Raw genomic sequence first — 62,146 nt, 5'->3', positions numbered from 1 at the left:
GCTGATAACTATTGCATTCCTGATTTTTAAACAACCGATTATTTCTTTCATTCCACAAGATCCAGGAGCACAAAAGTCATATGAGATGTAGAAAATTACGCCGCGCTTTCATGCCACCTGTATAATAAATAAACTGATTGAGGTGATCCTGAATAACCTGAGTGTTGCCACCATCAAACCCGATCCACGCTCGCACCAACGTTCAAAGGGAACTGTAGTGAGGACACAAGAGAAACATATGTTATGCGTCTACAGGGTGGTCACATCCAGCCACCCAAAAATTTGAGCCTCTGAAGAGATGACACCGCGATTTGGCAGATTTTTTTCTTGGTAATCTATCACGAAGCATTCGACAAGAAAAAACAGAGACCTTCAAGGGGAACCTGCTTATGCCTAGAGCTGTCAACAAAGCCCTAAATTGTAAAGCTCCAATTATTAGGCCCTCTTCAAAGCCCCAATTTTTTGGCCCCATCTTAAATAAATTTACCTTAGGCTAGCCCCATTTTTTATGTTTTATTAATGGGCCCTATAGTGGGCCAATTCTTGGCCAAACTAAAATTTTGTATGACATATTTTTTTAGATTTTTTATTATTAGAATAATATAATTAATAAATTTTAAAAATATTTAAAATAAAAAACAGCAAGCCATCAGAGGGCCACCGTGGAGCCGCCGTCGACCGTCGTTGCCGCCGTGGTCAACGCCGGTGGCCGGCCGTTGACCACCACTGCGAGTCACCGAAGCTCCGCCGTGGTCAACGCTGGTGGCCGGCCGTTGACCACCGCTGCCACCACCATATTATTTTATTATTTAGTAATTTAATTATTAATATATTTCTGCTATTAGGCTAAAAAAAAAAATCTGATATGGGCTTTGAAATAAAATGAATTTGGACTAAATCCATGAAAAATGTTTACTTTTTACACCTTATGCCTTTCTTGCACACCTATTTGTTTTTCCAAAATTCATGAAATTATAAAATTCAAAAATTTCAAGGGCATTTTCGTAAAGTAAGGGCACACAAAAGAAAAATATGAGATGATAAAAATAAAAAGGAGGCTAACTTTAGGCCCCCTTCTTATGTGGGGCTTGCAATTTTGGGGCTTATAAAAAAAGAATCCTGCTCTTTACCCAACATAATTGGCTCACTCCCAACTGAAAAGACGAAAAATACCCCTACGCATGTTAACTCACGTTAGTGTTAATTTTGTGTGAGTTAACACACGCTGCGTGAGTTAACTCACGCTAGTGTAAATTTTAAAAAAATTCAACGTGAGTTAACTCACGTTTATTATAGGTCAGCGTGAGTTAACTCACGTTCATAGCATGCATCAGTTTCCTGCATTTAATGCAATGCAGCCAAGTCATAAATGACCTGTAACCTTCACACACTCATAATTGAATCAAATTATGCTAGTTTAACAACATTATCAGATAATACGACATAATCGATCCAAATTACATAAATTCATCGTTTATCACACAATCACATAATAACGCATAAACGATCCAAATGATCCAAATTACAGAAATTCTTCGTTAACGACCCGTAATCATTTAATCACACTTAATGACACGTAAACGATCCAAATTACACCAATTTATCCATAAATTTCAAAAATTACATAATCTCACATAAAAAGTCAAAATTACTCAAATTCATCGTTAAATTACAGAAACACAAATTCATTAAAATTCAACAATACGGACACAAATTCGACCAAATTACACTATTACACGTTAATAAATATTACACCTTTTGTCAAAAAAAAAATATTACACTTCAACGGACCGGACATAAAGATGTAAAGTGTTATTTTCAACCATCACCTTAAACAAGTAATCAACGTTGCTATCATCTTCGAGAAGTTATGGAAAATACACGGTCTTCCAAAAGTCCTCTTCCTTATCCTCCTCCAAGTCCACGCCTGGCACATTTACTATTACATCACATGTTCTTTGATTTGAACTAATAAGGATAAAGAAGGCGTCAAGTTTTTCCTTCAAATCGTCCAACTTATCAGTGGTGTTTACAAAGAACCTAGCCCTTTTTTTCACGGCTACATAACGAACATGAAGTTCAACTGAATCTTGTGCATCTTCATACATGTTTCACTTGACAAAATATAATGAAAAACAAATATGAGAGAAAAAAGATAAAATAAATAGTTGAATAATTAGAGACAGAATAATGCGAGCAATAATTGGTGTGATATAATCGGCCACCAAAAAAATATTTCATTTCATACATTTATATAATATATAATATTAGTTACATATTTGCCACAAATATTCAAATTACATAACCGGCCACCAAAAATACGTCGGTCTAATGCCACCAAAAAATAGGACGAACACCGACGGACCAAAAAGTGTCACAACCTATATGGCTAGACTAGTGATAATGTACAATCTATATCTTCATCCATAACTTCAAAGTCTTGTTTAGGTTTTTCCGGAGTGTCACACATAATAAGATTGTGCTCATTTGTCGGTTTCTTCCGCGACTTCGACTCCTTAGACATGAGGTCATTGAAGGCGCTTGTCTATCCGCAAAAGCAAAATACCATTTCTCCGCCTCACTAATCTTGTTGTTCATCCACCCCATACAAGGCGGTGGTAACGGACAATCTTCTTTCAACAAAACATGAAGAAAGTGGCCGAGAATTAAGCAAAGACACATGATGTTGGAATGTGGCTTAAGTGGTGGAGCACTCCGGATTGGGAAATATGTCTCACATGCACCTTTTTCGTGCAAAGTCAATAGAATAACGACTCTATTGTAGCAATTAGCAATAATGTGACCCATATCCCGAGTGGTCAACCACTTATCTACCGGCACAATACCACTTCTACTTGTTGGAGGGTGTAAACCATCCGAGATAAGTTGAAAACGCTTCTCGATACCATATATCGGCAAGTAGTCACTCTTATAATTTTACAACTCATTAATAAGTGCATGACGAACCAAAACATGACTATCCTCATCCATTCCAAAGTGTCTAGCTATGACCCAGAATCCACAATTACCACCCCCCTTAACATTCACAATGTCTTCAATGTAAGTTCTCATGATCATTGGAATTTGTGAAATGTATGGTATATTCAAATAAGGTTTTGGTTTTGAAGTAGGCGTCGAACCTTGTGAGCGGGAGTAAGTGCCAAGACATGCACCTTTACTTTTTGGAACATTTCTCTTGGCTTGTGAGCATTGACTATCGGGATTTTGAGAATCAATAGTCTCCCACCTAGAGGGGATTCGACCCGTGGACTTTGTTTTTGGTGTAGACATCACCTTTTTAGGTGCTCCCTTGGTTAACACTTTTCTAGGAGGTGGATTCAACATTGTGTCCTTCGGAAATCCAAGTTCACACAACTTTTCTTTGATGTGGAGTTTCATCTTGTAAGGGTCCCTCTTGAGACGTTTTTGAATGGCGTTCCATTCTTTCGTAACGGAAAAATGTGCATCGACCTCTTGTCCAATTACACTTAACCTTTGCCAATGAGGATGTATTTCATCCAATAGAATAAACAATTTTTCTGCAATAATACAAGCACAAGGCAACCCGAACTGTAACGCCCATACTAAACGTATCTAGAAAGTTTAGCATGTTCGTTATCTTTAGTACTGGATACATTAAAATTTACAACTTGAATACATTTGAATGAATATTTTATACAACAATACGCGTTCGTACATTACCATAACAACATAACTTGTCTAAAACATAGCAATTGCGTCCTTGAAATCCATATCATCCTGCAGCGGGTACGAACGAGCTTTTGTTGAAATATCCATCCGGCTACAAGCTTGCTATACCGTCTGATTTATCTCAAACAAATAAGGATTGGGATAAGACATAATGTCTCAGTGAGTTCTACCTAATCCTAGGCTATAGGTAACCTCGGGGAAAACCTACGGTCACCACGTGTCTACAATACAACCTGACGGTTGATTATACGTGTGTGGTCATGCTTGCCTAGACGGTCGTGCATACTAGATCCATCATAGGTTCATCTTAACTTGTCATAGGTCTTGCTTACAACATATGTGTCATGGCGGTTAAAGGGAACCTAAGACCGCTAATTCAAGATTCGCTAAATGCATCAAGACTTTACATGCTTATTCATGACACGATCCTAAACCGAACGATTAGGGAAACCTAAGATCGTCATCGGTATAACATTCATAACTTGCTCTATTTCGTAAACTTGTACATGTCTAACATCATATCATAATCATACATAGTCATAATCATTCATACATAGATGTTAGCGTTGAATAAACATATTATCTAAGTTCATTTTACAGAGAGCCCCAGGTGGAGTAACCTCAAGTACAATCCCATACATGACCGGTGAAAACCTAGCTAAGGCACATCGGACTCCCTCAGTGACGTGCGGGCCCCCCTTGCGGAGCTTATCACGTTCCCACGACACCTACATCTTACATATTCATTTACCACAGATCCTTAAGCGATCCCATTAGTGGTAAACTACACATACATCATAGTCTTGATCATGCATACATGAAGGGTTAAACCTATACATACTTGCTCGTTTACCACGGGTCCGTGATCTACCTATTTAGCGGTAACCTCCCTACATAGACATACTCTTTCATAGTGAAGGGATTAGCTTATCTATTCACGGCTTAACATGCTTGCATGGTCATTCTAGTTCATGTGCGAAGAAAATACACTAATCACTTCGTGTCTTATCATACATAGGACTCATGCTAAGCATTCTAGTTCTCGACCAACTATGTCGAGGCTCTACATTCATTCCATTCCTTAAAGATTAGTTTGCTGCCCGACTTATATCATATCATTCTCTCGTATGCCATGCTTTACTAATAATGTAAAATACTTGCTTCAATCTCGAGAAAACCTTTTAAAAGATTATCAAAGAGGACCTTGGATTGAGGGGTTTACTTTTGTAAAAACAGCGCTCAGAAAACCCGACCGAAACTGCCTAAAACTGCCCGAAATGAGCCAACAACAAGTTTTGATAATGTCAGCTCGCCATGGCGAGTTGGTGGCGAGTAAACCATGGTTTCTGTGGTTTAACTCGCCATGGCGAGTACTAGCTCGCCTCGACGAGTGGTAACAGTCCAGAACTTGTAAAAATGGCATTTTTAGCTCAAAAACCTCAAATCCAAGTGACCCAAAGTATATTTTAGCTCTATGGATCATATGGTACCTGAAAAACATTCTTATAACAAGTGTTTACATGTTTAGCAAGCATGGCATAAAAAGGGAAACTAATCACAATTCATAAAACCCTAGAATTTCATATTTTCCTTTCAAACTCAAACACATAATCCCAAGGGTGGGTAAACTATCTATAGAACTCACCTAACATGACCTGCACTTGATTCCCAAGCCTCCAAGCATCATCTTCACTTCACATCATCAAACCCTAACTCTTGATTCCAAGATGACCTCAAAGCTTCTATTCAAATCCATAATTGTTTCTTTGATCATGAAGGAACCATATCATGCACAAGTTCATGCTCCAACTTCCAACTTTACGAAAGACCAAACCCTAGCCTTGGTCTTGCCTAGTAATCATGGAGGAACCTAAACACAAGCTTAATCACCAATAGGAGGAAGTTTGGAAGAATTAGTGAATTTGAGAGGAAGAGGGGGCGATAATCTTAGAGAGAAGGAGGAGAGAATCAAACTAGAACCAAGCTTCCATATGCTTGTGATACCATGAGGAAACATAGTGCATAAACTTGTGATGGAAAGAGGAAGATTTAGGAAGGATTGGTGGAGAGAAAGAGAGAGAGAGAGAGAGAGAGGGCGTGAGGTTTAGAGAGAAGGGAGAGCAAATTCCAACTCCAAAACCTAGAGAGAGAAAGAGCAATTCCAAATGAAATATTTTGGGCCAAAATCACTTATATACCCCTTTTGTGTAAAAGTACCAAAATACCCTTTGCCTTAAACGTGTTTATCCGACACAGATACTTAACTCGTGTTTGACTGACATCACGTAATAAACATTTTCTGTCATACTCACATTCCATGAACATTTGTCCCCTGGCACGTTCGACTGGTAATATTCCGTTAGCTGACGAGTGGGATATTACACGAATGTTGTCATTTGCACACAACCACAATCCTTTTTAGAAAAGCCGAATGTCTTAGAGCGTTGTAATTCGTCATCGATAAAACCCAAAGCGACTCTAGATACATACCCCTCTAACTCGGAGAATAATTTGTGTCTTTGTATTTGTGTACCACGGCAATTATGCTCCTCCCAAAACTTCCTTGAATCTCACCTAATTGGGTTTTCAACATTTTGTCAAGTTCATCCCAACATGATGCCAAATCTCCCACACTACTCCTCAAATATCTTTTTAAGTGTCCATGAGCCGATTCAACAATGTTGGTGGTTCTACACCCTAGATGCAAGAATTTATTCGTCCATGCCCTCACAAAATGCTTCTCGACGGGCAAAACTGTGGTTTCAACATATTTAAGCGAACCATGTACTTGCATATGAATCCTCTGTAGGAGAGTCAACCATCTCTCTCAAAACCCTCACTATTTTCTTAACAAGATCACAATGCTTCTCATCATGCGCTTCATTCTCTTCTTTATCAACAACTTTTACATATGTATGCTTCGCTTTGACTTTACAATTCGTGATGCACCTAGCTTTAACATTCTTCTCAATATGAAAATAGCAAAGTATATGGTATGTTTCAGGGAGAACTGTGGCAACGACATTCATCAAACCGGTGTCCCTATCGGTGACAACCACCTTAGGCATGTTGAGTTTTGAGGTCAAAAGACCAACCAACATTTCAATTACCCAAGTAAAGTTTTTCTCTTGTTCAAAGGAGAGAAAGGCAAACGCAACCGATTACGTCAGTTTGGTAGAGAAGACACCAACAATCTCAAATAACGACATTCGGTAGGTATTGGTTTTGTAAGTGGAGTCCATTACCAAAACGATGGGAAAAGTGTTAAGCATATCAATTGACTCCGGATGAGCAAAAAATATGTCATCAAGAGTGGTTTCCTCACTATTTGCTCTTGTGAAATAGACGTATGTCCTCTCTTTTCCCCTTGCGCCATCTAGTTCGCGCATTGTACACTTGTTTGATGATTGTCACACTTTCTTTGTTTTTTTTCCTTCAAATCCGTGAGTATATTCCTAGGCGCCGCCAAACTCTTTGTCATGTCGATAACTCTTTGCTTCTCCTCCGCTTTTAGTCGACCCGCAAGAAGGTGGCCGGCTAACTTTGGCGCCAACTCATGGTTGTGAATTCCACAAAGCATTGAAATCCACCAATCTTTTGTATTCTTCTCAAGGAAGAATTTCAACCTAAACGAACATTCACATTTCCTTGAGCCCGTGCCTTCAAGCTTCGGTTTCTTCCTCGTCTTAGGTGGCTTGTATTCACCACCCCTTTCACATTTGTAACGTCAAGTATGACCTTATTAAACTAGAATTATCTATAGAAATAGTAAATTCGGTCCTTGCCGCTTGTCGACGAACCCAACCATGTAATTCTTCTCGATCTCTCCATCTTTCATTTGTTGTAAAAAACGACCCGATGTTTACTTCAATAACACGAACACCGGGAGGTACCAGTTTAGGTTTTTCTTCAAAGTTATCGGTAGGTACCGGTTTAGGTTTTACTTGGTTGTGACCAATGTGAGCTTGAAAGAGAATTTTCACTTTAAACTTCACATCTTTGGTAGGTTTAACATCGTCGGATGCTACGCCGGAACCTACGCCTACGCCGGAAGCTTCAATTTTGGCCGGTTTCGGTTCAACGCCATCATCCGCCAAATTTTCAACCATATTACTATATGTCTATTGAATAAAAAAATTACAAGGAAAACATAAATAAATAACATGTGCAGCAAGCAAACAAAGGAAAAAAAATGGCGAAAAATACAAAAACTGGGTACCACAGTAGCGTGAGTTAAGTCACGCTAGTGTAAACCTTATGCGTGAGTTAACTCACGCAACACATACAACTAGCGTGACTTAACTCATGCTAAGCCCTTTCTTCCAACTCAAAAAATGACGAACCAAGCAGAAAACAGGCAAAAACGAATGAGTTTTGATGATACATTACCTGTTCTTTGATGCTTGATGAGTGTAGAAACTTGCTTCCTGACGATTTGCAATGATTTGGAATGAAGATTTTGACCCAAAAAATCTCACTTTTTGGATTTTTGGAGGTGGAGGGAAAGAAAAATGGAGCTGTGAGTATGGACTGCTGGGTTCTGTTTGAAAACAGTACTCAACGTGAGTTAACTCACGCAGGGGCAAAACGGTCATTTCAGTTGGGAACGGGCAAATTCTGTTGGGTAAAGAGCAGGATTCATAAAAAAAAAAAGGGCTCATTATATTTTTGTATTTTAATCCCCATTGACATATGAGTTGGGGCCTAAATTCTCAAGGCCTCCTAAATTGACAGCTCTACTTATGCCAAATTAAATCCAAGTTGGGAGGATCATGATCATGCTCATTAGATGTCAGTGGAACCCCAACACATTTCGGATCATTTTACTCAGTTTGCTTATTCCACGGGAAGTTTTAAACCCCAACGGTTGTTTTTTCAGCTTGTTTGGTTATGCAATGTTTATGTGAATGAGAGGAATCACATATTGTTTTTTAATAAAGCTAAATCTGTTATGCAGCTTCTGGAAAGAGACCAAATTACTACTTTACATTGGCTGAAAGCTAAAAATGTGTGTTTCCCTTTTGGTTACAAAAGAATTTTTTTTTTGGTGGTGTCCAAGGTTCGAACCTCAGACCTTGCATATATTGTGCATTGTCCTTACCAACTGAGCTAAGCTCACGGGGACAGTTACAAAAGAATATTTAAATTACAGGGTAGGAATCTAAAGAGTTTTTTTTACAGGAGGGTAAATCGAAAATCGCTAATATTACAGGGGTAAACATGTATTATCATTTTTTTAAGACCTTGCATATATTGTGCATTGTCCTTACCAACTGAGCTAAGCTCACGGGGACAGTTACAAAAGAATATTTAAATTACAGGGTAGGAATCTAAAGAGTTTTTTTTACAGGAGGGTAAATCGAAAATCGCTAATATTACAGGGGTAAACATGTATTATCATTTTTTTAAGACCTTGCATATATTGTGCATTGTCCTTACCAACTGAGCTAAGCTCACGGGGACAGTTACAAAAGAATATTTAAATTACAGGGTAGGAATCTAAAGAGTTTTTTTTACAGGAGGGTAAATCGAAAATCGCTAATATTACAGGGGTAAACATGTATTATCATTTTTTTAGAGAGTATGTATATATAAATGTGGGGTTCCATATTTTATATATTGGCTTCTTAAAAAGAAATATTCAAATACGCATTTAATTATTTAGACTTTCTTTTACAATATTGCAGATCTTTATAAAATATTCTTTTTTTTACAAAATCTTTACAAAGTTTAAATTAAAATCAAGTGAATTTACTTTTGGAGTACATTGATGCTTCTATTTAAATTTTACCAAAGTTTCAGGTTCAAACTCAAGTTTGGGCATACATCAATGTTAAACTCATAGAGAGAATTTATGGTCTATTTTGATTCTATAAGACTCAAGAGAGTAATCTTTGTAGTTGCACGCGAATGACACTCGATTAAAAAAATATATAATTTATATATTTTTTTAGTAAATATTTACTAGCATTGTGAAATTGAAACAAACGCGAATGACACCCGATTAAAAAAATATATAATTTATATATTTTTTTAGTAAATATTTACTAGCATTGTGAAATTGAAACAACCTTGATCGGTTTTTCTTGTGGTTCTAAAACAATACTAATCAAAATTAAGTAAAAAAGAACATTAATCAAATATATATACTTATCGATTTTTTTCATTCAAATAAAAAAAATGCTTATCAATTTTTATATATTTATTGAAAAAAAAATTAAAGCAATGTAATTTGTTTTTTTTTGACAAAAAATAAACGATATTCATTCATTCAAATTGATAGAGTATATTGATACAATAGAAAATTAGAGTCCCTACAAACAAAAATGATGAATCTACAAACAAACTCACAACATCCATGTTAATATATGACAATAATAAAAAAACATACCACTCCAAAACATGAAATCAAAACAAACAGTCATGCAAAACGACGAAATTACAAAAACAAACAAAAGATGGCTGAAAAATATGTGAAAATCACTCATTTAACTGAAAAAGGAAAAACAACTACCTGAGGTAATTTTACCCCATTTCTATATACAAATACAGTGAAGAATGAAGGTGGTGACGACTATCGGCTAGGGTTTGGGAAGGGAAAGGGTTTTAGAAGGAAAAGGATCGATGTAATTTGTTAAACTCAAATCTTTCCTCATTGTATTTTTAACTGAATCCTCTCCCTGCGCAGCTAGAATTGGAACAAGACTTTACACTGTTAGGGTTATAGGCTTTTTTTTTATATATTAAGGATCTATTTCACCACTTTAATTCATCGTTTCCCTTTCATTGCTCTCAAACATTCCTATGGCTGATCTTCCATCGGAATTGTTCACTGAAATCCTCTCTCGCTTACCAGTACAATCCCTCCTCCGATTCCGATCAGTGTCGAAATCACTTAAATTCTTAATTGATTCCCATAACTTCACCAACCTTCACCTCAAAAACTCTTTAAATTTCAACCTCATCCTCTGCCACAACTCCAAATTCTACCAAATTGATTTCCCTAACCTAACCACCACTGTTTTACTCAACCATCCATTGACCCGTCTCAGCTTCGACAACATTACTCTTCTGGGTTCATGTAACGGTCTCCTCTGCATCTCCAACGGCAAAAACCAATGCGCCTTATGGAACCCTAATATCCGTAAACATTGGTTCATCCGTTATCTCCCTATTTCTCGATCTGCTGAATCTGAATTGGACACATTCCTTGTTTGCGGTTATGGCTTAGCTTTCGATCCATTCACTGACAATTACAAACTCCTCAGAATCAATTGCACTGTCTATCTAGAAGACCGCACCTTCAATTCACAAGTGAGACTCTTCAACTTGAAAACAAACTCGTGGAAAGTACTTCCCAATATGCCTTATGCTGTTTTATCCACCGCCCGGATGGGTGTTTTTGTTGAGAACTCTCTTCACTGGGCAGTGACTCAAAAAATCAATGATAGGTTTCAACCTTGTTTAATTGTCGCGTTTAACCTCACACAAGAGATTTTCAACGAGGTTCCTCTTCCTGAAATACGAGTAGCTGCTAGCACGACGTTTAACATTGATGTTTCTCTTTTTGAAGACTATCTTTGTATGATTGTGAGTTATCAAACTTTGAATTATCAAACTACTAAGGTTGATGTTTGGTTGATGAAAGAATATGGATTTAGAAATAGTTGGTGTAAATTGTTTACTTTGGGGGAGTGGCGTTTCAGTATACCTTTGATATATTTGAAGCCTTTATGTTATTTTAGTGACAGAAATATGATTCTGTTGAAAGTATATGATAATAAGCTGTTTCGGTATGATCTCAATAGTGAAAAAGTTACTTGTATTCTAGGACTTCCTAATTTTCATGAAGCTGTGATTTGTGCTGGAAGCCTTCTACCACCTTCCTTACCTTCTCATAGCTATAATTATAGAAAGAGAACCAACACAAGTAGAAAGCGGAAGTATAAACAAGAAAAGGTAATAAGGTACTTTTTATAGTTTATCTCAACTTTTTTGCTCTGCATAGGTTATATCACACGGTTTGTATTTTGATGTTGAAATAACACAACTGTTTTTTAAGTTATATCACATATAGTGTTTGTATTTTGATGTTCGAAATAACACAACTGCTTTTTATTATAGGATTAACTGAATCACCCTTCTTGTCCCAAAAGTACATTGGAAGAAAGTTATGGAAGAATGTGTGATTTGCAGATGAAACCAGATGCTTAAGTTGTTTCTGGTGATTGAAGACTTAGTTATGGTTGTAGAACTTTTACAGTGAGAAATTTGTCAGGATTTTGTTCTTGTTTTCTTTTATGGATTATTATTTTTTATTTATGAAAATTATGGATTTTGGTTTGGATGCTCTTCCTAGTTCTTATGGATTGCTATATATCACAATATTTAGTAGAAGAGCAATGCTATATCTCTAGAAAAATAACATCAAGAATTCTTCAAGAATAAAGAATAGTCAATCACAATGCACTATTTGCCACAATTCAAGGAGGTGTGGCTGAAAAATAGGAAGTGGACAAATAAATCATCCAATTAAAATTTGCCAATTATTTCTTGAAAAATTCTTGAAGCTATTTTTCTTGAGAAGTAGCATTTTCCTTAGTAGAAATGGTTAAAGTTATTTTGGCTGCAATATTTTTGGAATAGGCATGTGAATCACGAGCATCATATCACCATCAATTTAAATGTCGATTTAGAAAAAAATTGTGAACTTTAAAATTAGGCAAGCATGTAAATTGGTAATGATTTTGCTGCCAATCTTTTTAAGTCTTCCAGCGTAGCGGAGATGATATTGAGTTGCATGTAGAGAGAAGACCTATATATCATGTAGCAAAGAGAGTAGATATGTTGAAGAATAGTTAGACCACTAGAGGCAAAAGAAAATTTTAAAAAAACTATTAGAGAAACTATTATGAAAGACTTGGAGATTAATGAGTTGGACTGAAATATAGTTCATGACAGTACATTGTGACATGGTTTGATCCATGTAGCCAACCTCATTTAATAGGAATAAGCTTGATTGTTCTTGTTGCTGTATGTATTTTTCATTTTTAGTATTTGGATGCAATTAATAATGCATGTCTAAAGGAATGTTTTTTTTTTCTTTTTCTGAAAGAATGTTTAAAAGAATGCTATCATTAGGACTTCAATGACATTAACCAAATCAAGAAACATTCCAACATCTATGATTAAGCTTATCAAGGATTCAAAATTATGCGCTGACACCTCCACAACGTCTCTCATTTCCTTCACTATATAAGGAACTGACGACTTGAAGAATTAAAATGAAGACTTTGTATATTTTGAAAGTGACAACTCTGTCGAAATCAAAGCGCATTTAAATTTAGAATTTCTTACAAACTTTATATCTCTAAAATTCTTAAGTCTTAAGAGTCCACTATGTTTTGTATTTGTTTATACCTCGATTGTAAATCAAGTGTAAAATCCAAACAATCTTTATTTGATTAAGTTAGACTGTCAGAAGTCTCTTTCGATTGGGATTGAGCATTAGAAGTCTCCTGCTCGTGTGCTTGAGAATTTGATGTCTTTTGCTCGTGGGCTTGAGCATTTGTAATCTGTAGTGATTATTGTGAAAATTCCTTGAAAGTGCAAGGGGACTGACTACTCTCGGTTTATGAGAGGAACTAGTATAAATGGCTCTCTCTCTCGCTCTCTCCCTTGCTCTCTCTCTCTCCCTCCCTCCCTCCCTCCCTCCCTCTCTCCCTTCCTCTCTCTCTCACACATAACTCTGCATCAGACTCTGAACTGAAGCTTCATACTCTAATCAGTGCAAAAACTTTAAAAAAAGATTGAAAAAGCCAACACAATTCAACCCCCTTTCTTGTGTTTTTCTCACCTTCAAGTTGTTCCATATATTTCTGATTTGCCAAGGGACTAAAGATGCAGACTTGAAGGCCAATACCACTAGCTTTGAATCAGTTTATAGCCACATGTGATTGTAACTTTTGTGTTTAGCAATCTCCAAAGATCTTATGACACCTTTTAGTTCATTTATTTTGAATATTCAACCACATGAAGAGACACTTGGATTAACAATAGCAGTACCATCACAATTACATTTGATCGAATTTAAAATTGAAGGGTATGAAACCACCTCTTTGACAATACTTGCTTTTGGAGGGTTAGTGTTGCATTTGAAATCCTTTAGAATAGTAAATTCTAGCATTGATCAAATGGTAGCTAATGAAGAATTTTTGCAGCAATAGACTCGCCATAAATAATATGTGGAACTGCACACTTCCACAAAAAAAGTCTATTATTTAATATAGCACCATTTCTTGACTGTCAAATAGTATTGAAAGTGTTGATAGGGGAGTTTGTATCACTAGCTTGCATAGAGTTGACCAACCTCTACTCTACCATAAAGATTCCAAACATCTTCCATAGTTATTTGAACAATGACCATCTTTCTTTAAGTAACATCTCATGACCAAATGAAATTCCTGATGCAACTTTCCAACTCTTTTAACAAAACAAATGGCCAGTCATAAATTGTTATAGTGTGAATTAACATGCTTTGGACCAGTGGTTTTACTAGTTTAACCCTTTCAAAAATTGTCGACAAGGAAGCTTTCCAACCTGATAGTTTTGCTTTGATTTTATCAGCTACTATAGTTATAGTTATAAAAATCAAGCTTATTGCATCTTGCTTGATTCCGGCAAAACAATGTTAGTACAAAAAGATTTTTAAAATAGTTGAATGCATGGTTAGCTATTTGATTTGGTTCGGTTAGTGAATTATCTCCATCTTTGATCATTGTGATGAGTTTTGTTGCGTTTTTTTTTTTTTTATTGTGGTGATTTTATGGAAATAAGCAGTGTTTCTATCACCCTCCAAGTAGCACATAATTTTTTTATTTCTCTAACAAAAACAATTCTTCATTGTTCAAAGCATTATCCTCTCGACGATGAGTTACTTTTCCATGTTGCATAAGAAAACAAGTGTGACCATTCATCTGAAATTGTGCTTGAGTGTCTTGCAAATTTGCTTCATTTTGCTTTAGTGTATCATGCATGTTATACCCTAATTTTGGACCTAAAAATACTTGTTCAATTCTCCTTTTCTTGCATTATAAGTCATTTGAATTGTCTCTGATCAATTGCATCTTTCTCTGCATTTTATTTCAATGTCATTTGCAAAATTCACATGCAAGGGTATTTTAGTCATTTCATATGTTAAATTTATGTGTTTAACTCCTTTCAAATAGTTTGAATAAGTCTTCATTTCAATTCTATGTCAAAATCTATTTTGAAATTGCATTTGAAGTCATTTTTGAGTCAGTTTTGCCCCTAGGGGCATTTTAGTCTTTTTCAAGTGTCAAAGTACTGTTTAAATCCTAAAAAACTGTCTCTGAGTCTTTTAATTTTGCTTGTATAAGTCTTTGATTCAATCTCTGTCAAAAATCCATTTTTCAACTGCATCTGAGTCATTTTTAGTCGTTTTTAGTCCCTAGGGGCATTTTGGTCATTTCACATAATATTTCTGTTTCATTTTAATCTGCTTTGTTGTTTTTAATTGTCTCGCTTTACGTTAATTTTCAATTTACTTTTTCAATTCAATTTTAGTTTAATTTTCATTTTTAGTCCGCACACTTTTGTTATTTACGTTTTAATCCCTTTTAAGTTTGTTAGAGTCCAAGTGCCATGTGTCCAAATGTTATTGGTTCTTAAGAGTTTGTTAGAGTCCAAGTCCATGTGGCATTTCCTCATTGGTCCAAGCATTCCTTTCATCCCCTATATAAGTCAAAGTCTTGGTCAATTTTTCATGAACTAATCATTTTACAAAAAAGTCACAAAAATCCATTTTTATTCTTTTCCTTTTTTCTCCCACGTGATCTATTTCTTCCCCTCCATAACTAACTTTCCTAACCACCCATTCCACCACCACAACAAATTCATCAACCACCACTAAAACCACCCTAACAAACACCTCCACCACCATAACAAATTCATCAACCTCTCTCCACCACCCTTAACCACCACAATCCACCATCTTCATCATTCAATTTTCACAATCACTCCACCAAATCCAATCCAAAATTCAGCTTCACCATCATCGAACACAAAATCAGTTCTGCTTCTCTTCAATCCTTGCTCTGTTCTTCGATTCAGATATTAGAATCTCTCAACGTCGCTATTGCTCGGAACCGAATCACAATATCAACAACAACTCACGCAAGCAACACTTCAAGCACAAATTGTTTCGGATCAAAGAAGAAGGAGGGAGAAGCCAGTATTGCACAGGAGGACACAAACCAAATTCGAATATTACAAGGTTCAATGGGAACGGAATTGAAAGGAAGCAAATCGAACGAACCGTAGCTTATGCCGGAATCGTAACGGAGGCAAAAGAGGAAGCTGAAGCCGTATTCGCAGAGGTGAAGAACCGAGGTAAATCTTTGTGCTTATTGTTGGTACTGATTCTGTTAGATCTAGGACATATGGTTGATGTTCTTGCAAGAAAACAAGGCCGGATCCATGATTCAAATGAAAAACAACGTTTAAATGTGTAATGAAAAGTGGAATCGGAGTTGTTTTGAAACTCCGGCACGGTGGAGCACCATCAACCACCGCGTCGGAGCAATTTGTCTTCCCGGAGAAGATGAATTTAGTGGCGGTGCTGTAACTGGTTTTTTGAGAGAAGTTGTTTTGTTGTTCAAGTGAGAAGGATGAATGTTTTGTGATAATGAGTGTTTGCAAAGCCAAAATCGTTTATACCATGTGCTAGCTGAACTGGGTCTTCTTTAACCCATATCCAATTCTTTGAACCGCTCCAGCTAACCATAACCCATGGATTTGGTAGATTCAGCCTTAAGCCCATTCTGTGAGCAATTTTTTTTTAGTTCGAACCCCTACAACGCTTACGGCACCCCCTGTTTGATTGTTTTTCACACTAACACGTTCTAAAAATTTGCAAGGTTTTTTTGTTAATTCCAATTGTTTTTTTGCATTAGTTCATGATTAATTTGGAGCCAAAAATGTGGAAAAAGCGTTAGTTTTTTTGTTGATCCAATAAGGTTCGTTTTCGCTAAAATGTTGTAAAAGGACTCCAAATTAATCATGCAACTTCTTGCATAGCTTTCTTGTGTGTTTCTTGAATTTGTGCATATTAAATTTTACCTTCAAAGCATAAAAAATGTATGTGAGTTTCGTTCTTGTTTGCTTGTTAAGTGTGCATTTTAATCTTGATAAAAATGTGGAAATAAATGTGACGACTACGCTCATGGGAATCATTGTGAATTTTGTGAGATATTAGTCCTTTTGATTCTTGCATCATGACTGAAAATTTGGCTATGATGTTAGGTCATTGGATTGATATTTTACAAGATTCATAATGATCTATTTTAAGCATGTAGTTATATCAATTTCTTGCATTTCAATCTTTCTTTTGCTCTTGGTAAATCCTTGGTTTCAAAGTGTGTCAAAATACATGCTCATAATTCCTTGGTTATTTCTATGCCATTGCCCTATTGTTTCTATGGTTTTGCCCTTTCAAAGTGTCTAAAAAGTGTCAAGTTTCAATATGTTTTCTTGCTTGCTTTACTTGCTTCTTTTTTTGCCACCATATCATTTGTGCTACTAACCCCTCTTATTCCATGTTTCATGCAAGCTCATCTCATTTCATATTCTAGTTTAATTTTCTTGCAATTTATATTTCATGCAAAAATTAGAATGTAAAGATTTAGGAGTTCTTGTAATACTTTACTTTCATGCTTTTAATTTCTTGGCAAAGAGGCCATAGAATGTATCTAGGGTATGATGTAAAGGACAATGGACTCTAATGATGTACACCGACACAAGCACCGACACATGCACACACATCACTTTAGATATAGCTAGAATATGCATGTTTAGATGTATGTTTAGGGTTGTATGTTTAGATGAATGCCTAGGGCTCTAAACTTAGAAAAACCAATTTTTCAAACAAATGTGAACAATTTCACTCAAATCTTTTCCAAATAAACCTTGGGATCCAATGTCCCATTGTATTTTCTTTTCCATTTTCTTAATCAAATTTCAATGAAAATAATCAAACTTTGACCATATTTTGCAATTCACTAATTCAACCTCACTATTTCCTAATCTCATGCCCTTGAGGCCTCTTTCTATTCTTCAAAATCCATTTTCAAACTTAAAATCAACCAACAAAAACAAAAACATTTTTGAGAGAGAACTACGGTGGATTTGATCCCTTAAACGGGTACGTAGGCAAGGAACAAAATTCCTTCAATTCAACTAAAATAAAAATCCAAAAACATTCTTCTCCCTCCAATTCTTCACTTAGTAACTTTTAGGTGTAAATAACATTTTCAAAATAGCATTTAAAAATAAAGCGCGCGCGTAGAAATTAAAGACGGTTCCTATAGGGTACTATAGTCGTTATGGGTGCCTAACACCTTCCCGTAGCGAAAACAACTCCCGGACCTCGATTCTCAAGGGTTTTGCTTACTTTTTCCCTTCCCAAGAAAAAATAAGATATCACCGGTTTGAAAGGTTCAAACGTAATCAATGTTTGACACCCGAAAACCAAGATAAAACAGCTGGCGACTTCACTGGGGAAAATTCGAGAGTTACGCCTAGTCTTTATTTTTACGCTTGCGCTTGTATTTTTACTTGTTTCTTTTACTTGCTTTCTCATGTGAATAAATGTTTAATTTCTTGCAAACGTGTGGGGTGAGAATATCAAAAGTCCTGCACCCGGGCTGAGTGAACTTAGGATTTAGGGGGGATATAATCGACAATTCATTCCGGGGGTTGCCTCGTGTTTTAGATTATGCGATCAATCCCACATAGCTGAGGCATTTTGGGGGTGATGTTGTCGGCGCGAGTTGTCGCGTTTAGGCACTTTGCTTCTAATTGTTCTATGACGCTATGAACCGTAGATAACCAAACCCATCCATGGCCATTTTCTAGGATGTAGTGCGGAGGCTAAACCGGGTGTTGTCTCGAGTTTTAGTCGTCACGCGATACTACACTCAAGTTAGACCTTCCACTTATAATCATGGAGCGAGGGTTGTCTCGTGACACCATGAGATACGTCGGAGAGGTTGCAACTTGGGAACCTTTTTAGAACCCGGTTACTATTATCCTAAAACCCTAGTTTCACCGGACACCGTGTCCACCCTTTGACTCCTCGACTTTGAACTTTAACCCACCATGTTTTCTCCGAACTTGAACATAATCATGCATACATGCATAAAACTTTTTCCCATGCATTTATCAGAAGACTTAAACAAGTCATCTTTTGAACATCACGGATGTGAACGCCAAGTGATACCATCTCAACTAAACTTTTAGTTTTGCTCAAGATTTCCAAATAAAACCGTGTTTCTCCGTGATGTTCACAACCACTTTGAAGAAGTCCTCTGACAAAAGAGTCTTTTCGCATTTGCATATCATGCATCATATGCATCATTCATCGGTCACAAATGGCTTCCCGTGCTCATCGTCTCCTGGTTCTTCTGCCGCAGTCTGAAAAGTGGCTCGTGCTCGCAAGATTCACCAACCAGATAGAGTTCATCAGACAAGATTGTACAAGAGAAGAAACATGGCTAACCTTGAGGAAGAGAATGCCAGCCCCTCGGGCCAGCCCATTGAAGAGTCTAACCTGGACGAAATTCTGAGGCTCATCAAAAAGAGCGATTATAAAATTGTTGACCAGCTGCTGCAAACTCCATCGAAGATATCCATCTTGTCTCTGCTCTTGAGCTCAGAAGCCCACAGGAAAGTGTTGATGAAAGTACTAGAGCAAGCTTATGTTAGTAATATTACTGCCTGCAACAACTTGGGATTTGGTGACGATGAACTCCCCGAAGCAGGGAAACACCATAACTTGGCTCTACATATCTCGGTACACTGCAAGTCTGACATGATATCCAATGTGCTGGTGGACACTGGATCATCTCTAAATGTAATGCCTGAATCTACACTAAGGCAATTGAGCCATCATGGAATCTCTTTGAGGGGAAGTAGCTATCTGGTTAAGGCTTTCGATGGATCTCGCAAGGATGTTCTCGGGGAAGTAGACTTGCCAATTACCATTGGTCCGGAGACATTTCAGATTACTTTTCAGGTCATGGACATCAATGCTTCTTACAGCTGTCTCCTCGGAAGACCGTGGATCCATGACGCTGGAGCGGTAACTTCCACCTTGCATCAGAAGCTCAAGTTCATGAGGAACGGTAAGGTTGTCACTGTATATGGTGAGGAGGCATTTCTAGTTAGCCAGGTATCATCATTCTCTTGTGTTGAAGCAGGGTCCGCTGAAGGGACGTCGTTTCAAGGATTGACTGTTGAGGGTGCAGAGCCCCGGAGGGCTGGTGGTAGCATGGCTTCACTCAAGGACGCCCAGAAGGCTGTTCAAGCAGGGCAAGCTGCTGGCTGGGGCAAAGTGATTCAGATCTTGGAAAACAAGCGTAAAGAGGGCCTTGGATTCTCCCCGACATCTGCTGTTTCAAAGGGAACTTTCTACAGTGCTGGGTTCATCAATGCTATTACTGAAGATGCTGCTGAAGGTGGTCACGTGCCTGCATTTGTTATACCAGGAGGCACTGTGAGAAATTGGGAAGCCATTGATGTTCCTTTAGTCATGCATGCTTCCATGTAATGTGTTTTGTTGCTCATGTTTTTTCTTGTTTTCAAAATAACAATCCTTTCGCTCTGCCCAAGGCGAAAGTGATATCATTGTAAGGGCGTGTTTGTTTCGGCATTGCCGTTATCAATAAAAGTTGTCGTTTTTCTCACGACTCCTTGTTTTTTTTACTTTTTAGTGCCTTTTTCTTGGAAATAATGGTAATGCCAGAAAAAGCCAAAACATCTGTGTTTTTCTTATTAATTTCAAAAATCTGCATGAAAAACATTTTTCTAAAATTATCCCAATCATATTATGCAGATTGAACCATAATAAACCCGTTGAACACAGTGACCCTATGGTTCCTCCAAATTTTGAATTCCCTGTATATGAAGCTGAAGATGAGGATGATAATGATGAAGAGATACCGTATGAGATCACTCGACTGCTTGAGCAAGAAAGAAGAGCCATTCAGCCTCACCAGGAAGAGATTGAACTCATCAACCTGGGTACTGAAGAGAACAAGCGAGAGATCAAGATTGGTGCTGCACTTGAGACAGAGGTGAAAAAGAAGATTATTCAGCTTCTCCATGATTATCCAGATGTCTTTGCATGGTCCTATGAAGATATGCCGGGTCTAGATCCCAAGATTGTGGAACATCGGATACCGACAAGACCTGAATGTCCTCCTGTCAAACAGAAATTGAGAAGGTCTCGTCTAGACATGGCTCTTAAGATCAAGGCTGAAGTGCAGAAGCAAATTGATGCGGGTTTCCTCATGACAGCTGAATATCCTGAGTGGATTGCCAACATCGTACCAGTACCAAAGAAAGAATGGAAAGTTCGAATGTGTGTTGATTACAGAGATTTGAATAAAGCCAGTCCGAAAGATAACTTCCCATTGCCTCATATTGATGTGCTTGTTGACAGTACTGCCCAATCCAAAGTGTTCTCCTTTATGGATGGTTTCTCTGGCTATAACCAAATACGGATGTCACCTGAAGATAGAGAAAAGACGTCCTTCATCACTCCGTGGGGAACGTTCTGTTATAAAGTGATGCCATTCGGCTTGATAAATGCTGGTGCTACCTATCAAAGAGGTATGACCACTCTGTTTCATGATATGATTCACAAAGAGATTGAAGTATATGTTGATGACATGATCGTGAAGTCAAGTGATGAAGAGCAGCATGTTGTGTATTTGAAAAAGATGTTTGAAAGACTGAGAAAGTACAAGCTGCGGTTGAATCCTAACAAGTGCACATTCGGTGTACGATCTGGAAAATTGCTAGGCTTCATTGTCAGCCAAAGAGGCATTGAAGTTGATCCTGACAAAGTCCGAGCCATCAGAGAGATGCCAGCCCCTCAAACTGAAAAACAAGTCAGAGGTTTCCTCGGACGTCTGAATTACATTTCAAGATTCATATCTCACATGACTACTACTTGTGGACCAATTTTCAAATTGCTCAGAAAGAATCAGCCTGTTGTATGGAATGATGAATGTCAGGAAGCTTTTGATAGCATTAAAGGATACCTGTTGGAACCACCTATCCTTGTCCCGCCAGTGGAAGGAAGGCCTTTGATTATGTATCTGTCAGTGTTGGATGATTCAGTGGGCTGTGTTCTCGGTCAACAAGATGAGACTGGTAAGAAAGAGCATGCCATCTACTATCTGAGCAAGAAGTTCACCGACTGTGAGACTCGGTATACAATGCTTGAAAAGACTTGTTGTGCTTTAGCTTGGGCTGCCAAACGCCTGCGTCATTACATGGTGAATCATACAACTTGGTTAATATCCCGAATGGATCCAATCAAGTACATCTTTGAAAAGCCTGCTGTTACTGGAAAGATCGCACGTTGGCAAATGTTGTTGTCTGAATATGATATTGTGTACAAAGCTCAGAAAGCAATCAAAGGAAGTGTCCTTGCTGAGCATCTTGCTTGTCAACCTCTTGATGATTACCAGCCAATTAAATTTGATTTCCCTGATGAAGAAGTTATGTATCTGAAGGCAAAAGACTGTGAAGAGCCACTGATCAATGAAGGGCCAGATCCCAATAGCAAATGGGGATTGGTGTTTGATGGTGCTGTTAATGTTTATGGTAAAGGAATTGGGGCCATCATTGTAACTCCTCAGGGGCACCACATTCCTTTCACCGCTCGAATAACTTTCGAATGCACAAACAACATAGCTGAATATGAAGCATGCATCTTGGGCATTGAAGAAGCCCTCGATCTGAGAATTAAGCACCTTGACATCTATGGAGATTCTGCACTTGTTATCAATCAGATAAAGGGTGAATGGGAAACTCATCATGAGAAGCTGATCCCTTACCGTGACTATGCAAGACGTCTGTTGACATATTTTACCAAGGTCGAGCTGCACCACATCCCTCGGGATGAAAACCAGATGGCTGATGCTCTCGCTACTTTGTCTTCTATGTTTCGTGTCAATCACTGGAATGATGTGCCTGTAATCGAAGTGCAGCGTCTTGATAGACCCGCTCATGTGTTTACTATTGAAAATATGCCAGATCAAGCTGATAGAGATGTGAATGATAAAAAGCCTTGGTATTACAACATCAAACAATTCTTGCAGAATCGTGAATATCCACCTGGTGCTTCCAACAGGGATAAAAAGACTTTGAGACGATGGGCTAGCAGATTCTTTCTGGACGGAGAAATCCTATACAAGAGGAACTATGACATGGTCTTGTTGAGATGTGTTGACAAACAAGAAGCTGAGAAATTGATGCATGATGTACATGACGGTACCTTTGGGACCCATGCTTCGGGTCACGCCATGTCAAGAAAACTGTTAAGAGCCGGCTATTACTGGATAACTATGGAGCGTGATTGCCACAAACATGCTAAAAGATGCCACAAGTGTCAAATCTATGCTGACAAGATTCATGTGCCTCCACATGCTCTCAATGTTATATCTTCCCCATGGCCTTTCTCTATGTGGGGTATTGACATGATCGGAAGGATTGAACCGAAGGCTTCCAATGGACATCGTTTCATTCTAGTGGCAATTGATTACTTCACCAAGTGGGTTGAAGCTGCTTCCTACGCAAATGTGACCAAGCAAGTTGTTGTGAAGTTTATCAAGAATAACATCATCTGTCGATATGGTGTTCCCAACAAGATCATCACTGACAATGGTTCCAATCTGAACAATAGCATGATGCAAGCTTTATGTGAAGAATTCAAAATTGAACATCACAACTCTTCTCCTTATAGACCTCAGATGAATGGTGCAGTTGAGGCCGCTAACAAAAACATCAAGAAAATTGTTCAGAAGATGGTCACTACTTACAAAGACTGGCATGAAATGCTACCTTTTGCCTTGCATGGTTACCGTACTACGGTGCGCAGTTCAACCGGGGCAACTCCTTTCTCTCTGGTATATGGCATGGAAGCAGTTCTCCCACTGGAAGTGGAGATTCCATCTCTTCGAGTAATCATGGAAGCAAAACTAACTGATGCTGAATGGTGTCAAAGTCGGTATGATCAATTGAATCTGATTGAAGAGAAACGTATGGATGCTATGACTCATGGACAGTTGTATCAAGTGCGAATGAAGAATGCTTTTGACAAGAAAGTCCGACCTCGAGAATTCAAGGAAGGCGAACTTGTATTGAAACGAAGGATAAGTCAGCAACCCGACCCAAGGGGCAAGTGGACACCTAACTATGAAGGTCCTTATGTTGTCAAGAAGGCTTTCTCTGGTGGTGCTTTGATTCTTACACACATGGATGGTGTTGAACTCCCAAATCCTGTTAATGCCGATATAGTCAAGAAATACTTTGTCTAGAAAGAAAAGAACAGCGTGGTAGGTCGAAAACCCGAAAGGGCGGCCTAGGCAAAAATGCGCTTCCCGGTGGATCGAAAACCCGAAAGGGCGATCCAGGCAAAAGTTAGGGACAAAAAAAAATATATGAAAAAGCTCGCTGAGATTGTACGCAACTCAGGCAAGAATGAGCGCCTCGATGAGCCGAAAACCCGAAAGGGCGGTTCATGCAAAAATGAGGTTGATAAAAGACAAGTAACTATATCTGGCAAATCACCATCACCCCTTGGGGCATCTGCAACTGTCAATGATCTTCTTCATCAGAGGCTTCTGTACTTGTGAATTCAAAATTTCTATGAAATGTAGCGGTCATCGTGTTCAATGTATCACCAACCAATAAAATTACCATTTTCCAAGCTTTGTAAATCCGTGAAGCCATGCCTTTGGCTGACTTTCACTCTTCTACATCAATTTGAGCCTTTCTATTGTTTGAAACTCTATTTTTCTTTCTACTTTCAATGCTATATGCAAAACATTTTCTGTCTATTTTGAATAATGTTAATGTCTGAAACAAACATTTTTGAAAATTGAAAAATCTTTTTCTGTCTATTTTGAAAGCAAACCTGAGCAATAAAGTACATTTCAATGAAACATGCATGAATGAATGAATGTCAATGTCTATTTCAATACATGTTACAAGCAGGTTACTCCCCAGGATGATCTGTGGTCAATGGCAAGAATGAAAAAAATAGAATGAAAATGAAAAATGAAAAATGAAAAGCTCGCTAAGTTGAAAACCCGAAAGGGCGGCTTAGGCAAAAATGAGCACCCCGCTGATTGACAACCTATGAAGGCAATTCAGGCAAAAATGGGGCAATGAAGAGAATCTATTCCCCGGTGAATCGAAAACCCGAAAGGGCGGTTCAGGCAAAAATGGGGTTGAAAATGAAAGAATGAAAGAATGAAAAGAATATTGAAAAGCATTGACCACAGATGCGAACATCCAATGATTACCCAGCGCTGACACGCCTAGCAACGGCGACCTGTATCCAAGAACCTTCCAAGGGTCCTCCTTTACAAGTTTTATTGCCCTCAGCCATGGTTTTAATACGTCTCGCATCGACGGTCTCCCCAAAGAGGTTTTTCCCCTATGAATATGTCGCAGCACGAGCCACTACGTGCCCAATCTTCCAATGTCTTGTCTGCCTTTGTGAAATTTTCTTGTCAAGTTACAAACCAATCATGCATTTCAAGCATTCATACATGCATAATCATGCATTTTATGCGCTCATACATCCAATAATCTTGCTATACCATACATACATGTTGCATATCCAACTGTCAGCTGCCAAAATTCAATGCCAATGTCAATATCAATGTTAATGTCAAATGCCAATGTCAATGTCAATGTTAATGTCAAATGCCAATGTCAATGTCAATGTTAGTGTCGAATGTCAATGTTAATGTCAAATGCCAATGTCAATGTCAATGTTAATGTCAAATGCCAATGCCAATGTCAATGTCAATGTCAATGTTAATGTCAAATGCTAATGCCAATGTCAATGTCAATGTTAATGTCAAATGCCAATGCCAATGTCAATGTCAATGTCAATGTTAATGTCAAATGCTAATGCCAATGTCAATGTCAATGTTAATGTCAAATGCCGATGCTAATGTCAATGTCAATGTCAATGCTAATGTCAAATGCTAATGTCAAATGCTAATGTCAATGTCAATGTTAATGTCAAATGCCAATGCCAATGTCAATGTCAATGTCAATGTCAATGTCAATGCCAATGTCAATGTCAATGTCAATGTCAATGCTGATGTCAATTTCAACTGTCAATTCAGTTCAAATCAATGTCAATTTACTTTTGGGCCAACAAAAATGGTCATGTCTATTTTCAAATCAAGTCAATGACAATTTACCCTCAATTGGTATCTTGTTAAACCAGACTTTCAATTTGTATCTTGTTACTGGTCAAGTGGCAAGTTCGATCCAAAGAACAGCTTGTACCTGCATATATGTCTATGTTTTCGGTCAAGTGGCAAGTTCGATCCAAAGAACAGCTTGTACCTATCTTTTGTTTGTATTTCCGGTCAAGTGGCAAGTTCGATCCAAAGAACAGCTTGTACCCGTTTCTTGTTTGTATTTCCTCGGTCAAGTGGCAAGTTCGATCCAAAGAACAGCTTGTACCCGTGTCTTGTTTGTATTTCCTTGGTCAAGTGGCAAGTTCGATCCAAAGAACAGCTTGTACCCGTTTCTTGTTTGTATTTCCGGTCAAGTGGCAAGTTCGATCCAAAGAACAGCTTGTACCCGTCTTTTGTTTGTATCTCTCGGTCAAGTGGCAAGTTCGATCCAAAGAACAGCTTGTACCCGTCTCTTGTTTGTATCTCTCGGTCAAGTGGCAAGTTCGATCCAAAGAACAGCTTGTACCTGTCTATTTGTTGCCCGTTCTTTCTACCTTGATGTCTATAAATCCCTTGGTGGTGCGACACAGCCCGTAGATTCCGGTTCGATTGTCTTGCATTCATAAATGAAATGTTGCATGGCATTCATGTTTTTTGAAAATCTGAAAACGTATTTTTATGTCCAAAAGCAGTGCAAATGTTAATATTTAAGTATCTTCGTCCCGTCAACTCAAAGACTTCGTCTCTTGACCCTCCGGACAAAGAAACTTAAATAGGGGCAGCTGTTATACCCTAATTTTGGACCTAAAAATACTTGTTCAATTCTCCTTTTCTTGCATTATAAGTCATTTGAATTGTCTCTGATCAATTGCATCTTTCTCTGCATTTTATTTCAATGTCATTTGCAAAATTCACATGCAAGGGTATTTTAGTCATTTCATATGTTAAATTTCTCTCAGTCTTTCAAAAATGTGTTTAACTCCTTTCAAATAGTTTGAATAAGTCTTCATTTCAATTCTATGTCAAAATCTATTTTGAAATTGCATTTGAAGTCATTTTTGAGTCAGTTTTGCCCCTAGGGGCATTTTAGTCTTTTTCAAGTGTCAAAGTACTGTTTAAATCCTAAAAAACTGTCTCTGAGTCTTTTAATTTTGCTTGTATAAGTCTTTGATTCAATCTCTGTCAAAAATCCATTTTTCAACTGCATCTGAGTCATTTTTAGTCGTTTTTAGTCCCTAGGGGCATTTTGGTCATTTCACATAATATTTCTGTTTCATTTTAATCTGCTTTGTTGTTTTTAATTGTCTCGCTTTACGTTAATTTTCAATTTACTTTTTCAATTCAATTTTAGTTTAATTTTCATTTTTAGTCCGCACACTTTTGTTATTTACGTTTTAATCCCTTTTAAGTTTGTTAGAGTCCAAGTGCCATGTGTCCAAATGTTATTGGTTCTTAAGAGTTTGTTAGAGTCCAAGTCCATGTGGCATTTCCTCATTGGTCCAAGCATTCCTTTCATCCCCTATATAAGTCAAAGTCTTGGTCAATTTTTCATGAACTAATCATTTTACAAAAAAGTCACAAAAATCCATTTTTATTCTTTTCCTTTTTTCTCCCACGTGATCTATTTCTTCCCCTCCATAACTAACTTTCCTAACCACCCATTCCACCACCACAACAAATTCATCAACCACCACTAAAACCACCCTAACAAACACCTCCACCACCATAACAAATTCATCAACCTCTCTCCACCACCCTTAACCACCACAATCCACCATCTTCATCATTCAATTTTCACAATCACTCCACCAAATCCAATCCAAAATTCAGCTTCACCATCATCGAACACAAAATCAGTTCTGCTTCTCTTCAATCCTTGCTCTGTTCTTCGATTCAGATATTAGAATCTCTCAACGTCGCTATTGCTCGGAACCGAATCACAATATCAACAACAACTCACGCAAGCAACACTTCAAGCACAAATTGTTTCGGATCAAAGAAGAAGGAGGGAGAAGCCAGTATTGCACAGGAGGACACAAACCAAATTCGAATATTACAAGGTTCAATGGGAACGGAATTGAAAGGAAGCAAATCGAACGAACCGTAGCTTATGCCGGAATCGTAACGGAGGCAAAAGAGGAAGCTGAAGCCGTATTCGCAGAGGTGAAGAACCGAGGTAAATCTTTGTGCTTATTGTTGGTACTGATTCTGTTAGATCTAGGACATATGGTTGATGTTCTTGCAAGAAAACAAGGTCGGATCCATGATTCAAATGAAAAACAACGTTTAAATGTGTAATGAAAAGTGGAATCGGAGTTGTTTTGAAACTCCGGCACGGTGGAGCACCATCAACCACCGCGTCGGAGCAATTTGTCTTCCCGGAGAAGATGAATTTAGTGGCGGTGCTGTAACTGGTTTTTTGAGAGAAGTTGTTTTGTTGTTCAAGTGAGAAGGATGAATGTTTTGTGATAATGAGTGTTTGCAAAGCCAAAATCGTTTATACCATGTGCTAGCTGAACTGGGTCTTCTTTAACCCATATCCAATTCTTTGAACCGCTCCAGCTAACCATAACCCATGGATTTGGTAGATTCAGCCTTAAGCCCATTCTGTGAGCAATTTTTTTTTAGTTCGAACCCCTACAACGCTTACGGCACCCCCTGTTTGATTGTTTTTCACACTAACACGTTCTAAAAATTTGCAAGGTTTTTTTGTTAATTCCAATTGTTTTTTTGCATTAGTTCATGATTAATTTGGAGCCAAAAATGTGGAAAAAGCGTTAGTTTTTTTGTTGATCCAATAAGGTTCGTTTTCGCTAAAATGTTGTAAAAGGACTCCAAATTAATCATGCAACTTCTTGCATAGCTTTCTTGTGTGTTTCTTGAATTTGTGCATATTAAATTTTACCTTCAAAGCATAAAAAATGTATGTGAGTTTCGTTCTTGTTTGCTTGTTAAGTGTGCATTTTAATCTTGATAAAAATGTGGAAATAAATGTGACGACTACGCTCATGGGAATCATTGTGAATTTTGTGAGATATTAGTCCTTTTGATTCTTGCATCATGACTGAAAATTTGGCTATGATGTTAGGTCATTGGATTGATATTTTACAAGATTCATAATGATCTATTTTAAGCATGTAGTTATATCAATTTCTTGCATTTCAATCTTTCTTTTGCTCTTGGTAAATCCTTGGTTTCAAAGTGTGTCAAAATACATGCTCATAATTCCTTGGTTATTTCTATGCCATTGCCCTATTGTTTCTATGGTTTTGCCCTTTCAAAGTGTCTAAAAAGTGTCAAGTTTCAATATGTTTTCTTGCTTGCTTTACTTGCTTCTTTTTTTGCCACCATATCATTTGTGCTACTAACCCCTCTTATTCCATGTTTCATGCAAGCTCATCTCATTTCATATTCTAGTTTAATTTTCTTGCAATTTATATTTCATGCAAAAATTAGAATGTAAAGATTTAGGAGTTCTTGTAATACTTTACTTTCATGCTTTTAATTTCTTGGCAAAGAGGCCATAGAATGTATCTAGGGTATGATGTAAAGGACAATGGACTCTAATGATGTACACCGACACAAGCACCGACACATGCACACACATCACTTTAGATATAGCTAGAATATGCATGTTTAGATGTATGTTTAGGGTTGTATGTTTAGATGAATGCCTAGGGCTCTAAACTTAGAAAAACCAATTTTTCAAACAAATGTGAACAATTTCACTCAAATCTTTTCCAAATAAACCTTGGGATCCAATGTCCCATTGTATTTTCTTTTCCATTTTCTTAATCAAATTTCAATGAAAATAATCAAACTTTGACCATATTTTGCAATTCACTAATTCAACCTCACTATTTCCTAATCTCATGCCCTTGAGGCCTCTTTCTATTCTTCAAAATCCATTTTCAAACTTAAAATCAACCAACAAAAACAAAAACATTTTTGAGAGAGAACTACGGTGGATTTGATCCCTTAAACGGGTACGTAGGCAAGGAACAAAATTCCTTCAATTCAACTAAAATAAAAATCCAAAAACATTCTTCTCCCTCCAATTCTTCACTTAGTAACTTTTAGGTGTAAATAACATTTTCAAAATAGCATTTAAAAATAAAGCGCGCGCGTAGAAATTAAAGACGGTTCCTATAGGGTACTATAGTCGTTATGGGTGCCTAACACCTTCCCGTAGCGAAAACAACTCCCGGACCTCGATTCTCAAGGGTTTTGCTTACTTTTTCCCTTCCCAAGAAAAAATAAGATATCACCGGTTTGAAAGGTTCAAACGTAATCAATGTTTGACACCCGAAAACCAAGATAAAACAATGCACATAACCAAAGAAATCCTTATTTCAGGTTTTTAGTTTCATCTTCAAATTTCACAGCTTCTTATTTAAAACAAACATAAGGCAACCAATAATAGGGGTGTTCCAACTATTTGCAATATTGTTTTTACAATATTCATGTAAGCTTCACATTTTCATAAATTTTATTTGTGATGTATACATGTGATCACTTATCTGAAATTCTAATACAATAGGATAATGATTTGACCTATTTTTTGAGGGATATAGTTTCTTCCTAAGTGTTAATCGCTTGAAGAAAGAAAATCATAGTTGAGGAAACTTAGCCGACTTCGGCTAATTTTAGATTTCATCAACAGTAATAAATTAAATATGCGTATGTGTGTTATTATGCGATAAATATTTCAACGTGTATATGTGTTAATTAAGCGATACACCTATATATGTTCATAGATGATAAATGTTAATTGTGATGATTTTGCATTATGTGAATATGTACTATGTTATATGCGTAACTGTGAGTATGTGGTAATAATGAAACGGCATATCATCTCTTAATTCATTGTCCTATTTTCGGTGTCCTTTGGCAACATGTCAAAACTTGGATTGGTTTGAATTCAGTTAGCTTGTCAAAGAAGCTAATTTCATTGAAATTAAGGTTTTTCTTTTCTTATTCATTTTCTATTTCATGAAACATTCCATCTTCATACCCCCTTCATGATAGTTATAAGTACTTTGAACGTTAACTCATGACAAAGCCAGAGGTCAGGAAGTTGCTAGTCTCCCAAGATTAACGCTCGTATTCTTGAGCTAAGCAGACAGAGAGGCTAATAGTGGTTTTACTGGAATCTGTGAGTGTCATCCTCAAATATGTAACAACCTAATATGTAAAGATATGTGGTAGCGAAAACCTGCTAACACGCTCTCTAGTAAATGAATTATCAAGATTCTTTCTGTTTCTTACTCTATGTGACTAAAATGTCTAATTGGAAAGAATAAAATTTCATGTTCTGAAAGTATGTGATCAAAATAGTATTGAACAATGGTTTAAGGTATTTCCTCCATCCAAACCTTGTTAGGCTCAATCAAGGAACAATGGGCTATTTTATGGGCCACTTGATTTTCTTTTCTGCCAACATGACTAAATAAGCTAACCTCAAATAACCTAAGTTTTTACTTAATCCCCTTTAGAATTTTTCTGCGTATGTTCCAAGTATTTTTTAAATTCCGTCCATCATCTTCACAAATCATTCAAAATTGGATTATAAGTCTACTCATCTAAAAAGCAAATTTTGTTGTCAGAGCGACTGTGTTGTTGAGAGCGAGTGCTTCTGCTGCTATTAAGTCTTCAAATCCATTCGAAATTTCATGTTGTTGGTGCGAGGTGCCTCCGGCTGAAGCATCCAAAAGTATTCTTGTCTAAGCTTTCAGGCCAATGGTAAATATCTGCATATGTTGCATTTCATCCAACTTATGACCGAGGCACCTCTTCAAAAGCAGTTTGAACTTCTCCCAAGCATCAAAGAGAAATTCACCATCTTGTTCTCAAAGCTTGCAATCTCTTGGTTTCTCTTCAAATATTTGGTGAGTGGAAAGAAGCGATCAAGAAGTATTCTCTTCAGCTCGTTCCAAGTACCAATGGTATCACGGGGAAATGTGTTTAACCAATCTTTTCTCCTCTAGTTAGAGAATACCCGAACAACCTTAGCCTATTGTCTGATGTTGTAAGACCAAGAGGATATGTAGCACCTCAGGCCTTCAAGAAATGAGTTAGATGCTCATTGTAGTACTCAAACTTTTTCCTGATAAACTGATTGTCCCTCAACGAGTTCAGGACCGAATTCTCGATGTTGAATGTCATTGGATTCACCGGTTAGAGGCCAATAGAGATCACCTCCAAGTTGTAAAGTCTTCCGTAGTCACCAAGTGTAATGCGCAAAACATCACACATTTTTGTTCTTCGTCACATGAGAAATTGTCGTTCGAAGGAAGTGTGATAGTAGCTGCTACCTTTGCTTCTTCTTTTTCTTTAGCTTACTAAATGGCTTTCCAGAGAGCTCTTGTAGTTCTTTCGATCTCTGAGTCAAATAGCAATGTATCTGAGCTTTCACCTTGCATAAATAAAACTGTAAAACCTTTCACTAACACTGCACCAAAAATAAAACAAAATAACATGTAGTAAATATTTTTGTATATTTAGAATATTTGACGGAGAAAATAAATGACAAGAAAATAAAGAAAATAAAGTCATGACCCGAAACCTATACCTCAATAAATGACTATACCTCAATAAATGACCATCTCATGGTCACACTTGTAAGTTACATTTAAATGACATCAAATACTTCGAGGTTTCTGCAAAATCAAAATTGATTCCAGTACATAACTGTTGATAAGCCATTATTGCATCACCACTTTAAACACATTTTGCTTGTGTTGAGCCAAGTTTTTCCAGAGAGAGTAATCTTGTGGCTTAAGTTTCAATGGTCGTTCAAAAGCTGCTATGACTTTGTCAAACCAAGAATAGATTGCCGCATATAGACACCAAAATTGTTGCCAAGTCTACATGCTTGCCTCATTTTTGAGTTCACAAACACATTTTCTAAATCAGCCACCATTTTCAATATTGGCATCTAAATTGATGGTGATATCGATCCGTAATCTTGATTTAAATTGATAAAAAGATAAGACATGATTCATACAGTATAGAAGAGCACCAACAACAATAATTTTCTTTAACAAAAGGAGGTTACTTGAGTATGAATTTGTTCTCTATGATCCATTCAAAGAGAAAAACTAATGCTAAACTTTCACTAGTATATGTACAACTTCTTTTTACAAAATAAGGGAGTGCATCAATAATCTTAACCACAGTGTTAAAAAAATCCCACTGCTCAAATGCGAATAAATTATATTATTTCAATCAATGAATTAAATCAGATTAAATTAACATCCACTTGCAATAGTTTGTCACTTTTTGCATCCACTTGCTAAATAATCCTTCCCCATATAATACCTACAGAGTTATTATATAGGTTACAAACCTACTATATAATTTTATCTTATTTGGATTTATTTTTCTATATATGTTGCCTTTGTTGAAGTGCATTCCATCCCTTGCACTCCGACTCTAAGCCCTTCATACTCTCTCTTTGCAAATTGAACTACTGTTTTTTATGCATTTCTCATGTTGTCTGATAAATTTGTCCTTCATTCTAAGATTTATATTCATGACTGTGCTCCATGCTCTAAATTTGTGATGATGCAGGTGGTCCATTGGAGGATATAGATCAACAGGTTTTGTTATTGGTATGTAGTCTTCTATCAAAAATATGTAAATCCGTGATTTTTTTTTTCTATATTTCTTCATTTGTCTGTTCAACAGCTTTATGCGTGCAATTTCATGCCTCTTGGGTCTCCAATCCATAGGTTTACACAGCTAACTCATGGGACTTTTGAAGCAACCACACCAGCAACACAGGCACAAAAAAAAATTACAACAATTAGTCCCAAAGGTTTAAATTTTATTTTGAAAGGAAAGATGATCAAAGTGTGAAAGAAATATTGAATCTTCTAATTTTTATACAATCTGTCCAAAATGTAAACATAGTTTAACAAAAAGGTTCTCATGTTTATTCAAGATAGGGATGGTTCATTATTTTCAATAGAGATTTTCAGTTAGCATGACTATCGGTTAATATTAAAAAAAAATACAATATTGCAGGAGACCATGAGATTTAAACTTACTTGAATCAAGTTGACAAGGAACCAGAAACTTGGAAAGAAAAAGGAAAAAAAAAAAAGCCAAGGAACATATTATATTTATCATGCTCCAAGATCATAGATATTATTTTAAAATACTGCATAATTTTAGGCTTACATAAATTTACCATAAGCCATTGTAATAAGAACATTAGTTTTCCTCAGAACTTGCATCAGGGTCACAGGGCATGTACGTTTACTTTGAGTAAATTTGTAATGCTTTATCAAAAAAATCAAAGTCACCACCAGTAAAGGTGAGATAGACAAAGGCTGAAGTGTTAAAAAGAATTAGACAATCAAGACATATGGATTTAGACTTGCACATTCCAAAATCAAAATTCAAATAAGTATACAAAATTGATTTCAATTGATTAAGCAAAAACATAACTATATTAGACAAAGGCTTATTAGGGTTCTCAGGATTGTAGGGCTCACAATCAAAGAAATAAGAACAACATAATGACGATTATATTACATGCAAGGTGAACAAATTGCAATGGAAACAGCAGAATAAAACATCTAGATCGTATTGGAAATATAATCATTTAGGAAAAATATGAGAACAAACCAACTAATTAGATAACGAAGAAGATTAAGATTTGAATTTTATTTTTTAATTATTCAATTTATCCTAAGACAAGTAGGATTTTTTTTAAACGTTTTAAAAGTTACAAAGTTTGATTAAGAGTTATTAAACAAAAATTAACCAAAAACGTCCCCCAATTTATCGAAATGCACGTTTTGTCCCTGAATTTGTCATATCTCAATCAAATTAGTCTCTACGTCCATTTGGGGTGTTAACGATGATGACGTGACCGTTAACCTCTTACATGGGTTGCCATGTTAGATGTCACATAAGCAGGGACTAAATTGGTCGATAGTGACAAAAATTTCCAAGGACGAAATTGATTGATTACAGAAAATGTTATGCAATTTAGTCCCTGTTATTTCTCACTTACTATCAAATCGATCCCTAAATTATATTCAAAAACCGTCAAATAAGTCCTTGAATTATATAGACATATATCCAATTTGATCCTTGAAGCATATATTTGCAGAACAAAGTAAAAAAGACAGAACACACAACTTCATCCTTGAAAATACCATCAAATAAGTCATAACATAAGCCTGAAATACTACATAGGCAAAAGCAACCCAATTAAAGATGGGGCATTAACAAGTCATTAGTCATAGAAGGATGTTCTTAAATATTACATAGCCAAAAAGAAACCCACCTAGACGGCATAATTTAAACAAGTCTAAATATTACATTTCCAAAAGCACAATTTAAAAATGCATCAAGCATCACTTCTTTGATACTCTGCATACTTTGCATGCCACACAACGACACATGTCTAACCACGCGGTGCAGCCGCGCTATGTTCATGTTTTCAAAATCGATGATTAGGTTGTGCTGTTAGAAATGCTTCTGTTTTGTATCCCTTTTATTATCACGAAGAACTCTACAGTATGTTATGCTCAAGCCTAACTAAGACATGCTTCTATTTTGTATCTCTGTTGTCATCACAACGAACTAGGCAGTTTATCATGTTCAGGCCTAACTAAGGGATGTATTTTGCTAACTATTACCCCTTGTCTTGCTCATCTTTTATCAATGCAACTATGCTTTTTTAGTTTATGTTATCATTCTAGAGTAAGAATATGCAACTTTGACATTGATTCAGCAAAATATGTGACATCTGCTATAGCATATCACCAAAAATATTCTTATCCTTAAAAATAAAAATTGATATATGTTATGCAAAACATCTCACCATTTACATCAACATTGATGGAAACAGTAGAAACTAATATGTTTTAGTCATAACGGACTCCTAAAAATACATTTGGAAATGGGAATGCTCTAAACGTTCCATTGCATGCTTTTAGAAAAAACATATTAGTAGCTTATATGTCATGGGAAGCATAGAATTCTAGCAGTTACACACTTGTAAGATATAGCGCATTCCATCTCAAACAAATCAATTTAATAAACATATTCAAACATATAACAAGGATTTTAAAAAGGGTTAAATATGTTTTTGGTCCCTATAAAATTGCGACATTCTAAGTTTAGTCCTTACTTAATTTTAATAGCTTTTTTAATCCCTACAAAAAAAAATTTACTTATAATTTTAGTCCCTGCTAAAATAAATTTTGTTTAATTATCATTAAACTCTTAAATTTTTTAACGATTCTTTTTATACAAGTTTAGAACACTATGAAAGATTCATTTACTAAAATCTATAATTTTTTAACATGAATTAAATTAAATATAAATTTTTTAAAACGATAAAAGTTTAAGATATAAGTAACAAAAATATGGACATAGAAATCAAATTTTTGCGATATTTTTTTCGGAGGATCTTTTAATAACGTTCTCAACACGCCTGTAAAAAATTGTTGAAAAACTTAAGAGTTTAAGCTTAAATTAAACAAATTTGGATTGAGTAAGGACTAATATTGAGTGCAGAAATTTTTTGTAGGGATTAAAAATGCTATTAAAATTAAGTAAGGACTAAACTTACAAGGTCGCAATTTTGTAGGGACCAAAAACATAATTAACCCTTTTAAAAAATACAATATTCAAACCGGGCGAAGCACGGGTTTTTAACTAGTTGCATTAAAATTCTTCAAAAAAAAAACTAGTTGCATTAAAAGGCACATAGATGGCAAATACAGAGTACAATTATAGAGAGAAAAACAACTCCACCCAAAACAAAAGCTAGGCCACACAAAAAAACAAAAACAAACACACAAGAGAACCACCATAATTCGTAGAGATCAAAATTCAGTCCCGTCTCAAGAAGAAACTTGAACTCCTAACTAGAACCGACCACTACAAAACAATTAACCAAAATCTTGAAGTCATAGATGATTAAATAACAACATAATTCTCTATAATACTCTAACATCAGTGAACACCTTCAAAGCCATGCACCTGGACAATCATAACCTTTTAAAAGGGTAAATTTCTACTTTTAGTTTCTTATCTTATGCCCTAACCCTTAGGGCACAAGTTAGCAAGACCCTTAAGATAATAATTATTCTTATTAATTACTGTGATTGTGTTTGTTTTATATGTATTTTTTACATTTGAAAAGCAAGGAGGCATAAAGACAAAAAATAAATCAAAATGCCACAATCACTTATTATATTATTTATTTGTCAAAAAAAAAACTTATTATATTATTTATCCATTTTAGAATGTTTATTTTAAAACATTTTAAAACTGTTTTTCATAATTTTTTATGAAAATGTTTATAAAATAAAAAAATGTATTGTAGTTTTGTTTTCTTTATTAAAAATGATAAAAAAAATCAAAAACAATATCGAATAAAACATAGTACATTTTTATTTTTTGTTAATCCACAATTAAAACATGTTATTTGAATTCTAAATATTTTTTTTTAAAAAATAATAATAATTTCATAATATAAATGAGTAATTAATTTGACACATTGGATTGGGATTTTTTGGTTGCGGTGCTTCGAAAGTTTGGTTTTTCTCCTATGTTTACCGACTGGATTCTTGCTATATTGCATTCAGCCAGGCTTTCTATTTTAGTGAATGGCAAGGCAGTGGGTTTTTTCTCTTGCTCTCGGGGTGTCAGACAAGGTGACCCGTTATCTCCGCTTCTCTTCTGTATTGCTGAAGAGGTTCTCAGCAGGGCGATTTCCATGGCTTCCAATGCAGGCAAGATTGTGCCTATGTTTTATTGTCGTGGAGCTTCTATTCCGACTCACCTTTTGTATGCGGATGATGTGTTAATTTTTTGTGCAGGTACTAAACAAAATATTAGATGCTTGCTGAATATTTTTAATGACTATTCTGAGGTCTCTGGGCAGCTTATTAATAACAACAAAAGTCGGTTTTATGGGGGAGCTATGACAACCTCTCGTTCTCAGATGATTGCGGGAATGTTTGGGTTTAGTGCTGGTAGCATTCCTTTTTCCTATCTTGGATGCCCCATTTTTAAAGGGAAACCGAAGGGCTTATATTTTCAATCCATTGTCGACAGAATCAAGGTAAAATTTGCAACTTGGAAAGGTACTTTGCTATCTATTATGGGTCGTGTACAGCTGGTCAAGACCATTATTCATGGTATGTTGGTTTACTCTTTTCACATTTATATGTGGCCAAGACGTCTACCTAATCAATTAGATTCTTGGATAAAAAATTTCATTTGAGTGGTGACATTTATACTCGTAAAGTGTGCACGGTTTCTTGGAAGGTTATGTGTCGTACATGGGCAGCTGGTGGTCTAGATATTAAACCGACTCGTCTCATTAATGAGTCCTTGATTTTTCTTCTTGCTTGGCAATTTTCAACGGAAGACTCTCAATGGGCAGCGTTGATGCGTCATAGATTCCTCAAGAATGGCACACCGCTACAACACTATTTTCAATCTTCGGTGTGGACGGGCATTAAGGAACATTTGTCTACTATCTCTTCGAATTCTCTTTGGATTGTCGGGACAGGTAAAAACATTAATCTTTGGACTGATAATTGGCTCGGTTTGCGTTTGGTGGACTTGTTACACATTTCTCCAACTCTTCACACAAAATTCCGAGCTTCGGTGGCTGATGTGGTTGTAAATGGAGCGGTCTTTCTTCCAGCAGCAGCACTTGCTGTTCCAGAAGTTGCTAGCCGTGTTGCTAGCATAGTTCTTCCAACCGATCCTTTGTCCGATGAGCTTGTTTGGCTGCACTCGTCCGATGGTAAATTAACTTCGAAACTTGCCTTTAATTTTCTGAATCCGGTATCTGTTTATTTACCTTGGGCTGCTGCTATATGGAAATCTTGCATTCCCCCTTCTTATTCATTTATTATTTGGCGCATAATGCATGGAAAAATGCCCACGGACGAAAACCTTCGTCGTCGGGGCTGCATCATTGTTTCTATTTGTAGTTTCTGTATGGTTACGGATGAGACATCTGAACATTTATTTCTACATTGTTCCTTTGCAACTGATATTTGGCTTTGGCTGGGTGGTATTTTACATATTAATTTTAATTTGGCATCCTTTGAGTCTCTGATCAGCTCCATTCCACCAAATTGTTCCTCCCAAATGCGTGACATTTATATGGCAGCATTGGTTCATTCTCTTCATGACATTTGGTTGACTCGGAATTCTTTGCGTTTCACTAATATGACATCTTCGGTGCACTCGACGAAGGCGCGTATCCATGCGGCGATTAATTTTAGTGGTAATATTTCCACGGGTAAATGCATTGCTTCTGATGCAGACATTCTTGATGCATTCTCAGTTTCTCCTCATAACCGCCGTGTCAGTGATATTTTATCGGTGGTTTGGAAGGCTCCATCGGCCCCATGGATAAAAGTGAATACGGATGGCTCTTTGATTGGTTCTCTTGCGGCTTGTGGTGGATTGTTCCGTGATCACCTTGGTTCCCTTTTAGGTGCTTTTGCTTGTAACATTGGCCACTCTACTGTTTTTTATGCGGAGGTTTATGCTTTCCTTCTTGCTATGGAGTATGCAGGCCAACATGGTTGGAATTATGTCTGGTTGGAGAGTGACTCGACGAGTGCTCTGATGGTCTTTACACGCCGTTCTCTTGTCCCGGTTGTTCTTCGTAATCATTGGTATAACGCTTGCAACCAAGGTATCCAGGTTATTACTTCTCATATCTTTAGGGAGGGTAATTGTTGCGCCGACTCTCTTGCGAACTTGGGTCACTCGATTCAAGGGAAGGTTTGGTTTTCGGTTTTGCCTCAGTCTATGCAAACAGATTTCTTCTTGGACCGGACCGGGATTCCTCGCTCTAGGCTGTCGTAGACAGATGTTATTTTTATCTGTTGTTTTTCTATTTTTCTTTGTTATCTGTTTCTTCTTTGTTTTTGTTTTGTTTTTTGAGGATTTTGGCCTAGTCCCCCCTCATGTATTTTTTCCCCCTTTTTTTAAATAAAATTTTTCTCTGAGTTTGGCGGCATAGGATGGGGGTTCTGCGGGGTGCCAACCTAGTTGGGATGTCGTTGCTTCCCCCTGATGCCTGTCCATTCTCCTGGCTTAGCAAAAAAAAAAAGTAATTAATTTTTTTATTTTCGCAACCAAAACATAATAACGGTGGGTTATGAAATAATTGCCTTTTTGGCTTTGCAAGTGTACATGGACAAATTTATATAGTATGGTTATGTTTTTTTTTAAGAAATATATTATGGTTATGTGTTTTGCCTATTTAAAGATGGTTTTTTATTTTTGAAGGATAAAGATGATGGTCTATATTAACATTTTAAATTGACAAAGAATCAAATGAATTTAATTGCATTGATGTTTAATTTAATTCACTATAAGAATGTTTCTACCGTGTTCAATAAGCTCTACATTGCATTTCCCATTTTAAAATAAACACTTTAAGCAATTAATGATAGTAAGCTAACTGATATGCCGTTTGGATTCTGTTTATTATTACTTTCAATTTTTTTCTTTTGACTATAATTAAGTAATTAAGTTTATTATATATTATTAAAAAAAATAAAAACGGTTATTCTTTGTGTGCATGAGATGATATCTTTAGGATCAATGGACTCTGAAGTCTATATATATATTGTAGTCCCAACACCCTCAATTTTGTGCAAGAATTATAATTGGTTAAGTTGTCACTAACAAAAAAATTATGGCATTCTCAAACTCAAAGTTAGTATTTAGTGTATTTCTTAGTGCTCTCTTGATTCTCTCAACTTTCACTCAAGTTGCCAAGGCCAGAAATATCGGCAATCCGGCACTCACGCCAAATAAACCGCTTCCAGGGCCCCCTACTCCTGCTAACCCATATGGAAGAGGTTGCAATCCAATAAACCGCTGCCGCGCAAAACCACCGGCAGTGGTGGAAGAAGAATATAAACAACATTGAAAAGTTGACTTGTCATGTCTACAAATAAAATGAATTTGAGTACTTTTTTTTAACCAAAAGGTGATTAGTATTTTTTGTATTACATCATTTCAATAATATAAATTTAAGAATATCATTTTACATTACTGTGAGTCATTAAATGTGTTTAATTATTTTATTTAGAGGTGAAAATATTATTTATTTTTCAAAAATATAATAGAATACGCCAACGAAGATCAATCTAGTTGATAAGAACTCAACCCATATCTTACAAGGATGTGAGTTTGAACCCTTATATCAATATGAATTATTCGATGATAGGTAAAATGTAACATCCTCTATTTTTTAATATAATAAAGCCCTAAGTTTCTTCTAACAATGTATGGGAATGAGTTCCTTAACTTATTGTGTGTGTCGCCTGCATGGCTGCATATGTTTATTTAGTTTTTTTTTTTTTGACCGAATGTTTATTTAGTTTTTAAACTAACAAATAACCGAATTTTCAGACTCATGCGTTACTATTTTCAAACCAAATCATATTGAATTTAAGAAGATTTTAAATCTTCCTTTAAATGTCACGCCATCATTTCCCTTTTCCCTTGTAGTCACCTAATTAAAGAGGTTTAACTAGTGAATCTCAACATGATTTGATTAAATCAAATTTATCTTGTAACGTCTTTTCTTAGTCAAAGCCATTAGAAATAATAATAATAATAATAATAATAATAATAATAATAATAATAATAATAATAATAATAATAATAATAATAATAATAATAATAATAATAGTAGTAGTAGTAGTAGTAGTAGTAGTAGTAGTAGTAGTAGTAGTAATGCTACACCTTAATTACTTTACTCTTTGAAAACTTAGAGCACCCTCATAGATTTTTATTTTTTATTTTTGACAAAAACAAAACGATATTTATTCATTACATCAGATACAAACATCGCTAAAAACGTAAAGTGTGAATATGCGAACAAATTCACAGCACCCAAGTTAATAACATAAAACGGCAAAATGCCTACAAATAATATGATAAAACCTAAGTCACCGAAATTCACATGATTCCGGATATGCAACGTTGACGCCTAAATCATTGGTTGAATTTGTAATTGACTGATGCCGATCTTTCAATAGGAACGAAACGAACACCGCGACAAGACGCGAAATCAAACGCCGCATAAGACGACGAACAACACAACGCCGCACTTAGACGACGAAATCACCACAAAAAAAAACACAAAAGAAAAACTTGATATATGTGAAAACCACTTATTTACATTGAAAGAAAAGGGAAAAAAGATGTAGAGGGGTGATTCTAGGTCAAAAAATGACCTAAAACCACCCCTCCTCAATGAACGAAGGAGAAAGAAAGTTTAGAGAGAAGTTAGAGTTTCTCTCACTAGAAAACTAGGTCAAATCAATATTTAACACCCTCATAGTTTAAAACTAGTATAAGACTTGTGCCCGTCACCGGAAATTAATGCATTTTTTTATCAAATGACTTTAAATGATATATTATTTTATATTAAAGTTATAAGTATAATTATAAACTGAATTCAACATTAAAAAAAAAATTATTATCATAATGTTGTTTATTTGTTGAAATATTTATATATTGTATGTAAGAATTAAGGTATTAGAGTTTGAAATTATAAAGTATATTTGTAGTATAAAATATTCTCATTGTTAAACATTATGTTTATATAACAATAAAATTTTGCCAATGTACGGTATATTAATATTTGCAACAAAAATATATTATCATTTTTTTTTAAAATAATATATTATATTATCATAAAAATTAAATTATTAGTTTTTTTATAAATTAGTTGTTTGTTAATAATCATTCTTTGAAATGGGTATCCAGTGCACGACAACAAATGTTAGATTTTTATTGGGTGTATATAAATATAGCATGTGATGTTCGGATTATTGGGTGTATATAAATATAGCATGTGATGTTCGGATTCTACGATATGTGTGTCAAGCACCGGGAACTAACATACTTTAAAAAATTTAATAAAAAATTATTATTTTAAATCGAATTAAAAGTTGATTTACTCCATCACACTTCACCACTGTCCACTACCACCTTCTCCATTTTATGATTTATTTGAATCAGGATTCGTTATAGCGTTTCTAGGTGTGGTGTTTCTCCCATTTTAGGTTCATTATTATTTTCTCCCTTTTAGGGGTTGTTTGCTACTCTTCTCCTCGTTCGTCTGATTTGATCTATCCTTTTCCGATACAAATTTTGTTTGTTTTGTGAAACATGGTTTTGGTTGGTTCAATTTGCTTCATAATGCGTTAAGAGTTTAAAGTGGAACATCATCATCTCTGCAGCCCACGCCACCATATTCAGTGAACTTTGTTTGTTAGGATTCTAAGTTTCACGATCTAGACAATATAGGTCGTATTTTTCTTGTGGTTTTGTTGTTCAATTTGTTCATGCAATTGTTGAGTTCCTTCTTTCAGATTGGATTTAGAATTTTTTGGATCGAAAGGGCTTTAGCTTGGCGCAATTGATGTTTTTTTGTGTTTCAGTTTCTTTGGTGGTCGTTAATGCTTGTTATTGTCCCTTTGGTCACATTGAGTTATTGGTTAGTGGATACTTAAGTCTTGGGGGATAGGTTCATTTAACCGTTTTCAAGTCCAGGTTTCAGTTTTTTTTGGGCTCGTCTATAGATTGGTGATCGTGAACGTTCACATACCATTTTTTTTTTTTTTTGCAATCAAGTTTCATGCCTGTACACGATTTTCTAGGTTATGCTCGTGATTGGTGCTCGTTTTCTTTGGATCTTGTTTTATACCTGTTAGGGTTGTTTGTTTATTACTTGTTTTTGGCTAGTTCCAATTTTGTATATTTTAGCACTGTGAAGCCCGGATACGAGATACGATACGGATACGATACTGCACCGATACGGGAAAATTTCAAAAATCAAGATACGATACGGCTGGGATACGTTAATAAAAAAAATTATATAATTAAATGTACAATATAATTATAACCATTTTTTTAATATGCAAATATATTAACAAACACAGGAAACCAGGCTCATAGCACATTAACATAAATATAAATAATATTGACGATTAAGAGAGTGGTCATTAGTCAATTACATACGCAATATATACCAAAAAGAGCACCATCAGTGTTATACATCAATGCTACACTATATCCAAAAGGAACATTGTTACTGCTATATTATATCGATCCAAAAAAGAAGCACTATATCCAAAAAAGAACACAACAGTCCTAAGAGTTAACACTAACATGTAACTAACTTGTACAATATAATGTTTTTATTCTTATTTAAAAAAAACAGAAATCAAAATAATATAAAAAACACAGGTATCCGTGAGTATCGGGATGTATCGGAAAATATCGGATAATTATTTTTTAAAAAAATAAAATTTAATATTTGGATACTCTCCGGATATGTATCGGAAAGTATCGGGCAAATATCGGTGCAGGATACGCAGGGGATACGATACGTCATCCATTTTGAAGTATCGGGGCTTCACAGTTTTAGCACTATCTGCAATACCTGTAACACCCTTGAACCTAGGGTTGGGAATAGGCTAGGCCGGCCTACAGGGGCCTACGGCCTGGCCTGTTTTGGCCTGACCTGTTTAGTAGTAGACCTAGGCTTTGTGAAGAAGATTTCCTTCTTAGACTTGGTTGGGTTTTGATGATAACAACACCACATCACAAAAAGAAGAAATGTCCATGGAGGCTCAAGTTGAAGGATGAAGTTAATGGGACTAGTTAAATTTTTGTAAGTATGGTCCTTATTTTTTATTTGTCATTATTAACTTATGGAACAACTTAGTATGCTCAGAAAATAATTTCGAACATTTTTTCTAAATTCCCATATGAAGCAATGCCTAAAAAAAAACTTTTGAAAATAAATCACACACTCACAATGATTTTTTTTAATGTGATTTAGAATGAAAATATTTTTGCATGAAAAGGCATAATTGATTTTGGGATTGCATAAATATTTTTGACATTAAAAATTTATTTCTCATTCTTGGACAAGATCAATTCTAATAAATTATTCATTGAATGTCAACGTCTTATTTTTTTCTCTAATCATGGCTATATTTATTTTGATGGCCATATGAATTGTTTTTATCAATTCATGTTACTGTTGGCCTTCATCGTTAGAAATTGTTAGTGCATGGCATTAGCATTTTTTTTTCCAACGGCTAAATCTTAAACATGTTTTAAGAGGCAATTAGTAGCAATGCTTTCAAGCCATGAAATCATACCTTTTCATGAGTTTTTCTTTCCGTTGAAACTAACATCTTTTTAATTCATACTCAACGGATATTTTCTAAAAATTGCAACGACTATTTTTGACAAAAATTGGCAGCAACTAATTCTTTTTTGAAAAGTAGCATTGCTTCGTAAACAACTTTTATTATCTCGATTGACATTTTCAATATCACTTACTTTTAAACTTTCATTCAAATTGTTTGGAAAACTTTGCATACACTTTAACATTTATTAAAAAGTTTTCTGAGCACCAAGTCCATTTGTTAGAATGATATTGATAAAGATATACAGTCATACATTTGTTATTCTTCAATTACTTTGTTGTAAAGTTTCTTGCCATTGTTGGTGAGAATTATTGTTAAAGATAGTGGGGGTGCTATCTTGTGATTGTTGTAAAAGGTTCTTTGATTCGGGAAGATTCAAAGTCCACCAAAAGTGTTCGGTGTTTGTGTTGTAATCAAGAGAGAGGGTTTCTTTCTTGTGTTTATGTTAGAAAGATTGTTAGGGGGTCTTGGGGTGAGATTGCTTGTAACAAAGATTCTAACATAGTGAATTCCTTCGCGGGGTGTGAAGGGAGTGGACTGGCCCTAAGGTTTAGAGGGGAACCACTATAAACTCTCTTGTGTCTTTTCTTCTTCCCTTACTCTTTTAATTTTCCACATTCATAATTTCATCATTATTTACCGGGAAAATCATCAACAACGCTTAACTAAGAAAAATTAACAAATATTCTCTCCCCCCTCCCTCCTCGGTTACAATCTGAACTTACAGGCTTAGGCTTTTTAGGAAGCCTGTTTAGTTAAATAGGTCAGGCTTAGGCTTCCAGAAAAGCCTATTAAGCCTAATAGGCCAGCCTTTTAAGATGTTTTTTTATATTAAAATAATTGCATACATTAAAAATATAAACATCTTTTTCTCTATCTATTAGTCCCTTAATAGGCTTTGTTGTTATAGGCTTTTAAGTAGGCTTTAATCTAGTTGAAATTTACTTGTAGTGAAATAGGCTTTTAAGTAGGCTTTAAGGCCTGTTTAGCCTATTTAGTAGGTCAAATGAACTATTTGATGACCTTAATGTGAAGTAGGCCTGTAAGTAGGCTTTAAGGCTAGTCCAGACTTTTAAATAGGCCAGGCCAGGCTTGTAATTTTTTTCGTAGGCCAGGCTCAGGCCTATCAAAGCCTGGCTTGGCCTGGCCTATTCCCACCCCTACTTGAACCCCATAAGTAATATTTAATGCAAATAAATTATTTAATCATAAGAGTTCAAGATGTCACGTCTTCATTTTCACAAAACATGCATAATTTGGTTTTCATAAAAATTCACAGCGCAATAAACAAATAACATCATGAGATATCTCAACATCTCAACAACATGTATCCAGTCTCAGTAATACATAAATAACATAATCTCGACATAAATCCAAAAGTAAATAAACATAAATCCTGACAATGTCCAAATTAGAGCCTATAACTGGACTCCACGCAAAAGAAAAACGAGGAAGCGCCATGTTAATCCTCGGGTACTCACGTCTCCACGAACGTCCTCAAACCTGCACGTCTACTCCATTTTTACAAATGGAGAGGCGGTCAACCAAATGTCCAATGGGCGGTTAGGTAATATTCCACATAACAAGATATAAGCACAAAAATAGCATTCTAGAATTCAAGTATCACATATATGCATGCTCATTATTCCTAGAATACTAGCATCATATAAATAGTATCTGCAATTCAAACCATAACACGTCAAGTCATAATTCAACAATCAAGTCAAGTAAGCATTCTTATAATCATATCAACATCGTATCAAGTGTACAAACATCACCAAGCAAATATATATATTCAAATACACAACTTCACATAAGTTTACCTAATCCACCAAATCATGTAATTCACATAATTTCACCAAGTCACATAATTCACATAGTCAAGTATGAGGCATTCATATAGACTCAGATGCATGTAATGTTCTAGACACGTTTCTACATGCATGCGTTACCAATCTCTTGGATGTCGAAATCATTTTACCGATTGATCCATCACCACTTAGATAAAAATATTTTATCTCCACTTGGATGTCAGAAATATATCTATGAAGGATCCTATCACCACTTGGATATTAAAATATCCTAACACCAAGACTTATGAATGCATGAACATATGACTCACCAAATGCATATGTTCATACAAGACACGCCATTATTAACACCATCATTAACACCATCAATAATACCATCATTGATATACACAGGGCCGTTCCTAGAGTTTCACAAGCCTTAGGCATAATACGATAAAAGGGCCCCTTACATAATACATCATAAAAAAAATTTAGCTCATTGTTGTGTTTTTATTAGGTCTTTATTTCGTTTATTTCCGCTTTTCACTACTAGATAAACGTCTTTTTAGGCAACATCTGAAAATAAATCAAATACTTTATAAACACCAAACAAACTAAAATACTTTAGAAGTAGAGAAAAAAGTACAATAGCACCTGCAAAGTAGACTGAAATTTTAGCACTTAAGAATAATAACACCAAAAAAGTTGACATTACTAAATGTGTCTCACGATCCTAAATGCGTCTCACATCGGTTTCATGTCCAAATTTTTTTTAGCACCTGAGAACAATAGGGCCACATGATCTTAAATGTGTCTCACATCGATTTCATGATCATGAATGCATCTCGCATGATTTTGTATTATCAATTTCAATTTTGCAATCCTTTTAATCAATTCAAGAAAGTTGGCATTACTATAATTATATAATTTATTTTTTTGGAACCTTTGAAAGATACGATTGAAATTAATTTCTCTACTAGGCTCATTTTCAACGAAAATATAATTTGTTTTGTTATAAACTTATCTCAATTTATTGGATTATAAATATCACAAATATTTTTAATATTAGTGAGGCACAATATTAGGAGCAAAGGGCCCAAAAAAATATCACCAATTCTTTCAATAATAAATTTTTTTGTACATTATTGAAAAGACCAATTTTTTTATTGGGAGGGTGTATATGGAAATCTTTGTGATATATGGGGTATATATAGCAAATCATGCCAAAAGGGGCAAAAACATTAACAGGCTTCAGCCCAGCCATTCATCATGTCAGTGTACAGGGCCTTTCATTGAATTTTCCTATACACCCCCCTCCCCAAAAAAAAAAAATCAAATATTTCTATATGCACCCCCCACCATAAAAAAATTCCAGGCCCCCTACCAGCATGGTCCCTAGGCCGTCGCACCACCGACCTATGCATAGGGTCAGCCCTGGATATACATGTATTCATCACCAAAATCGTCACCATCAAACATTTATCACAACAAAGAAAGAATATTACATCATTAAGCACAATTTGCATTATAGATGATCAATCACTCACATCATGATAACCAACATATTATACACACATTAATCATTGATTCATTCTTGTTTTATCATATTATCTTGAAAATAAAGTCATTTGCAAGCTATCAAGTCATATTGCATCATTTTACCAATGTTTGTCTATTTTTCTAAAGTTCATCTATTTTCACATTTTTCAACAAAATCAAGTTACATGGTCATATACATCATTATCAATCCTACATGTTTCATCATCATTATTACAGTAGACAAAGCATACCATCATCATCATCATTTCATTTGAGAAAAACCATAATTCAATTATTTCGAGTTCATATGCATTTCCTAGTCAAAGTTCGTATCAAATTAACATAATCAATTCAAATTCAAGTAAGCATGATTACAGTACATATATTCATCAAAACAGCAGCAAAACACGACATAAGAAACATCCTCAAAAGGCCGAAACGCACAGAACAACACGTGTTGCACGGATCGCCGTGGCGAGGACACTGCTCGCCCAATAAGCTCTCTGTTTCCTTGGAACCTAGAAAATGGGTTCCTCTCGGGAAACCCTTCAAAAAAATCACCCTAATGATGGTTGGATATGGCAAGTGTACCAAATTGATTACCAAGTAATAAAGTGATAAGTAGAGTATCGTATCCACATTGATTGTCGTTTCGTCCAAACAACTCGCTTCATTTATTTTTGTAAGTTTGACGATATAAAAGTTAAGGGTTAAAAAGTTGCAATTTTTATATGTTCGCAACATAGCAAGTATACCTGTTTTGGTTGCATAAAAGTAAGCAGCGGTTAGGATTCTTTGAATCCCCCTTGTTTATATTGTTGGATATCAAGTAACAATAATGTTGTGTTTATTTATCTTAGGTAGACTATACAAGTGATAAGGCCGTTGGGACGTTACTAACCTAATCAGTCTATCCCTCCGATGGCTAACTGCACATGTTGATCGCATGGTGATCCTTACGTGCGGGGTCTTGTTAATTCAAAGGTAATTGACATAAACTTAAATTGACATTCCAGTTTTTCCCAAGGCAATGAAGGCCAAGGTTCCATTAGTTCAGTCCATCAATGAATCTTAGGACACTCATAGCACACCCTTTCTACGCTCTTAGTAGTTCTACAAACGTGCAATCCTAATCTAGGTCTACCTTACTAAGGGTTTCAATAGAAAGGTTTGATAAAGGTTTATTCCCCGGAGACGATTGTTTCCTTAATTACTAACCAGTTACATCCTAGGTTCAGTAGAGTTACTACTCAGTCTTACCAATGTCACCTCCTAATTACTTACTACTAGGGTCAACTTTCTTTCGGTATATTTCGCCAGTTTATAATCACTTACTTCCTAGACAGATAGTTACTAGTATAATGCTATAAATATCAAGATATAAGCAACAAGGAAGTAATAACAATGTTAGGCCTTGTCACAACCTAACTGCCTAATCTAGGGTTACGCTCTTTTGAAATAAATCACTAAACCAGGAACTTAATAGCGAACAAAGCCTTTCCTTAAATGTGGTTAATGTCTTATGATGAAATGTATTTGAATCCTTTCCTTAAAGAGAAATTAATTGTTCCAATCTGGTAGAGACACAACTGTAGCTTGTACTATGCACAGGAAATGTTGGAGTAGTGGAGGTAGTGGTTTTACAATTGTACTTTTTGTCCTTCACTGTCCTTTCTATGAGAATAAGCGTTCAAAGCCTTCTATTTCTTCAGAACCATAATTTCTCTAGTCTTATAATCCCTTCTGCATCTTTGTGTCTTCAAATAACCATAATAACTGACTTCAGGGTCAGCACTTCAGCTTCTGATGAACTTCACACTTTGGGTGATCTTTAGACTCTGACTTTCAGCTTCTGGATAGTCTTCAGACTCTGACTTCTTCATATTCCGACTTGCAACTTGGCTTCTCTTGAAAATTCTTTGGCTCTAATTTTCTCTTCTAGAACCAATACTTTGTTTTAAGACATATAAATTTTAGTCTATGGTCCTGCACACTTGACCAAATATTAGCATATCCAATGAACTTTTAATACCTTGTTATCATCAAAACTTAGAAGGCATTGTTTAAACTCATTTTGTTCCAACATAAAGAAGTTTTCCTTTTTCAAACTTCAATTTTGCTATGACTTTCTTCTGTTTTTCTCTTCCAGAACAATCTCTTCCCTTTTGACATAAAGATTTTCGTAGGAAACAGCAAGCTCATCATAGGATACTTCATCGTCACAAGAGTCTTCATCAGACTAACATATACCAGAGAAAGATGTGACATGATTGGCAGTTTCATCATCAACCTCTCCTTGTGAATCATCATCTGACCAAGAAACAGACAACCCATTTTGCTTCTTGAGATAAGTGCGACATTCTGACCTGATATGACCGTATCCTTCACATTCATGACACTAAATACCTTTTCCTTGGTTAGTCTTCTCATCAACTCTTGCTTTCCTCTAAAAATTACCATTCTTACTGATGTCGGGCAACATGTTCTTGACATTTGATCTAGGTCTCATGTCCACTCTTTTTAAGAATTTATTAAATTGCCTTCCAAGAAGCACAATAACATCAAATATACTTTCATCAGTCTCAATGTCACACTATACATTTTCTTCATCAGTACTGGAAACGAACACAATGCTCTTGTTTTTCTTTTCAGCTCTATCACTGATAGCCAATTCAAAAGTTTGAAGTGACCCAATAAGCTCTTCAACCTTCATGGTACTGATGTCTTGGACTTCTTCTATAGCAACGACCTTCATGTCAAACCTCTTAGGCAATGATCTGAGAATCTTTCTAACCAACTTCTCCTCTATCATCCTTTCCCCCAAAGCACTTGAAGTATTGGAAATGCCAAGAATGTTCATATGAAAATCATGGATGGATTCATCTTCTTTCATCCTTCGATTCTCAAATTTAGTAATGAGAAGTTGAAGTCTTGACATTCTCACTTTGAAGCCTAAACATATTTTTGTCAACTCCATTGAATATGGCATTCAAGGCTTTGGAGTTACCCAAAGCAAGTTCATCTTCTTCTTTTGACCAGGTCTCTTCTGGCTTCAGTTCAGTTGTGGCCTTTCCATATTTGTCCATCAATACTGGATATTCCCAACCTTTAATAACTGCTTTCCATGTCTTACTCTCAATAGATTTAACGAAAGCTATCATACGTGCCTTCAAGTAATCATAGTTAGTGTCATCTAATATGGGCGGTCGGTTAACCAATCCTCCTTCCTTGTCCATAATACAAAAAAATATCTTCCCTGGAGTTCACCTAACATAACAGAGTGTCTGCTCTGATACCAATTGAAATTCTGGCACGTAGTAAAAGATGTCGAGCACGACGTCAAGACAACAGAAATGTCGAATGAAATGTCAAGACATCGTGACAGCACAAATAACAAATAACAACCTTAAAGTAAATGGCACAAGTTATTTGTTAACCCAGTTCGGTGCAACGTCACCTACATCTGGGGACATCCAAGCCAGGAAGGAAATCCACTATAATAATATTAGTTTGAAGTCCTACGTAAACAACCTCTGGTTTACTTACCTTCGCACCTAATCACTACCTGTGATATTTCTATCTAAGACTCTCCTAGATATGAGATCTCATCTCACTTCCTCTTAATCACACACCCATGATTACAATGATTACAATAAGAATGGAGATACACTTCAATAAATAGAATCCATTCTTGCTTAAAAGCTTACGAGTGATTCACAATTACAACTCAACTATCATTCCAACTCTAGCATCAAGGTGATACGAGAGTGGCTCACAAACAACAATGGACAGACTAAAACCCTAATAGATACTTGCACAAATGACAGCTTCAGTCGTCTTTTAGGTTTAGCGTCTTCCTTTATATAGCCTGAATACATAATGGGCTTAATGAGCAATTCGGGCTAACACTCCAACTGATCCAATATGGTCTTCAGCACAATATCCTGGAAGCATATATTTTGTTTCCTTAAATGTTTTAACATTCATTCTTAGGAAACACGGCAAAGTGTAAACCACCTTAATTTCCAAACAGGGCCTAAATCTAGAGAGCAAGGTTAACATTATATTGATTAAGAATGTGCCTTAGGATGGTTTAGGAGATTTACTTTTGGTTTCAATTATAGCAGATATAGATTAAAAATGTGGATAACACATAAATATAATATTCGACCGGTAACAAGGGGCATCCAGATAGAAAATGCAAAATAGTGGTAACTGACTATGAAGCACGGACACAAACACAGTCCCAAAAAGCACCATCCATAGTTTATATTAGCAGTCAGCACCATCCTAAGGCGCACTGGGCTGGGTTAAAGTTTCGTTCCTTCCACACTCAATGGACAAACTCAACTTCTCCTCTTCAGTATTGCACATCCTTAAGAAAATCGGCGATGAACTTGCAGTTACAAGGGAAGACCAAATCGTTGAAGCTTGGAAGAGTAACAACCCTAAATCCCTAATCATCGAACATCCTTAACTAGTTCATAATTGAGGACCGTCAAAATCGAAGGTAATAAAATCGAAATTCATTCTCACATTCTCGTTGAAGTTCCTTAAAATTTGTGTTTCTCTTAAGATATGTTCATTTTAGAGACTGATGTGGTGTCTATGTGCTGTATTTGTGGTTATCACTCTAATAGTTAGGGTTCTTAAATTGGATAGTGGGTGGAGTTGGTTTATTACTTTGAGTGATTATCCTCGTATTACACAGGATGGTATGTGAATTTCGGTTTTGTTTGTGGCTTTTATTTGATTCATGATGGTCGAGTGTGGTGAAAATTTAGAATTTTAACATGTTGTGTTATGAACTAATGAGCTTGATAATTTAATGTGACTTATCCTTTTTGAATGATATTAAAATATCTTCAAGTTATAACATTGGATTGATTACAATAGTTTGATTAAACTGAGCCCTGTCCATACGGCACTTTGATTTCTTATTTGGTTTTCTAAATAGGTTTTACAAGTTACTGGATACTGATAAAGGTTTAAACTTTAGTATTGAGTTTGTATAAGACACAGTAAGGTGAAAAAGACAAGTTATTCATGTAACTTTAGTATTGAGTTTGTATAAGATAGTATGGTAAAAATAGTTTTTTATTAAAAAAAATCAAAAACAAATATAACGGTTCAGTTCTTTAATAAATGGTTCGGGTTGAAAAAAATTGTCTTCTAATGGTTTGGTATGGTTCGGAATCCCAAACCGTTATATCAAACCAAAATTTTTGGTTCAGTTCGGTTCTAAAAAAATTGAAACGGTTCAGTTTGGTTCAGATGACTTTATATAATGGTTTGGTACGCCATGCTTGGTGTTAAATTAATATTATACGTGACTATATGAATGCAGGAAATGGAAACAAACGGAACTTCTAAATTGACAACTATGCACACATTATGGTCCACATTAGATGAACCTCTTAAAACCAAAATCAACGATAGAATTGAAAATAATGATGAGGGTAGTTCTTTGTTGAGACTCCTAAGGCTTGTCCCTAATCAACCGGTGGAAATCACAACATCTTTGTTGAGAATGTTCATGTCATTTTATAACTCTATAGAAAATGTTTCTTATTTTCGGGTCTGTGGTCCTCTTTTAAGTACAAATGGATCAGAGCTGCACTCCAGCAAACCTGCTCCTACATACAACATGCTCGACACAACTTTGGAAAGGAACAAAAAAAAAAGGTTTACCGCATTTATGTCAACCTACAACCTGCTCCTGATGCATGTTAATCAAAGCTATCATTTATGTCCATCTTGAAATAAGGTTTGCTCCATCTTCCCCCGTGTTCATCGCCTCGCCACTGTTCATCGCCACTGTTCATTGCCACTGTTCATATTCTTTTACCTTCTCTCTTTCAATTGCAGAAGGGGATAAAACAAAAGGAAGAGACCAAGAAGGATATGTCCCAAATTTCAACTATCATTGCTCATACTTTAACCAAACAAAAAAAAAACTGCTCATACTCAGATTTATTCAAGTTAGTCGATCTCCTAATCTTACTCATTCCATCACATGTGTATGAAAATAATTTCTTTTGCAAGTGTTTATTTAATTTTTCCATAAACTTATGACAGCTTGTAATGATTTTATTAAGTGAAGGATTATAAACTTACTTTAATTGGAAATAAGATAAGATTAGAGATGATTGATTGTATAGCAGTAATGGAGAGATTTGAGAATATTTGCTATGGTTATGGTTTAATTTTTCTTTAATTTTTTTTCAATTTTTCCTCTGTAGCTCGAAAAAGGAAGATTTCATTTGGAATGGGTCTAAACGGCGTTAAGTGCTATGAAGAAAAAGAAGGTGAAAATAGCATGGTCTGTAACGAAAGCGGGGCAAGGAGTCTAGGTAAGTTCAAGAGAACGAGATTATCAAGATCATCAGGTAACAACTCGCAGCTTACATCAGTGTACAAGGATTCTTGTCATACATTAATTTTTATTTCTATATAGGGCTTATCTTACTTGCTAAGGATATTTTCAGGTGTTGGAAATCTAAGATGTTTCGAAGAAATGGAGGAACCAGGTAACAACTTGCAGCTTACATCAGTGTATAAGGATGCTTGTCATACATTTTTATTTTTATTTTATTTCTAGATATGGCCTATCTTACTTACTAAGAATATTTTCAGCTCTGGTGCGAGGTTAAACTTTGCAACTCAACCATCTTCTCAAAAAGAGTTGTCTGACTTATGAGTTACTGGAGGATGCTGCCAACCATTTTAATTTTCATTATAATGAGGCGGAAATTCTAATGTGGTTAGGGATGACTGAGTTCGACCAAGCTGGTTATATTAAAGGAGTCTGCTCCTCCAATGGGTCTGCTCCTCCAATGGGTCTGTTCTTCACTTCTTCTAACTTTTATTTAATTAAAAGAAAGAACATAGCTTTGATTTGTTTGCTGCTAAGTTGTGTTTCATAAGTTAGTTAAATGCCCCAACAGTATTTCAGCTTCAACCTTAATCTTTGCTTTACCGATTTTAAACAAAAACACCAAGTGTTTGATTGAATGCTTCAAACACTAGTTCTCCTTGATTTTTCCGCTTTTTGAATAGCACACTAAGTATTTGATTTAATGTCCTAAGCACTTCCGCTCCAAAAATTTCATCACTTTGTAGAGAGGTAGAAATACTTTGTTAGTAACTTGCCATTATCTTATAAGAGACAAACAAATGCTCAATTTGTAACACAAGTACAATTTGTCATTCCACCTCTTGGCATCTTCAAATAAATTAGTAGTGAAAGAAACTTGACCAACCTATAGTTCCAACAACTGTTTGAGCAATAGGTGTGGCTGCAGTCATGGTTCAAAGCTGAAAGAGAGTGGCAAATTTTTCTACTATTTAAGAAGCATTAGCTATATGATCACTCGCATGTGTTTCAACCTATCAGAAATATATACATGTCATGCATATGATCAACTTGATTATATTCATCACCATAACACCAAATTTCATTTAGTTACCTCTCACATAATTCCTTTTTATCACATTCACTTTCAACTAAAATCATTCTTTCAGCTTTGAACCATGACTGCAGCAGCACCTATTGCTCGAACAGTTGTTGGAATTATAGGTTGGTCAAGTTTCTTTCACTACTAATTTATTTGAAGATGTCAAGAGGTGGAATGACAAATTGTACTTGTGTTACAACTTGAGCATTTATTTGTCTCTTATAAGATGATGGCAAGTTACTAACAAAGTGTTTCCACCTCTCTACAAAGTGATGAAATTTTTGGAGCGGACGTGCTTAAGACATTAAATCAAATACTTAGTGTGCTATTCAAAAAGCGGAAAAATCAAGGAGAACTAGTGTTTGAAGCATTCAATCAAACACTTGGTCTTTTTTTTTAAAATCGATAAAGCAAAGATTAAGATTGAAGCTGAAATAGTGTTGGGGCATTTAACTAACTTATGAAACACAACTTAGCAGCAAACAAATCAAAGCTATGTCCTTTCTTTTAATTAAATAAAAGTTAGAAGAAGTGAAGAACAGACCCATTGGAGGAGCAGACTCCTTTAATATAACCAGCTTGGTCGAACTCAGTCATCCCTAACCACATTAGAATTTCCACCTCATTATAATGAAAATTAAAATGGTTGGCCGCATACTCCAGTAACTCATAAGTCAGACGGCTCTTTTTGAGAAGATGATTGAGTTGCAAAGTTAAACGTCGCACAAAAGCTGAAAATATCCTTAGCAAGTAAGATAAGCCATATCAAGAAATAAAATAAAATAAAAATGTATGACAAGCATCCTTATACACTGATGTAAGCTGCAAGTTGTTACCTGGTTCCTCCATTTCTTCGAAACATCTTAGATTTCCAACACCTGAAAATATCCTTAGCAAGTAAGATAAGCCCTATATAGAAATAAAAATTAATGTATGACAAACATCCTTGTACACTGATGTAAGCTTCGAGTTGTTGCCTGATGATCCTGTTGATCCTGATAATCTTGTTCTCTTGAACTTACCTAGACTCATTTTCCTGCTTTCGTTACGGACCATGTTATTTTCACCTTCTTTTTCTTCATAGCACTTATCGCCGTTTAGACCCATTCCAAATTAAATCTTCCTTTTATGAGCTACAAAGGAAAAATTGAAGAAAATGAAAGAAAAATTAAACCATAACCATAGCAAATATTCTCAGATCTCTCCACCACTGCTATACAATCAATCATCCCTAATCTTATCATATTCCAATTATAGTAAGTTTATAATCCTTCACTATTACAAGCTGTCATAAGTTTATGGAAAAATAAATAAACACTTGTAAAAGAAATTGTTTTCATACATATGTGATGGAATGAGTAAGAGTAGGAGATCGACTAACTTATGCCTATTCATAGGAAAATATATACTTCCATCTAAATAGAAGTTATTTAATGCATTCTTATGGAGAAAAAAAAACAGTTTTTCAAAACAATTATTATGGAAAAGGTATAACTCTTTGAATATTTGAAGCTTATATTGATAAATTACAAACATTGAGTGAGAAGTTATAAACTTTCATAAAATATTTTCAAGATTTCAAAAAATTTACTAACTTCCCCACAAAGATCGCACAAGTTTCAAATATTTATGAAGTTATAAACATTAAGTGAGAATTTATCAAATTTATTCAAACATAAATATTTTCTGTTTCTTTAAAACTTTGTTGCAAATAATGACAAAATGTTACAAATATTTTGGCACATGTTACAACCATTAAATTAAAATTTTATAAATTTTTATAAAAACCTTATAAGATCTCAAAAAAAATTATAAATTAAGAAGTGTTATTTTTAAGTTCCTTTCTTACAAAATTCTAGTTACCCATAGAACAATGTGGATTGCACAGAATTCTATTTTTTACATCAAAAATCTTTGCACTTTCTCTATTCCTTCTTTGTTTTTCATTATTCTCAATTCATGGAAGTTTCTCAAGACAGAATGATTCTTGAAAATCTCTTAAAAATTTGAATTTAATCATGGAAAATTTTGTTCATGTTCAACTTTAATTAGCATTTTGTTCTTTTTGTTTTTTATTTTGTAGTTATTTATTCTTTCTCTTTTTCTCTGGGAAAATGGAAGTAGAATCTAATATTTGTGGTTGGGATGAAATGATCTCCGATGTTTTGGCACTGATTTTCACGAAAGTATCGATGAAAATCAGTGCCAAAGTATCCGGGATCATCTCATCCCAACCACGAATATAAGATGCTACTTCCATTTTCCCAAAGAAAGAGAGAGAAAGAATAAATAACTACCAAAAAAAAAGAACAAAATGTTAATTAAAGTTCAACATGAACAAATTTTTCCATGATTAAATTAAAAATTTTAAGAGATTTTCAAGAATCATTCTATCTTGAGAAACTTCCATGAATTGAGAATAATGAAAAACAAAGAAGGAATAGAGAAAGTGCAAAGATTTTTGACGTAAACAATAGAATTTTGTGCAATCCACATTGTTTTATGGGTAACTAGAATTTTGTAAGAAAGGAACCTAAAAATAACACTTATTAATTTATAATTTTTTTGAGATCTTGGAACGAATTATGAAAATTTATAAAATTTTAATTTAATGGTTGTCACATAGTTAATTTTAATGGTTGTAACATGTGCCAAAATATTTGTAACATCTTGTCATTATTTGTAACAAAGTTTTAAAGAAACAGAAAGTATGTATGTTTGAATAAATTTGATAAATTCTCACTTAATGTTTATAACTTCCTAAATATTTGAAACTTGTGCGATCTTTGTGTAGAAGTTAGTAAATTTTTTGAAATCTTGAAAATATTTTATGAAAGTTTATAACTTCTCACTCAATGTTTATAATTTATCAATATAAGATTCAAATATTCAAAGAGTTATACCTTTTCCATAATAATTGTTTTGAAAAACTGTTTTTTATCCATAAGAATGCATTAATAACTTCTATTTAGATAGAAGTATATATGTTCCTATGAATAGGCATAAGTTAGTCGATCTCCTACTCTTACTCATTCCATCACATGTGTATGAAAACAATTTATTTTGCAAGTGTTTATTTAATTTTTCCATAAACTTATGACAGCTTGTAATGATTTTATTAAGTGAAGGATTATAAACTTACTTTAATTGGAAATAAGATAAGATTAGGGATGATTGATTGTATAGCAGTAGTGGGGAGATTTGAGAATATTTGCTATGGTTATGGTTTAATTTTTCTTTCATTTTTTTTCAATTTTTCCTCTCTAGCTCGAAAAAGGAAGATTTCATTTCAAATGGGTCTAAACGGCGATAAGTGCTATGAAGAAAAAGAAGGTGAAAATAGCATGGTCCGTAACGAAAGCGGGGCAAGAAGTCTAGGTAAGTTCAAGAGAACAAGATTATCAAGATCAACAGGATCATCAGGTAACAACTCGCAGCTTACATCATTTTTATAAATTTTATAAAAATTTTATAAAATTTTATAAAAACCTTATAAGATCTCAAAAAAAATTATAAATTAAGAAGTGTTATTTTTAAGTTCCTTTCTTACAAAATTCTAGTTACCCATAGAACAATGTGGATTGCACAGAATTCTATTTTTTACATCAAAAATCTTTGCACTTTCTCTATTCCTTCTTTGTTTTTCATTATTCTCAATTCATGGAAGTTTCTCAAGACAGAATGATTCTTGAAAATCTCTTAAAAATTTGAATTTAATCATGGAAAATTTTGTTCATGTTCAACTTTAATTAGCATTTTGTTCTTTTTGTTTTTTATTTTGTAGTTATTTATTCTTTCTCTTTTTCTCTGGGAAAATGGAAGTAGAATCTAATATTTGTGGTTGGGATGAAATGATCTCCGATGTTTTGGCACTGATTTTCACGAAAGTATCGATGAAAATCAGTGCCAAAGTATCCGGGATCATCTCATCCCAACCACGAATATAAGATGCTACTTCCATTTTCCCAAAGAAAGAGAGAGAGAAAGAATAAATAACTACCAAAAAAAAGAACAAAATGTTAATTAAAGTTCAACATGAACAAATTTTTCCATGATTAAATTAAAAATTTTAAGAGATTTTCAAGAATCATTCTATCTTGAGAAACTTCCATGAATTGAGAATAATGAAAAACAAAGAAGGAATAGAGAAAGTGCAAAGATTTTTGACGTAAACAATAGAATTTTGTGCAATCCACATTGTTTTATGGGTAACTAGAATTTTGTAAGAAAGGAACCTAAAAATAACACTTATTAATTTATAATTTTTTTGAGATCTTGGAACGAATTATGAAAATTTATAAAATTTTAATTTAATGGTTGTCACATAGTTAATTTTAATGGTTGTAACATGTGCCAAAATATTTGTAACATCTTGTCATTATTTGTAACAAAGTTTTAAAGAAACAGAAAGTATGTATGTTTGAATAAATTTGATAAATTCTCACTTAATGTTTATAACTTCCTAAATATTTGAAACTTGTGCGATCTTTGTGTAGAAGTTAGTAAATTTTTTGAAATCTTGAAAATATTTTATGAAAGTTTATAACTTCTCACTCAATGTTTATAATTTATCAATATAAGATTCAAATATTCAAAGAGTTATACCTTTTCCATAATAATTGTTTTGAAAAACTGTTTTTTATCCATAAGAATGCATTAATAACTTCTATTTAGATAGAAGTATATATGTTCCTATGAATAGGCATAAGTTAGTCGATCTCCTACTCTTACTCATTCCATCACATGTGTATGAAAACAATTTATTTTGCAAGTGTTTATTTAATTTTTCCATAAACTTATGACAGCTTGTAATGATTTTATTAAGTGAAGGATTATAAACTTACTTTAATTGGAAATAAGATAAGATTAGGGATGATTGATTGTATAGCAGTAGTGGGGAGATTTGAGAATATTTGCTATGGTTATGGTTTAATTTTTCTTTCATTTTTTTTCAATTTTTCCTCTCTAGCTCGAAAAAGGAAGATTTCATTTCAAATGGGTCTAAACGGCGATAAGTGCTATGAAGAAAAAGAAGGTGAAAATAGCATGGTCCGTAACGAAAGCGGGGCAAGAAGTCTAGGTAAGTTCAAGAGAACAAGATTATCAAGATCAACAGGATCATCAGGTAACAACTCGCAGCTTACATCATTTTTATAAATTTTATAAAAATTTTATAAAATTTTATAAAAACCTTATAAGATCTCAAAAAAAATTATAAATTAAGAAGTGTTATTTTTAAGTTCCTTTCTTACAAAATTCTAGTTACCCATAGAACAATGTGGATTGCACAGAATTCTATTTTTTACATCAAAAATCTTTGCACTTTCTCTATTCCTTCTTTGTTTTTCATTATTCTCAATTCATGGAAGTTTCTCAAGACAGAATGATTCTTGAAAATCTCTTAAAAATTTGAATTTAATCATGGAAAATTTTGTTCATGTTCAACTTTAATTAGCATTTTGTTCTTTTTGTTTTTTATTTTGTAGTTATTTATTCTTTCTCTTTTTCTCTGGGAAAATGGAAGTAGAATCTAATATTTGTGGTTGGGATGAAATGATCTCCGATGTTTTGGCACTGATTTTCACGAAAGTATCGATGAAAATCAGTGCCAAAGTATCCGGGATCATCTCATCCCAACCACGAATATAAGATGCTACTTCCATTTTCCCAAAGAAAGAGAGAGAAAGAATAAATAACTACCAAAAAAAAGAACAAAATGTTAATTAAAGTTCAACATGAACAAATTTTTCCATGATTAAATTAAAAAATTTAAGAGATTTTCAAGAATCATTCTATCTTGAGAAACTTCCATGAATTGAGAATAATGAAAAACAAAGAAGGAATAGAGAAAGTGCAAAGATTTTTGACGTAAACAATAGAATTTTGTGCAATCCACATTGTTTTATGGGTAACTAGAATTTTGTAAGAAAGGAACCTAAAAATAACACTTATTAATTTATAATTTTTTTGAGATCTTGGAACGAATTATGAAAATTTATAAAATTTTAATTTAATGGTTGTCACATAGTTAATTTTAATGGTTGTAACATGTGCCAAAATATTTGTAACATCTTGTCATTATTTGTAACAAAGTTTTAAAGAAA

General features: G+C 35.0%; 1 protein-coding gene, 1 long non-coding RNA gene and 1 pseudogene across 2 annotated transcripts; 2 read left to right on the top strand and 1 right to left on the bottom strand.

The window, feature by feature from the left end:
• Positions 1–7,087: 7,087 nt before the first annotated feature.
• LOC146945910 (uncharacterized) lies at positions 7,088–7,820 on the bottom strand (annotated as a pseudogene).
• Positions 7,821–10,515: 2,695 nt separating this feature from the next.
• On the top strand, positions 10,516–28,304 carry LOC146945909 (F-box protein CPR1-like). The gene is made up of 4 exons (XM_085748115.1): positions 10,516–11,670; positions 11,720–11,732; positions 15,844–16,122; positions 27,904–28,304. The coding sequence occupies exons 1-4, from the start codon at positions 10,516–10,518 to the stop codon at positions 28,302–28,304; spliced, it is 1,848 nt and encodes a 615-aa protein (XP_085604241.1).
• A 5,177-nt stretch (positions 28,305–33,481) lies between these two features.
• On the top strand, positions 33,482–33,952 carry LOC146945908 (uncharacterized). The gene is made up of 2 exons (XR_015028207.1): positions 33,482–33,619; positions 33,740–33,952. It is a non-coding gene; the product is annotated as an uncharacterized LOC146945908 (long non-coding RNA).
• Positions 33,953–62,146: the final 28,194 nt, after the last annotated feature.

Source organism: Medicago sativa, chromosome 2 (genome assembly GCF_051527215.1).
Source record: "Medicago sativa cultivar Bolivia chromosome 2, Bolivia_mono, whole genome shotgun sequence".
NCBI classification, from domain to species: domain Eukaryota; kingdom Viridiplantae; phylum Streptophyta; class Magnoliopsida; order Fabales; family Fabaceae; genus Medicago; species Medicago sativa.
The sequence above is the reverse complement of the archived record's forward strand: the minus strand, read 5'-3'. Positions and strand labels throughout refer to the sequence as shown.

Coding starts and splice junctions, on each gene's coding strand:
- LOC146945909 (XM_085748115.1), top strand. CDS start 10,516: ATGGCTGATCTTCCATCGGAATTGTTCACTGAAATCCTCTCTCGCTTA. Junction 16,123..27,903: donor CGCAGAGGTGAAGAACCGAG/GTAAATCTTTGT, acceptor TCTTCGATTCAG/ATATTAGAATCTCTCAACGT.